At 36.3% G+C, this 72,089-nt stretch overlaps 5 protein-coding genes across 19 annotated transcripts in view; 2 read left to right on the top strand and 3 right to left on the bottom strand.

The window, feature by feature from the left end:
* The window catches only part of LOC133874182 (MLO-like protein 6), a 6,049-nt gene extending 4,955 nt beyond the window's left edge, over window positions 1-1,094 (top strand). Inside the window, exons 12-15 of the mRNA XM_062312031.1 lie at window positions 9-44; window positions 176-243; window positions 363-423; window positions 533-1,094. Coding sequence (XP_062168015.1) covers window positions 9-44; window positions 176-243; window positions 363-423; window positions 533-874 — 507 coding nt within the window. The 3' untranslated portion in view covers window positions 875-1,094. The remainder of the gene's footprint in view (window positions 1-8; window positions 45-175; window positions 244-362; window positions 424-532) is intronic.
* Window positions 1,095-2,568: 1,474 nt separating this feature from the next.
* Window positions 2,569-3,964, bottom strand: LOC133874183 (polyubiquitin-like). Its single transcript, XM_062312033.1, has one exon. The coding sequence runs from the start codon at window positions 3,847-3,849 to the stop codon at window positions 2,701-2,703; it is 1,149 nt and encodes a 382-aa protein (XP_062168017.1). The 5' UTR covers window positions 3,850-3,964; the 3' UTR covers window positions 2,569-2,700.
* Window positions 3,965-14,404: 10,440 nt separating this feature from the next.
* On the bottom strand, window positions 14,405-30,973 carry LOC133872537 (probable E3 ubiquitin-protein ligase HIP1). Of its 15 annotated transcripts, none has more exons than XM_062310071.1 (10): window positions 30,818-30,973; window positions 29,394-29,499; window positions 28,904-29,039; window positions 22,933-23,097; window positions 19,214-19,361; window positions 16,251-17,003; window positions 15,763-16,175; window positions 15,368-15,466; window positions 15,147-15,284; window positions 14,405-14,765 (listed from the first exon to the last, which is right to left on the bottom strand). In XM_062310071.1, the coding sequence occupies exons 4-10, from the start codon at window positions 22,990-22,992 to the stop codon at window positions 14,616-14,618; spliced, it is 1,761 nt and encodes a 586-aa protein (XP_062166055.1). In that variant the 5' UTR covers window positions 22,993-23,097; window positions 28,904-29,039; window positions 29,394-29,499; window positions 30,818-30,973; the 3' UTR covers window positions 14,405-14,615. The 15 variants fall into 15 exon arrangements, with proteins under 15 accessions (XP_062166055.1, XP_062166057.1, XP_062166056.1 ...); XM_062310073.1 differs by lacking the exons at window positions 28,904-29,039; window positions 29,394-29,499 and adding exons at window positions 24,907-25,062; window positions 25,263-25,375 and having other exon boundaries at window positions 30,818-30,950; XM_062310072.1 differs by lacking the exon at window positions 28,904-29,039.
* Window positions 30,974-42,694: 11,721 nt separating this feature from the next.
* LOC133873551 (syntaxin-71-like) lies at window positions 42,695-46,839 on the top strand. The gene is made up of 9 exons (XM_062311272.1): window positions 42,695-43,077; window positions 43,299-43,424; window positions 44,058-44,217; window positions 44,348-44,433; window positions 44,544-44,612; window positions 44,694-44,738; window positions 44,832-44,894; window positions 44,996-45,072; window positions 46,595-46,839. Exons 1-9 carry the CDS (start codon window positions 42,922-42,924, stop codon window positions 46,608-46,610), a joined length of 798 nt encoding a protein of 265 aa, XP_062167256.1. The 5' UTR covers window positions 42,695-42,921; the 3' UTR covers window positions 46,611-46,839.
* A 1,338-nt stretch (window positions 46,840-48,177) lies between these two features.
* LOC133873130 (NAC transcription factor 29-like) lies at window positions 48,178-50,282 on the bottom strand. The gene is made up of 3 exons (XM_062310855.1): window positions 50,041-50,282; window positions 49,657-49,946; window positions 48,178-48,868 (listed from the first exon to the last, which is right to left on the bottom strand). The coding sequence occupies exons 1-3, from the start codon at window positions 50,213-50,215 to the stop codon at window positions 48,362-48,364; spliced, it is 972 nt and encodes a 323-aa protein (XP_062166839.1). The 5' UTR covers window positions 50,216-50,282; the 3' UTR covers window positions 48,178-48,361.
* Between the last annotated feature and the right edge of the window lie 21,807 nt (window positions 50,283-72,089).

The following is a 72,089-nucleotide window of genomic DNA, read 5'->3' as shown; positions in this document are numbered from 1 at the left end:
TCTTGCAGAATGCCTTTCAGCTTGCCTTCTATGCGTGGACTTTGGTAAACCATTCAGCTACTCACTGCAATTTTTAAAGATTAATTCACTAGATCTCCTCTCAAAATCCTAACAAACTGACTATAATTTTGTTATCTTCCTGCTGTACATACATGTTCGAATTATGATGTATCAGCTTGTATTTGGCTTAAAGTCTTGCTTCCATGACAAGTTGAAAGATGTGATCATCAGGATATCCATGGGGTGAGTGTAAATGACATTACTGATTAATGAAACTAATTAATCAATTAATCTTTTGGTCAAAAAAAAAATAAAATTAATTAATTAATTAAGTTAATAGTGATTGCCATTTGAGCATGCAGAGTCCTCATACAGATACTATGCAGCTATGTCACTCTTCCTCTATATGCCCTGGTAACACAGGTAATTAATTAACACTCTTGTTTATACGAAATTTTGCTTGTTCAATGTGATCAGTCTTTCTAATTCATCGGCTTAATTTACGAAAGATTAAAATGATCGTCGATGGCAGATGGGTTCTTCCATGAAGCCCACAATCTTCAACGATAGGGTGGTAAATGCACTACGAAAGTGGCACCACACAGCAAAGAAGCGCATAAAACAGAACCGACATTCATCGGCAAGTACTCCGGCGGCTGGGTCGTCCCCTGTCCATCTCCTGCGTGCCTACAAGGGTGATCTTGACAGCATTCCTCCTACATCGCCGAGGATGTCCAGTCTGAATATTGAAGATCGCGAGATGGGCCCCTCTCGTAATTCTCCCTCAAACCGCCATAACCGTGGACAAGAAGAGAGGGGTGCTCATGGAATTGAAATTCACTCAACAAATTTCTCATTTAGAACAGATGGATGAATTAAAATAGTGCTGATGAGCAAACAAGCTAAAAAGGCGAGGAGAGGATAAGAGACTGAAAGACTAACGGATTTAAAACCAGGTGACAATCACCAGCCTCTGGCAACATGTAGTGACCACAAAACCTCCACGAAGCTGTTGATGTGGCCAATCTCCGTTAGAATATATGGATTTTTCATGTTGGGTTTGATTTATTTTTGTTATTAAAGTATTTACCAAAGTTGTGTGATGTAATCAAATGATTAAAATCTCTATCTATGGACGCACGCCAACAATCTCATAATAATCAGTATGTGGCCGTCAAAAGAGAATTTCAATTTTAGTGGCTATTACTTTGAACAAGGAGGGAAGACAAAATATCTAGATACGAAGCACCAAGCAGAAATTTCATCAAATAAGAGATTTTGAACCAAATACAATAAAATACTTCTATTCACAAATAACTAGATGAAGAAAGAAGATATTAATTTAACGAAAGACTCAGGAAAGCATGGTTCAAACCACACTTCTTGCACAACCCAGACTAACCAGAACTGCTCTTCTTCTGCCCATTCTCTGAAAATTGTCATTATCTGCAACCTCTGGTTTCCATGCTCTATAAGAATGATGTGAACCACACCGAAAGAAAAATAGATGGGCTCAACCTAAACTGTATTAATAATATTCAACTCCTCCTTCATTAATCTTCATTAATAATCAATACTGATCAGTTACAAAAATAACTAGTAATCAAAATAACTCTTAAATTATCTGTCTCCAAAGGATAGTTCTCCCCCATGAAGTAGAGGTCACTAGTTCAAATCCCCCCTCCCCTCTTGTGTGGACATGTCAAAAAATAAGGAACTCTTAATCTAACTAACCGACCAGGATTGAAATGAATTCTATTAATTCTAGAATAGGACTCCAACTCTACTAAGAATAATTAGAATCAAACTCCTTATATGAGATTATTCGTTATTGGGCACTTACACAAATACTAAATAATATGATTACATCGGAGAAGCAATCGGAACAAGCTTGGTGAACTTAAAGACAGGTAGCTCAGCACTCTGAAATCAGAAATTGTTCATCCAGACCATAGCCCTCTAACTGTAGTGTCCTAATCTCTCCATCACCAATGCTTAAACCTGACTAATATTTCAGTTGTAATCACTCACAGGATCGGATTTTCGGATTTATCTCCCAAAATTTTATCAAACACATGGTATCAGAGAGATAATAAGAAATTATATTTTCAGTCTAATACACTTGATTCTAGCACTCATAATTAAATTTCTTATGACCCTTAGAATATGAGATATGGTAATTATTCCTTATAAGATACTTAATGGCGTAGATAAGTATGGTAATCAAATCTGATCAATCAAATTCTATCAGGTAATTATTCTACAAGGAATAATTAATCTTATATCCTAAGAGTAATTTCCAATGCTAATGGCAATTTGATGGCCAACACACACTGGCTTTGAACTAGGAGATCCCAGACAGATTTGCATTCCTTCATCGAAAAATCTTCGACCAAGTACAATAATCAAACAGTGATTGCCAGGAGATCGTTTTGTCCGAGCCCTACCCGGCTGACATTTTAACCCAAAATTAATAGGTCACGAATCAAGAAAAACACAGGAATTTTAACAAACTAGTATAATTTGATTTAGACAGAAAAAAGTAATCTCATTTGAGGAAAAACAAGATTAACCAGAAAATATTCTGTTTATTTATTCATTAAGGAGTATGCGAAAAAACTATGGCGGCCATTGAGCAACTACTAGACCACCACAAACACAGACACAATACCACAAGAAAGGAAAGACAAGGAAAAGCAATTAGAGTTGACCACCGCGGAGCCGGAGGACAAGGTGGAGGGTGGACTCCTTTTGAATGTTGTAATCAGCGAGGGTACGCCCATCCTCCAACTGCTTTCCGGCAAATATGAGCCTCTGCTGGTCCGGAGGAATCCCTTCCTTATCCTGAATCTTGGCCTTCACGTTGTCTATGGTGTCCGAGCTCTCCACCTCCAGCGTGATGGTCTTCCCTGTCAGAGTCTTCACAAAGATCTGCATCCCTCCCCTCAATCTCAGCACCAGATGCAGGGTCGACTCCTTCTGAATGTTGTAGTCGGCGAGAGTGCGACCGTCCTCCAATTGCTTCCCGGCGAAGATCAACCGCTGCTGATCCGGAGGGATGCCTTCCTTGTCTTGGATCTTGGCCTTGACGTTGTCAATGGTGTCGGAGCTCTCGACCTCGAGGGTGATGGTCTTCCCCGTTAGGGTTTTGACAAAGATCTGCATGCCGCCGCGGAGACGGAGCACGAGGTGGAGAGTCGACTCTTTCTGGATGTTGTAATCGGCGAGGGTGCGACCGTCCTCCAATTGCTTCCCGGCGAAGATCAACCGCTGCTGATCCGGAGGGATGCCTTCCTTGTCCTGGATCTTGGCCTTGACGTTGTCAATGGTGTCGGAGCTCTCGACCTCGAGGGTGATGGTCTTCCCCGTTAGGGTTTTGACGAAGATTTGCATGCCACCGCGGAGACGGAGCACGAGGTGGAGAGTCGACTCCTTCTGGATGTTGTAGTCGGCGAGCGTGCGACCGTCCTCCAATTGCTTTCCGGCGAAGATCAACCGCTGCTGATCCGGAGGTATGCCTTCCTTGTCTTGGATCTTGGCCTTGACGTTGTCAATGGTGTCGGAGCTCTCGACCTCGAGGGTGATGGTCTTCCCGGTTAGGGTTTTGACGAAGATCTGCATCCCGCCACGGAGACGGAGAACGAGGTGGAGAGTCGACTCCTTCTGGATGTTGTAGTCGGCGAGGGTCCGACCGTCTTCGAGCTGCTTGCCGGCGAAGATCAGTCGCTGCTGATCCGGTGGGATGCCTTCCTTGTCTTGGATCTTGGCCTTTACATTATCAATGGTGTCGGAGCTCTCCACCTCAAGAGTAATAGTCTTGCCTGTTAGGGTTTTCACAAAGATCTGCATCTTCCAAAGCTAAGAGAGAGAGAGAAAAAGATTTTAGTGAGAAAAGAAAAGCTGGAAATCAACCGGAAGCTAGAGCGATTTTCAATGAGAAGCTGATGAATGAAGAAGATGAGCGTGAGAGGGCGTCATTATATAGAAGAACTTAGCCGACTCAATTGACGTAATCGGATGCGTGCGCGTGCGTTTGACGTTTGATAATCCGGAACTTACGGGGAAAAGAGCGGTGGAGAAGCCCCCACGAAAATCTTCGGCCTCTCGTGTCCTCTTGAGGAGGTTCTAGAAATTTCATGGTGGCCACGTTGCCGAATCTCCAAAAACAGAAATAATATATTTGTATTTCCTGTATCATTATTATTTTTATATTTACGTACAATTAAGTTTTAAATTTATTTCAAAAAAAAAATTTTAATTCAATATTAAATTTGTGGGTTCCAATGTAATTCTTAAAAATCTAAACCTCAATTTAAAAATAAGATATACAAAAAATGTATAAAAGATGTAAAAATATTATTTCTCATCTCAAAATGCTACTTGGCAAGGGGGGTTTATTGCCATGAATAAGGATTAACGATAATTATTAACATTGAGTTGTTAGTAATTTGAATAAAGGGTAAATGTCTAATAAATCCTTGAGTCAAAGCGTCATTTGAATTCGATCCCTCACTTCTTGAAAGTAAGTATTTTGTGCTTAACTTTTTCGCGAATTTGAAAATGATCCTTACGTCATTTTTCCATCCATTTTTCTAACTTCCGTCTGGGTGAGTCAGCACTTGTTCAGGTAGGCGCTTACAACTCATAGTAAAAACGATGTCGTTTTGATTTTCAACCTTAAACGTCATCCCCAACACGTGCGGCAAGAGTATGGGCGACATTTTGAAATTTTTCATGAATACCGAGGGAGGAAATAGTGAAGACAGTGGAAAACGTAGGGACTTGTCACTTCTATTCATCCAAAAACAAAGCCCGTGCTCGTCGTCTCCGTCCGTGGTCCCTGGCGTTGATGTGGAAAATCTCTTCGTATCCGTTCCGTTCATGATCATTGTCTCCGGCATCCTTGTGTTGAAGGTAACATCTCGACTTTTCCGTAATTTTAGATTTTAGGGTTTCCCCAATTTAGGGTTTTGGGTAATTTTGTCCAGATTTTAAGAAATGATGTTGTTATCACCGATGTGGATATAATTTTATATAACTTTTAGTTTGGAATTTGTTATTGTTGAGTTGTCGGCTTCAATGTAGATATTTGTCTGGATGTTGCAAACTTTTCAACATGTGGGTCAGATGTTGATGTTGTGATGGCTTGTAAAACGGGTGGTGGGAAACATAAATTAGGATTATGTGTTTGTCAGTAAGGGTAGTTGTGAATAAATTAAGCAGTTCACATGTAATGCCCTGTATTTTAAGATATTAAATAAAATATCCTAAAATATGTTTAAAACCTAACAATTAGGTAAAAGAATATATATATATGAATATTTATGAAATAAAATATTCATTTAGAAGCATTTATAGTTTTAATTTGATAAAAACTCAAACGGACCTTAAACTTTAGAATAACGGAAACATGAACAAACGAACTCCATTTTGGTCGATTCAAAAGCCAGAACGCTCATCTCGAAGTCCTCTAACTACCCTCCGAATTTCATAATTTTTGGACTCCATTTAATACCTGAAAACATCCACAAAAAATTGTACCTCTGAATAGAACGAAAATTCAATTATGTTATTAATGGGCCATTTTAATTCTCCAAGAACCCAGCCCCTAATCCAGCCCACGTTGCAACCCAGCCCAGCCCACGTTGAAGATACCCAGCCTTCACGTTAATACCCAGCTTCTAGTAATCACAAGTGAACCGGCCAGCAAACTAAGTTAGAAACTTAGTTGAAACTCAATGTTAGTTTGTTGTAGATAAGATATATTTATTACCAAGCTGAGAACCTTCTTCCACCACGTGATTCATCTCCTCTAGCACATCAACTTGCTGCCCAAGCATGACTCCTAGCCATTAGATCAATTTCAGCTTCAAGCAATCTCCACCGTTCCATGCGTGTATAAGAAGAGTGCAGCACCTCCCTTCATTTCACGCACAGCTTTCTCTCTTCTTCATTCTCGGTTTCTCTCCATTTTTTCTAGCAGGAACTCTGTTCCTCTCTTGTTCTCTGTGGATTTTAATGCAGCAGCTCTCCCCTTCCTTCAAGTCATTCTTCTCTCTCTTGAAGTGACAAACCCGAAACTCTCCCTCACGTCTCCTGGCCAGTTGCATTAACAAGAAAGAAGAAAATTCAGCAAAGAAGTGAAGTCCTTCTCTTCACTTTTCTGTTCTTGTTTTCTGCAGAAACTGTCCTTCTTCTTCTTCTTTGTATTCTGGCTGCATCAAGACAGAATTGGAGACCTCTTTTCTCTCTAGTTCCAGCAGCTCTCTCTCTCTTGCTCATTCTCTCCTTTTGTCTGTTTAGTCTTTTGGGAAAAGCAAAGAAAAGAGAACAAAAAGGAAGTAAAGAACAATTCTAAATGGACCCATCTCCTTTTCTTTCCCACGTAAGTCCTCCTTTTATTTTGGTTAGTCAACTTAATAGATAAATAAGACAAAAGGGAATGGACCACTTCTCTTTTTCATCATCTGCCCTTTTTAGTTTAATTCTTTTGTATATATATATATATATATATATATATATATATAAGAATGAATATTTGGTAAGTTTTTAATTAAATGCTTTGATTTATTTTATGTAATTTTTAAGTTAATTTTATTTTAAATACTTTGTGATTTTACTATACTTATTATTTTAAGTATCTAATGTTTTAAATTATGTTTTAACAGAGTATTCCAAATGGCGTATTTAATCAATAAATCACGTCATTGTGATGCCCGAGTAAAAAGTAATATTTTACAAAAGCGTTATGCCGCCCAAATTCTAAAAGTATTTTTAGGCATTAGTAACACTAATGCCGTTATTCCACCCAAAATTTATAAGATTAAAATAAGGATTATTAATATTGTACCGCTTGTGTACTTTTAAAATATAAAACCCATTAACTATATTAATGGAGGCACTATGTTGATTTGGTGTAAAAATAGATAAGCTTTTATAATGTCGTTTTACTTAAAGGGTATTATAGATATTAATTAATAAATGCCGTAATAATGTCCGCATAAAATATGTGGTAATATAATTAACCTATTTTATGCCGATTTAATATCTAAGCGATATTAAGAATTGGGCTAAGCGGGTTAAAAGTCGAAAGTGATGAAAGTGTCAAAATAAGCTCTTAGTATTTTATACTAATTTATTATTGCATGTATATAATTATGCAGTTATCATTTCTGTGAATACTTTCTGATGCAGGAAAGAACTGTGAGTATTCTTACTCACTGAGGATCATACGTGGTTGTTTTCTATAATGTTGTGATTTCTGCTTTATTTAATTATATGCATAGGAATAGTATATTGCATACTGTTAATAATTCTGATGCAGGGTTAATAACAAGTTGGTTGTTGGGATGACCAATGGACAGGCATACCGCCTGTGCGAAAAACAATAATAAGTACAAGTTGGCTGTTGGGATGGTCAATGTGCTAGGCAAGTTATGGCTACTTAATTGACTGTCGGGGTGGTCAATGTACTTGGTTGTCGGGATGACCAATGTACTAAGTATGCTACTTTGACTACTAGTGCGGAAAAGCTAAGAAAACATGGTAAGGGAGTTTGTGCTCCAATAATTAGCCGCTTAAACGAACAGGGATTTAATGGCCCTGGTATGAGAGGAGTGTAAGAAGAAAATAAATAAGACTGTGCATATAAAACTGTCATTACATCATATCATTGCATCGTATATTGTTAATTAAATCAGTAATCATCATATTATTGAAAACAGTGGACTCACTAGGTATTTTTGTATTATTGTTTCTCTCTGTGTTATATATTAATACAGGTTATGAAGAAGATGAGTATCAGGATTGTCCAGACCTTTAAGTGATCTTGATAGCAGTGTTTGAGGTTGGGATGCCTCCATTTTGTGGACTGCTGTGTTCAAGTCCTTTATTATATTATCTTGAGAATGATATTTATATTTCTGTTGGTGTGTATTAACTATACTCTAGTTATTTTGGCTTGTAAATTATATGTGCCTTGTATGGCACAAATACTATCTTATGTGTAATTATTCAGTTACACTTTATATATCTATTTTGAGGTATTTCAGTTAGAAGCTCTGATGTGTTATTTCTTTCCAAGTCTGTTGGATAAAAAAAAAATATATATTCCGCTGCCAATTTATAACTCTGATGATGTCGTAATGTCACGTGAAAATCGAAATTTTCACTTACGCCTTTTTGTAAAAGGCGGGGCGTTACATCACATGTAGGGTAGTGGGGTCATTGTCGTCGTCCCTGAGTATGTGTTTCAGAATAAAGTAAGCAGTAACTATGTGTAATGTGTTTGACATTGAGGTCCCTGAGTTTCTCGTTTTCAAACCATTTCTTTAAATTCTTACAATTAGACGTGCAGTTAACATGTAGTCCCTTGTGGTCCATGGGTTTGTCAACTTAAAAGTTTTTCTTACATAGTTTGTCCACTTTATTGTTGCTGCATGTTAGTAGCAGTTGGACAAACTTTATTCTGAAACGTTGGCAACGAACTCCAAACCTTTCATGAAAACTTCTCATCTAAACCATGCATATTTTTTTCAACATCATATTTTATATTCAGCAATTAGAATTCCAACAACAAAAAATTATTTGACTCTCATTCATTCACAACTCCATCTGCAGATATGTTACTGGATATCACCATTCACCATGGTGGAGTAGTGCAACACAATCCTGGCTTTCAATATGTTGGGGGGCTGAAGGATGAAATCAAAAACTATAATGTTGATTTCCTTTCGGCGTGGGAAATTGAGGATGTTGTTAGGGATCTTGGGTATGTGAATGACCTAAGATACTGGTTCAAGATGGATGACAATGATGTGGAGGAATTGGGGAAGCCATTGACAAATGATGAACATGTTGTGGATTTTCTCAACATTGTAGAAGTATATGGATTGACGAGTGTTCACATATATGTCGAACATAGGATTGATGAACCAGATATTGTTGGGGAAGTACTGTTTTTGCCATCACCAGAGGGTGATGATGAGGGGAATGCTAGCTTGGGGAATGCCGAGGGGGATGCTGGTTTGGGGAATGCCGAGGGGGATGCTGGTTTGGGGAATGCTGAGGGGGATGCTGGCTTGGGGAATGCTGGACATGCGGTTGATGCAGAAAATGTTGGGGGGAATGTCGATGGTGATGCTGCAACAAAGCCTTCAAAAAAGAAAGAACAGGTTTCACAGGAAAAGGGAAAAAAACCAAAGGGTGGGAGGAAAAAAATGGGTGGTGCCACTGGTTGAAAGGGTGCCTGAGTGTCTGCTAGAAGGAAAAAGGGGGGTGAATGTAGTGTTCCTGGTGTGCCAGACTTAGTTGATGAAGAAGAATTGCAATTGAGTGACTTTGAAATAACTGATGATGACGACGATCTATTCACAAGTGATGTTTCAGTTAACAACGAATACATGGAAAATTGGTGGGAAAAGTTTGTAGGTGAGGAACCACATGCAAGCACTGGACATGAAGATGGTGAAGAGTACTACGATAGTGAAGAGTTGATGAGTTTGGATGCGTCCGATGATGAGTTGACAGAACGAAGAAGGAGGAGGCATCAAGAGTTTAATGAGAACCATGACATGAGGGTGCCAATTGAGTTGGAGAAGGGGCTATTGTTTGCTGATACATGTGTATTTAAAAATGCACTAAAATGGTATACTGTGCAACATGGGTTTGATTTCAAATATAAATACAATGATAGGGTGAGGGTGAGTGCAGTTTGTAAAGACGAAGGTGAAGGTTGTGAATGGAGGATTCACACATCTTTGGATGCAAAGAAAGAATCAATACAGATAAAAACATTTAGACCAGACCATCAATGTGGGAATCAGTATGAGAATACGAGGGCTGACGTGCAGTTTCTTGCCACCAAGAATATGCCTGATTTCAAGGATGATCCCACATGGACCTCATATGCATTGCAACAAAGGGTGAAAATGGATCACAATATTGATGTTCCTGTAGGCAGATGCTGGAGAGTAAAAAAGGTTGCACTTAAGGCAATCTATGGTAGTCATTCGAAGCAATACCGCCATGCAAGGAAGTATTGTGAAGCCATACTGAGGTCAAATCTCAATAGTAGTGCATACGTGAAAATAGAGGGATCCTGCTATCAGAGGTTGTATATATGCTTAGATGCATGCAAGAAAGGTTTCAAGTATGGTTGTAGGCCAGTTGTATGCTTGGATGCTTGCCACCTTAAAGGGGAAGTAGGGGGCCAGTTGTTGTGTGCCATTGGGAAAGATGAGAATGATGATATGTTCCCCATTGCGTATGCGGTTGCAGAGGGTGAGACAAGGGCATCTTGGGAGTGGTTTTTAGGACTTCTTATTGATGATGTTTATGTGGGAAGTGGGGAAGGTCGCAGGTGGACTGTTATGTCTGATCGACAGAAGGTAATGTGGAAGTCATGTTTACGCTTTATTTTTTTTTTATTGTCTTTTTTCTGAACTTTATTGATATAATTTGTTACAAATGTGCAGGGGCTTGGTCCCGCAGTAGACCGTTTGTTGCCACATGTTGAGCATCGATTTTGTGTGCGTCATCTACATGCAAACTTCAAGTCAAAGGGATACAAAGGAAAAGCATTCAAGGATCAGTTGTGGGGAGCTGTAAGAGCATCAAATGCATTGCTATTTCAGCATCACATGAAGGTGATAGCAAGTATGGATGCTGGTGCCTATAAGTATCTTAATGATTTCGACCATGCATCATGGTCTAGACATGCCTTTTCTACACATTTGAAGAGTGATATGCTTCTGAACAACCTTGCGGAGACATTCAATGCATGGATCAAAGAGTCTAGGGAAAAGCCGCTCTTGACAATGCTGGAAATGATCCAGAGACAATTGATGACAAGATTCCAGCAAAAAAGAGACGGAGTTCGAGCCGCTTCTCACAAAATATGTCCCAAAATTCAGAAGAAGTTTGAAAGATCCAAGGACGAAGCAAAGAACTGTATATGTAGATGGCAAAATGAGTTGGAGTTCGAAGTTGACCACATGTTCGACGCACGTCGAATAGTGAATTTGGCTCAAGGTACATGCTTATGTGGGAGATGACAACTCAATGGTATCCCTTGTGCACATGCTTGTGCTGCCATTTACATGCACAAACAAAAGCCTGAGCAATTTTTAGATGGCTATTACATGATGGATAAGTACATGCAGGCATATGAACCACAGGTACATGCTATGCCAGGGCCTGAAGAGTGGCCAGATGTTGGTGCCTATGATGAAATTTTGCCTCCAGTTGATAGAGTTCAGCTTGGACGTCCAAGAAAAGCTAGGAGAAGGGCACCCGATGAGCCCACTAACCCATACAAGATAAGCCGTAGTGGGTATGTGGTCACATACGGCAACTGTGGGGGTAAGGGTCACAACTACAAGGGTTGCCATCTACCCCTGAACCCTAACCAAAAGAGATGGAACCCAAAGAAGAGGAAGACTGCTGAAACTTCTTCAAATGTAAGTTTAATATAGTTAAGTTCTTCAATTATCGAATTTAGTATTGTTCAAGTTCTTATTCTTTGCTATGTTCTAGGTATCTCAAAATGAAGCTACGTCATCCCAACCTGTGTAGACCTGTGTTCGAAGGCGTAAGGGCAAGGCAATGGCTACTCAATGAACATGTTGTTGTTGACTTTTTTTGTAATGATCTAAACATTCGTGTCAATTGGTAGAATGATTTGATGAACAATCTGTGTATGGGAGGTTATTTAGGTGAATGTTGTTATGTTGGATAAACAATGGATAGTTTATGTTGGTGGTATCCACAATATTTTGTGATATTTTGTGGATGTAGTTAAGTGAATGTTGCTATTTTGGATAAGTTTATGTTGGTGATATGAACAAATTTCCAGAGGTTGTATTTAGTGAATGTTGCTATTTTGGACAAATGGTCCTTGAGTTTATGTTGGTGGTATCCACAATATTTTGTGATATTTTGTGGATGTATTTGTCTGAATGTTGCTATTTTGGATAAGTTTATGTAGTTTATGTTGGTGATATGAACAAATTTTCAGAGGTTGTATTTAGTGAATGTTGTTATTTTGGACAAATGGTCCCTGAGTTTATATTGGTGGTATGAACAATATCCTTGTGTTATTATTTTTGTGTTGGTATTGTGCATGTATTTATGATGATAACAAACAGATATATAATGTACATTGTGGTATTGTGAACACGGTTAGGGTTTTGGGATGCATGTGGTCCTTGAATTTATGTTGGTGATATGAACAATATTTTGTGTTATTGTTTTTGTGTTGATATTTTGCATGTATTTATGATGATGACAAACAGATATTATACACAATTGTTGCACAGTTCACATAAGATATTATACATAATTGTTGCACAATCCACATAATGAGAGTACCATGCATACAATGATCCAAAGTCACAAAATGAGAGTGTTAAATTCACTTCATCATCCATCCAAAAATGCCAAACCCGAATGTACCATTACAAATACTTCCTTCACAAACATACTACCATTACAAACAGATAAAAACATTATAAGCACCCCATCAACCATACTCCCACAAAAGCAATAAACACAACTGTCAAAAATAGCAACATTTGAGTAAGCTGCCTCTTCCATGCTCTAAGTTGTATAACATCTTTCTTCAAGCAATTCAATTCATTACGCAATTGAGGCAGTACTTCCTTTCCCCGGGGACATGTCTTTTTGTCAAACCAAACGAAAAAAAAAAAGGGCATTGCTCGGCTTTCTAACCAAAACAACACAACAAAAAACACAATAAGCGTCATAATACACGGCACACCCAAAAAAAGGACCGGTTATACATACATTCATATAGGTGATACTCATTTGGGCATATCATCAAACAGTTGAGGTACGATTCACTTACCTTCTGTGCATCATACATGTAACACCCAAAGAAGCGCCTCCCAGGATTTGCAGTCGTCCAAGAGGTTCTTAATGGAGATCGAAGGCGCATTTGCACGTCAGTGCATCCACACCCAAATCAGCTTTCGCATACGACATTGAAGTGGACGACCGTGACGGTGATTGCAAACCCTAAACAGTCGTATTTGGAGAAATTTCAGCAAAAAACAAGATATGAAAAATTACCGTTACTCAACCTTATTTGCATGGGTTTGATCAGATTTGGCTTCCATTCCACCAGCGACTTCATCTTCTTTCAACTTTTTTTCAATTCTAAGCATCCTTTCCCAAGAGTTGACGACGGTCTTCAATCCTCAGTTTTATGCTTCAAACTCTTGCCGCACGTGTTGGGGATGACGTTTAAGGTCGAAAATCAAAACGGCATCGTTTTTACTATGAGTTGTAAACGCCTACGTGGACAAGTGCTGACTCACCCAGACGGAAGTTAGAAAAATGGATGGAAAAATGACGGAATAATCATTTTCAAATTCGCGAAAAAGTTAAGCATCAAATACTTATTTTCAAAAAGTAATGGATCAAATTCAAATGACGCTCTGACTTAGGGATTTATTAAACATTTACCCTTGAATAAATAATGTGATTTTTTTAAATAAATTTTAAGTTGTTTGGTCACTTATTCGGGGGGGGGGGGGGGGGGGGGTAAGTCCTATATAGAATCTTTTACATTATCTATTAAATTGCAGTCACTTTTTTAGGGAGGTATGTCCCATAATGGTATGTTACATTACAATTCTAAATCGCTAACAATTTAACAGATACTTATGATAAATCCTTATACCGGAGAATTTATTTTGTCTAAACTGTATAAGACTGACAAATTACAATCGCATTAGGAATTCTATTATGGATTCCAATTTGAATATCTAAACTTGATTTGCATTAGTTTTGAAACGGGGTTATTAGGACTGGTACAACTTTTATCACAAAATCATTTATAAGCTTACTTACCTATAGTCCATAATTGATAAAATAATTAAACAAAAATATCTAACTTATTAATCTCTCTTAATTATTTCACTAATTATAATAAAATTTGTGAATACTCCATACATTTTTCTTAGTTTTATAATATTGACGACAGAGCTTGGCCTACCTTCAAGTTTTCAATTGCTCAAATAATGAAGGGAAGTATTGAACTCATGCTATTCTTTTCCACCCATTACTAATGACGTACATAAGTAAAAGCATTAAAAAGACGAGTCCTTTCTTTCTTTACCTTCTTTCTTTTTTTCTTAAAAAAAAAAATTGAATCTTCTTGATAGTTTCCCCAAAAAAAATAGGCAAATAGTTGCATACTTTGTTCTATTTTTTTAAAGAAAATAAATAAATCAAATGCATACTTTATTAAATTTAATTCAAGTGTCCAACCAACAGCTGCAAGATGGCATAGAATTTTTCAATACGCCAACACCAAATGCCAAGATTCATTTTATCAGTTGCTCAATAAAATAGTAAGACCTAGTCTAGGTCCAAAACATCATGAGAGGGGTAATAATTTTGAATTGAATAAAAAAAGTCAAAAAACAAGGAAATTAGAGGCTTCACATAATTAAGATGGAAGCCAGAAACAATGGATTGGCATAGGCTAGCAAAAGAAATGTGTTCCCTCTAGAAGAGGATCATCTCCAAACATACATTTATATACAAGAATGAAAACATAGTGATAACTGACAAGAAGCAACATTGATAAGTTATTTGTCCTTGGTATTATCAGCCAGAGCAGGAGCTTTGCAGACTGGACACAGGTTCTTCATAGACAACCATTTCTTGATGCAGCTAACATGGTAGTCATGGCCACAACTTTTCAGAGTCCCAACACCATCCATATCCTTGTACTCTTCCTGTCAATTGCAAATAGTTGAGGATTCAGGTTGGTCACTTTCTAATTTGATAAAGCTTGCAAAGTCATAAGATTAAATAGAAGGGCCAAACATATCGAGAGACTAATTCGGAAACAATAACTTAAAGAGTAATGCTACTCTTCGCACCCATTTCACACATTTACGTAACATGTTTAAAGTTGCTTAAAAAAAAATAATAAAGCCATAAAATGTCTTTCCTTGAAAATGGCCTAAACCCATAAAAGGTGTTGTATATGGCATTCATTGATCTAATAATCCTACAAATCCCAAGTTGATAACCACAGCCTTTGGAAAACCCCCAAATTGCAAGTGGAACCCCAATTCTTGTTTTTCAGTTTCAAATAAGGTAAAAATTCTTACCAGGCAGATCACACAAGTTGCTTCCTCTTGGGTTTGATCCGACGAACAATAAATTGTTTCAATCACACACTTTGATACTAAATCTTCAGACAGACCTGTGCTCACACTCCCTATTCTTTCCCCTAGTGCAAGAAGTTCCTGCGCAATGATAAATTTCAAAAAACTTTAAGACCTGTCAATAACAGGAAGAAAAAAGCAGCAGCAGGAACTATATTAATAACCTCATAGCCCATGTTGTCTATGTCTAGCCTCATGTCTCTATGCTGATCAAACATATTTCTCGACCCATACATGGCAGAGCGATCCACAATCATAAAACCCTGCAAAGCGATCATGAATTATAGCATTCAGCAAGTAATGACAGTTCAAAATGAAAAAGACAACAAAAATTTGCTGATATTAAGAATTCCAACTATTATGCCTAGGATACAAACAGGGGTGGTCAGTGTCATTTTACCGAAAGGCTTTATCACCTTAAATACCTCATTATCTGCTAAAATGACACAAAAGCTTATTTACAATGACACTTTACATTTAACTGTTCTTCCAATATTTGCAGAGCAGCTGTACCCTTCTTCCAAAGTAGCATAACTTTCTATCAGATAAGAGTATATACCTCAGATGAAAATCGTTCATGGAGACCTGCCTCGTCAGGCAAGGATCGATATCTTTCAGTAGATATCCTTGACCTCCCATTCCTATCACCATTACGCCACCCTATGGTGGATAATGGCCTTGGATGTCTAGAGGAGTGACTTTCAGCTACCAACTGTAGTCCTTCATCTGAAGGTGCCACATGTCCCAGGCGTAAGCTGCTTGAAGAAGCCCTGAAAGTTGGGCCAGATCTTTGAGTAAAGCTACTACGAACTCCTCTCACAGATTGGGTTGAGTTAGCATGAAAACTTTGAGGAGCAACTGTATTTCTGCTTGTAACAAAATCATGATGGTATCCCCCAATCTCAGCAGAAGAGTTACTGGCACCGCTTCCCATGAGGAGCTGATTTGACTCATGATTGAAGCTGCTTGTATCTGCAATTTACAGCTACTATCTGTTAGAAATAAGTGGATATGACATACACAGAGATGCACGTAAATAAAACTTACCTGAAACTAGAACCCTTCCAGGAGCAGGAGACACGCTAATATGACTCCAATCCCGTGTCAAAGAATTAGAACCCTGAACCAGAGGATCCACAGTGCTAGAATGTTCAATGGGGTGGCTAGCAGAATAAGAAGGGTGCGAAGGATTGCTTGACAAATGGGTCCTAGCAAGGTTTGATTCCAAATCCAGTGCAGATCGGCTTCTCACATTCCTCAAAGAATCCTCGACCCTAATTGAAAGGCCACTGCCTCTATAACCAGGAGCCATGGTAATGTGATCCCAAGGCAGATGCTGAGCATCTATATTTGGTTTCTCCAGCCGTAGTTCAGAAGATATTGGAAGATCAGAGGAACTTCCGGCATTGTAGTATCTGCTTGTACTACCTCTCTCACAGACTGAAGGGTTTCCAGGACTTTTTCGCTTGTGAGGCCCCCTTCCGCTGCCCACTGTAAGATCAATAAAACTGCCCTCAACACAATGGAATGGCTGCCTGTCATAATTAGAAGAAGATGCATGTTGTGCATAAGCATCTGGAGCTGTAGAGAATGTTCCAGCAGGTGACAGATGAGCAAAAGGCTCATGCGATGGGCCAGGAGGATCGGGTTGATAAGGTGGTACTTCCACATTGTGACTCGAGGAAGGATACCCAATTGACCTTGGTGCAGGGCTCCAGTGAGAGGTAAAATGCACTCCATCTACAGACATATTTTCCACAGGATAAAAGAAAGAACCATTTTCTGAAGTGCCAGCCCTGGCTGCAATGGAGGTTCAAAATTAGTAAAGGCACAAGAACAAGGGTTATTCCAGAGACCATAAGATTATACCCATGCATGGGCCATTAAATGTCTGTCAATTTTGTCAGTCAGCACCACATAAAAGAATAAAAGTAGCTTTCATTTTCTGGTAGCATTTTTTTTTCAACTGCTGTTTAAGAAAACTTTTTTGTGTTTCAACTGCCATGATGAGGCAGCTGTAATTCATATCCTGCCAAACTGATAAGGGACTCCACCCTGGGTAAACCAGAGACAATATAACACAATAAATAGGCAAGTACAGGTCAGGGACATGTGAGTAGATAAGAAGAACGAAAATATAGGAGAGGAAGAGAAATTCTTTATTCGATCATAGAATTCCACATGTTTAGATGGATTTAAATAGGAGAGAACATGAAATTATTATGGAAAGATAAGTACTAGGAGATTACAATAAAATAAAATCGGAGAATAAAATAGTCTCCATGTTCAACACTCCCCCTCAAGCTGAGGCATAGATGTCTTGCATGCCCAACTTACATAAGACTGAGTGAAAAACACTACTAGATACTCCATTTGTCAAGATACTCGTAAGTTGTTCTCCTGTCTTTACATACAGCGTACAGATGATACCAGCTTGTAAATTCTCTTTAATAAAGTGTCAATCAATTTCAACACGCTTGGTTCGATCATGTTGGACTGGATTGTGAGCAATATTAATTGCTACTTTATTGTCACAATACAGTAGTCTCATAGAAATCCTTGGAATCAAATCCAAGCTCTTTCAAGAGTATCTTCAACCATAATCTTTCACACACTCCATGAGTCAGCTCTAAATTCAGCTTCTGCACTGGATTTGGCAACCAATGATTGTTTCTTGCTTCGCCATGTGACCAAATTACCTCCAGCAAATGTACAATATCCTAACGTGGATAGTCAATCCATAATTGAGTTGGCCCAGTCTACATCTGTATAGGCTTCTATTTCTAAATGATCATGACAAGAAAACAATAATCTCTTACTCGATGAAGATTGTAAGTAGTGAAAAATTTGATAAACTGCTTCCGTATGAAGCTCTCGCGGAAAATGCATAAATTGACTCACCACACTCACAACATATGCAATGTCTAGGCAGGTGTGAGATAAATAAATCAATTGGCCAACCAATCACTGATATCTACCTTTATCCACCAGAGGACTCTCACCAGTTTCTCTCAGTTTAACATTCACCTCCATTGGATTATCAATGACTTTACATCCGAGCAATCCTGTTTCCTTGAAAAGATCAAGGATATATTTCCATTGGGTGATAAATATAGCAACCTTTGACCTTGCTACCTCAATGTCAAGAAAATACTTTGAACTGCCCAAGTCTTTTATTTCAAACTCATTGGCAAGAGAGCGTTTCAAGTTTCGTATCTCCTCATCATCATTTCCCATTACTACAATATCATCAACATACACAATCAAAGCTATTATCTTTCCTTGAGTGGAATGCTTTTAAAAAAGTGCATGATCAGCTTGACTTTGATTGTAACTGATCTCTGCATAGCCCGGAAAAACCGCTCGAACCATGCTCTTGGATGTTGTTTTAGGCCATACAAAGCCTTTAGTTTGTACACTTTTCCCATAAAGGATGAATCTTCAAGTCCAGAAGGGACTTCCATGTATACTTCTTCTCCTAAATCTCCGTGAAGAAATGCATTTTTCACATCAAATTGGTGGAGAGGCCAATTCCAATTTGCTACTATAGAAAGTAGAACTCTAATTCAGTTCATCTTTTGATACTGGAGCAAATGTCTCCTCATAGTCAATCTCATACGTTTATGTAAAACTTTTTGCAATTAGTCTAGCCTTGTATCGGTCCACAGATCATCGGCTTTATGCTTGATAGTGATGCATCCAACAATTCTTCCCATTAGGAAATTTAACAAGATCCCAAGTCTGGTTTTTGTGAAGAGTTTTCGTCTCTTCTTGCATCACTGTCCTCCACGTTGGATCACTAAGTGCCTCCTGTAGATTTCTAGGAATAGACACAGATGACAATTTGGACACAAAGGAACGATATGAAGGTGAAATGTCCTCATAGGAAACAAAATTAGATATGGAATGGTGAATACATGACCTAACTCCTTTGTGTTGTGCAATAGGGATATTCGTATCATCGACCACAGGTATTACAAGATTCGTATCAGGGATAGTAGTAGTATTACCTGAGTTAAGATCATATGTTTGACATGTAGCACCAGGGATAGTCTTACTTTTCTCGCATCTGGAATAAACTTTCAACTCTTCCACAAGCAGCGCATGTGACTTATCAATAGGTTTAGTGGGACACTCAGTAGTATGTTGCTGCTTCTCCTGCTAGGCATAGAAATGGGAATAGGTAACGGATTAAAAGACTCCTCTTCACTCAGACTCCCCCCTGAAGAGGAGGTTAGGTTGAAGAGAAATATAGTTGTGTTTCAAAGAAAGTAACATCCATCAAGACAAACTGTTTTCTTGATGGGGGATGATAACATTTACACCCCTTCTGCGTAAGAGAATAACCCACAAAAACACATTTGAGGGCCCGAGGATCTAACTTACCCCGAGCAAGACCATGAACATGGACAAAACAAACACATCCAAACACCTTTGGAGAGGCACCTTTTGAAGTAGAGAAAGGTGGGGACAACAGCTCAAGGAGTGTTTTGAAATCTAAGACCTGAAAAGGCATCCTATTAATGAGATATGTAGTGGTGAGTAAGGCGTCCCCTCAATAAGATTTGGGAACAAGCTTATCAAGCATTAAGGATCGAGTTACCTCTATAAGATGTCAATTTTTCCGCTCAACAATCACATTCTGCTGGGGAGTATCAACATAGGTGGTTTGATGGAAAATGCCATGCTCATAAAAGTACATCCAGAGATCACTTGACATATACTCACCTCCATTGTCAAAACGAACAATTTTGATATTGGTATTAAACTATGTGTGAATCATTTTGTGGAACATCTGAAACTCAGAGAACGCATTACTTTTATGTTTTAATAAGTACACCCACTTGGTCCAACAAAAATGATCAATAAAAAAAACGAACCACCGATAACCGGATAAAGAAACCACTCGTGAAGGGCCCCACACATTAGTATGAACAACAAAAGGATCAACACTTTTATTGATACTAGGAGATAAAGACACAATGGTGTTTGGAAAGTTCATAAGTTTCACACTGAAACTTACAAACATTATTATGCAAAAATAAAGAATGAAACATGCGTTCCAGCAATAAAATAGAAGGATGCCCTAATTGCTTATGCTAGAGCTAGATTTTTGTTGCAGAGTCATCCGTTCAAACAATATTATAAGCCTGTGTGAACCAAACTTGTGTCCTAGGTTGAGAATTCAGGTAGTACAATCCATCCCTCAAGCTACCACTACCAATCATCCTCCCCATGACTAGGTCCTGAAAGAATCAATGAGTAAAAAATGACTCAACAATTCAAGTCAAGGGTAATACGTGCAATGGATAATAAATTAGCAGCAAAATCAAGGGCATGAAGAATGGAAGACAAGGTAACCAGTCATATGATCAAAGCCACCAGAACCAATTACCCAAGGATCATCAAAATGAGTAGCAGATGCATTCAAAGCAGTGGCTAAATTACATGTATGAGCGAAGGAAGAGGATGCAGTCGTAGGTTGTCCAATCGAGACATAACTCGACAAAGTGTTTCTACCTCTTCTTTGCTAAGGCCCTCTATATCAACAGGAGGACTACTATCTGGTGTGGAAAGAAACGTCTCTACCATGGAAGTACGATTGGCCCAAGACCTGGTTTCTCCACATGTGCGACCGCGAGACTCGAGTAGGACGGCCACAAAGTCCCCAACAAGTTTTCCGAGTAGGCCGAGACCGATTATAGTGGTCACAAAATAATTTGTCCTTGTCATCTAAGGTCGCATCTACGACTCTACCACCATCTCGACTTTTGATATCACCTTTCGAATTGCGTTGGGGCATATTGAGTTTATAAACTGAGATGAAGCATTGTGCTGCAACGACTCTCCTCACTTTGGAAATAGGACAGAATTTTCCTCCAAACTGGGTTGGAGGAAGTTCCTCCAACTCGGTCTATAAAAATGACATATGTCCATTGAAAATGTGAGTAGCACATGATTTTTTAATAACGGTGACAAAGTTGAAATGAATTTTATTAAAAAAGCATGTGTATCTCACATGTTATTTAAAAAATGGACACATGGCATTTCTTTAGATTAAGTTGAAGAAACTTCCTCCAACCCAATTTAAAGGAAATCTCTGTTCTTGGAAATATGAACATACCTACCGAAGTGATGGAAGAGGTTCCTTTCCCAACATCTGAACTTACACAGGATCATAGTTTGAATTCAAACAAGCTAAGAACTCATAAGTACGTCTGTCTTTGATCATCTTAATTTTGACAGCATCTACTGCACACTATCTACAAATTTTGATAATGATCCAACTCCTGCAGCAAATCACGGAGTTTATGATAAAAAAAAAAGTAGCTACCGACCAGTCACCTTGGGTTGTCCATGTATCCGTCGCTTCAATTCATAAATTTTTGTTGCATTCCCCATTTTTGAATATGTTTGAGCAGCTGCATCCCAAACTTCTTTTGTTCGTGCAAAGAAATAAACATCCATGACTAATCTCCAGAAGCATGGTGTAATAACCAAGACATAATCATGGAATTCTCAACCTCCCACTTACCATAAGAAGGATCATCTACCTTAGGTTCAAACACTTTCCTATTCAAGTATCCCAGCTTTCCTCAACTCTTAATATATAACATGGCCAAATGTGACCAAGAAAGATAATTCAGCCCATCCAATTTCGCAATTGTGATTTGGAGTTGGATTCTCACTATGGGAGGTCACACGACTCTATCCCCTTTTTGTGAGTTTCTTAAGTCTAACTCGATTCCCACCATCTTGAGTTCAGACATCCAACCAAATAGCTCCAACACACAACACGTGGGCTCAAGTGAAATTACAAAACAATAAAAGAGATACTAAAACTCAACCATAATACTAAAATGCAACCATTAAAATTATTGATCAATCAGCAATTAGCATCGTTTTTTTTTTTTTTTTTTGCTGAACAACTTGTAGTTTAGGACTTACCTATCCTGTGACAAACTGCTGAACAACTTGTCGTTTTTCCAAGGGCCAAACGACTATCTGCTAGAAAAGGTTGAACAACAGTTTTTCAACAGCCAAAAAAAGACGTGTCGTTTGTGCTGCCTAAACAAAACCGCCTTTGCCGACACCGGAGGTCAACGCGCCGCCACCAAAATACAGCGGTAGGCCTCAAAACTCCAGGGAAAAAAAATCATAAAGAGCGATAAACCCTTCACGATTGATTCATCCAAAAAAATCACTCCACCCAGTGATCCAAGATCGATCGTTCCACCAAATCTCCACCAGTCACCAGTGGTACGACCCAAATTCAGCCAAGCAACCCTCTGCCACGATGTTTACGTTTGGTTCACCAGTCACACAGCCACAATGACGTGGGTGTGGGACAGTGAATCCAACCTAGATGGAATCGCACAATCCAAAGGAAAAAACAAAGAACCTAAAAGGAAAAAACCGCTTTGATACTAAGTAGAAAAGAAAAACGAAATTATAGAAGGGAGAGAAATTCTTTATTCGTTCATATAACTTCACATGTCTACATAGGTTTAAATAGGAGAGAATAAGAACTTATTATGGAAAGAAAAATACTAGGAGATTACAATAAAATAAAATCAGAGAATAAAATCAGGGAGAATAAAATAGTTTCCATCTTCGATAATGTGTGTCCAAGAAACCAAGGAAATGTCTTAACAATCCTATTGCATATTTAATTAACAGTTCTGATCCCCCTAAAAACAATTGTTCAAGGCATTCAAAGTCACAATACCAAGATGCATAAAATGTTGCTCTGTTGCATGCATATGATTCCAGTTCTGATCATGCTCATTCTCAAACATTTGGGATGTGCTGAATAAATGTCTTTGCCCCATTAGCTGCCACCTGATAAGGATAAATTATGTCCTGGAGCTGGAATCTGCTAGAAAATCACAACCTGCACAAGAAGAACAATTATCTCAGATACTAGTAGCAAACTGCAAAACTACTAAAGTTATATAAATAAAGGGGACAAAACCATGCCCTAATCATAACAATACTGTGCAACTCAGCTGCAGATATTCTAGCTGCTCTTCAATCTGAAAATAGTTCTTAGAGCGATAAGAGGCTTATTCTATTGCTAAGAAGTTTAGCTCAGCAAGAAACTTCAAACAGGAACCTAGTGCTCCAGCCAAACCGTGTATATGCAGCTGATAAAGCTGAAACTGTATTTGAAGCATGTACCTATGTCAAACCAATATATAGGTGTAATTATCTTTGCTCAAACACTTTTTTTTTTCAGTAACTACGTTTCTCAAGTACTCTAGAACAGATCATTTCTTACGCTTCAACTTTTCCAGGGGGGAAAGGAAAAGCATCATACCCTAGAAGTTTATTTATTGTTTATTGTTAGTTTAGTTTTGAGTCCACAGGCTTGCAATATAATTTTCCGAGAAACTGCATTCATTTTTCAACCATTTTACCTCTTCTTCCATTTTTTCCTGTGGATGAGGGTCAGATAACTGCTAGATCATGCATACATATCCATGTAAAACAACAATGAAAAGTCTACGATTAGAATTTAATATTACAATACGTTAATCATTAAGGGGCATCAACAATTAAGACTAATATATTCGCTGGTCCTATAAATCATGCCCTTCGGCCTTCTAGACATAAAACTGAAACCAATCACGTTTTCACAAATGGGAAGAGACATGTAAAAAAAAGAAAATATTGAGAGAATTGTGACCCAGAAATGTGCATAGCAAGATAACATTAAAATACATACAGAGACTAGTTAAGATGTATTTAGTTAAATAAGCCTTGCCTGGATAATGAGGAAGGGCAACTATTTGGCATGGAACTTCTAAATTTCAAAAGATCCATATTTTATTATTACATTATCCACAGAACCTTATATCAATATTTCAATTTAGCAGTGCAGATCCTGCTCAACATGTTTCACCTGTAACATATTGTTCCAGAGTAAAAAGTAGATAGTTAATAACAGTCTCCATTTCAACTTTCCTTGTCCTTTAAGCACATGCAACCCACACTAATTTTCAATGTCATTGTCACAGAAAACTCCAAAACTTTTTCATGCATTGAATTGTTAGCTGTCACCCTTTCCTTCCACCCACTCCTGTAGATCTTGGACCAGGCCAGAAGAAATTAATGAATAAAGCTTTTTTTTTTGGTTACCAATAAGACCAAAGGTTTTGAGAAGAAAACAGTTGTGGCTATTGAAGATAGTCACTAATAATGTATGTGCGTGCAAGCTTGCGGGCGCGCGCGAGAGAGAGAGAGAGAGAGAGAGAGACGTATTAGTTGAGTAGAAAACCACACCAAACAAGATAGGCTCAATACAGTCTTCACCGGTACATTTCCATAAAACACAAGCAAGCAAACTAAAGTCAAATACTAGCTGAAAGATAACCAACAAAAAGTGGTAAGATGCATTGATGGATACAGAGTTTTCTGCCCAGATTCTGCTATATGCTTCATAGGGTAGCTGAAAATCCCAAGATGCAACAAAGATGATCAGGTATCCGGTGCTCAATTTTTTTAAAAAATAAAATAATAATAATAATAATAATAATTACTGATTCTTAACTTGTCCCAGAATAGGAAATTTTTGCAGCCCAGGTAATAAGTCCCACATGGTGACTAATCAGATTTCCACTTTAAGTGAATCCAGCAAAGAAAGAAAAAAGTTAAAGCTGAAGGCAATCAGTCAAAAACTAAGGTGCTTTGGACATTTAACCTTCTATAAAACCTGGTGTAGACAACAATGAACATATACTTGCACCCAAAGTCTCCTTCACCTCGGTAAGTCAACAACACCCATTAATTCACTCACTTGCATTCATCTCCTAAAAGATTATTCTCTCCACTAAAATTGAGAGGCATGCTTCCCATTCTGAGGCAAAGAGACAAAGAGGAGGCAATAAAAGTGAAGGCATGACAAGAAAAACAAGATTAATTAATAAAATATGGATATGAAATTGATGCTGATTACTCACTCTACCCTCTCATGAATAGAAATAGGCTATCAGAACAATTGTTGGTAGGAAGCAGAGGAAGGATTAGGAGCACAACCACTCATAGGAAGGACATTACCTGGGTATAGATCAGAGAAAATTCACCTAGCAGGTGTAAGAGAGGTAACAGTCGTCATGTATGAACTTTCTTTATCCTAGAATTAATTGGCACAGTCTTTCTTTTTCCTGAACCTGAAAAGCGTAATCAACCATGCGGGAGTATAGAAGTAGGTAAAGGTACATCAGTGGAAGACTAACACACCTCTACACTCCTATCCACCTTCTGAAGAGCAGTCAACAAATCAGCAAATAAAAATAAAACAATAATTAGGAGTAATTACATAATTATTAGAATTGTCCTTTATTTAGAATCAAACCCCGAAGTTTCAATTGCATTGGTGAATAAGACTTGAAACCAACCTACACACGGAACTAGGCCAGAAAGACAGACGTCAAAACAAGAAGATCTGACATTGGTCAAAGCAACAAACATCAATCAGGCACATGGATATATACCTTAAAAGGGACATTTAGTAGAGGTGTATTAGTAGCAGCTGTAAACACAAGTTCAAGTGACAGACTTCATAACTAAGAGAGAAGAACCTCATCAACCACTCAATAGCTCAATGACAGGTGCCACAAAGACTGAGGAGCTTCCCCTGAAACCCAAAATTAGCTGTAAATCTAGAAAGTAAAGCACTATCCATTGTCCTCCTAGCTACCAAATTCAAAAAGACAACCGCTTCATAATTTTTGTAAAACAAAAAACTTCAAGGAAAATATAACATAAGATGATTAGGATGAAACAATGGAACAAGCAGTGAGAATGCAATGGAAAATTAAATGATAGCCTTCCCCAACATGGTAAATTAATCACCAGCAACTTCAAATTCATATTTACCCCAAAAAGAGAAGATCACAAATGAGGGAAGTCAAACAAGGAGGAATCAGAGGCATTATAGTTAACTACTTTGATTTACTATGAAGTTGTCAACAAGGCATACCAATCATGCAAAGGATGATTGCAAGCCAAGGTTGAAAAGGTCAAAATGGTAGAGGCTCAAACCAATTGGCGGTTGGTAAATGTATGAATACACAGAACAAACAAAGAGAAGATAGGAGTCAGAGAAGAGAAAAAAACGCAGGAGGGCAAACCCAGTAAATATAAAAAACTATTTTCAAGTGGAATCCCCACAGGAGGAATTAATGCTAACTAACACCCATGTAAGCCAACTGTAAAAATATAGTCTTGATATTCTTCTTTCAAATCCTCTTTTTCAAGAAGAAAATCAAATTTACTAGAGAGAGAGAGAGAGAGAGAGAAGGAAGGAGATGAAGAACCCATTCTAGAGCAGAGGCCCTCATTTTCCATATTATGCCACTGTCAGGGAAGAAATTGCTGTCACTGGCAGCAAATAAGGGCTTATGTGACACCAAAACCTTCTTATCACATATCATATAACCATATCCTAACATTAGGCTTCACTTCCACACACAGTAAAAGCTCTTAACACCCACACCTAAACTTCTCCTAGCTGGGGGAGTAGTACTATGGCGTGGAGCTTACTGCAGGTGAACAACTCATTCTTCAAAAAAATTATACTCAAAAGAGAACCTGGCACTGTAATTGGCTTATACTTAATTTTGAGCTGCAAAAATCATTTTAGGTTTCCTTTTTGACTTTATAATTGGGAAAATAGCATATGAAGAAAATTTATAGAATATCTTTAAAAATATAGAAAATCTTCCAATCTTTTGCCTATCAATAATTCCCAACTCGGTGTATTCTGCATTTGTGTAATTTTATGTCATCTCAGTGGATATCACTATTTCTTCCTACATTTTTACAAATTATATCGTGATATATTGAATCTTTTTTTAAAAGAATTACAAAAAGACTAAAAATTACTATTTCTCTCAATTGTAGCCTCACAACTTTGCGACACGACCACCACCATACGCAACATGTGTAACATCCAAACCATCCATGGAATATTTGGTTCATTTTGAAATCTTCAGTATAAACAAAAGTGGATTAGGTAAGCATAAACAAAAATTATCTACATTACTTCCAGGTGCAACCCTTTTTAGACTACAAGTTTCAAAAAATGTTGGATTCTTATCAAACACATTCTTGAAACCAGCCACCATCAGAACTATGATTTTTTTTTTTTTTTTTTTTGGTAGGTAAGAGATCAAATTTATTAGAAAAGCGTAAGGCGCCCCTTGGTACACTGGAAGTATACAAGGAAAACACCTAACTAGAAATAGAAAAGCGAGAGAGAAAGTCAGAAAAAGAAATAAACAAAGGATGGACATAAGCCGAAGTCCAACAATACAAAGAATGTTAGAACAAAGAAAGAGTCTCTTCCAAGGTTCTTTCCAAGTCTTCAAAACTCCTATTGTTTCTTTCCCACCAAAGGCACCAGAAGATACAAATAGGTGCCATTTTCCAAACAACAGCACTCCCTGATGGTCTAATGCCACCATTAGAACTATGATAATACACATCAATAGACATACCAAGCATCCTAAAGATACAAATGGAGACCTCCAAATTTACACAATGTTGATCAAACTCTCCCTTGGAGAGAGGGTGTTCATTAAGCAAAAACATGCCAAGAGGAAAATCCCAAATCTGGCAGTTGTCGATCATAATCAAGCTGCAAAGAGAACTTGTCAGCAACTGAGTAGCATTTTTCACGCATTGAGCAATAAGCCTTCCGGTCAAGAGAATCAACTCTTCTCCCTCTATGCAACGAAAACTATAATACACTAAGTCTCAAGATAGCATTTTGCTGCCCTCCGCCCTGAAAAACTATATCAATCTGAAGGCACAAAGCCCTGTATTCAATAATATAGCATAAGCACCACAATGCTGTTAATAACAATTGTACTTCACTCAAATGCATCTAGTACGGTTAGTAAGATATAACCACCTAATGCTTTGCAAACAGCTCAAGTGTCGGTAAATCCATTCGCCATTGACCCACATCATCCAGGAAATGTATGTGATTCCAACTATAGGCTGACTACCAGGATCAAAAAACTAAGTTTGAGCAAGAAAAGAAGCCATATATTATCCACTCAGCACCACCAGCAAGAGCTGGCATGTGATAAGGGGCCAAAAGCCAGTCAGTACACTCCCATGCAGTGACATCCCTAAGCACATAGATGCAGTGACATCCCTACGCACATAGATACCAGTAGTTCCATCATTACATCCATTTCATAGTACCGCTGCACAACAGTAATTGTTGATCAAGCTTCAGTTACTCGGAGAAGAAAAATGAATCGACTGTCACAACTTTAAAAAGTCATTGAGATGCACCAGGATTATTAGGTTAACAAAAATCCATAAGGTGGACCCAACTCCATCCCTTAATCTCAATTCAGCAGAGCACAAACAAAAACTAGAAAGCCAAACTAGGACTGATTCCTTCATAATAATGGCCCTGACTAGAAAGCCCATAACACCCTCGGTGTCAAATCTCTTGCATCAGTTCCTTCTTCTTTTTATCCTAACACAACAGATCTAAGTAACAAGAAACCCTCCATGTAAATCACTAGGTCATTTATTACTTATCAAAAAAAAAAATCACTAGGTCATTTATTTGAACACAGCCTCAATCCTGGAGTGGAATGACCCTGTTCTAAAAATAAATACCAACTGAAAAAGGTCTAACCAGTTTTCCAAGCTAAAGATAGAATCTTTAGTACCATATACTTTGCTTTCCCTATATGAATGCTGGCTTACAACACTCCAATACTGCAGCAGATGATCCTAATAAACTCTTAAGAGAAAACAGGATCTCAGCTCAAATCCGTTCTTCAGTTGCCCAATTGACCAAAGTGCCTGCAAACCAATCGCAGTTGAGAATGGAAACTTAAACCAATAAAACTAAGCTACCCAACAACTTCTACATCTGATATATGGCAAATCTTAGGGTTACCTATATCGAAACCACTTTGGATCTTAGAAACAAAATTTGGAAAAATCCAAGAAATAAACATTTGAAATATAACCAAAGATAGTATAATGTATAGCTAGAAAATTAAGGTCAAGGATGTTCTGAAGAGAAAATGACCCAATCAACCTAAGAAGCTACGAGCGTATAATTGTAAAACTTTCTAAGAGAATGGTTGGAAGAAGGAAATGGCAGAGAGAGAGAGAGAGAGAGAGAGATCTTGTAATGTCAAAACTTCTCACCTGAAATGCCGATGTGCCATCTGTCCAAAACTTCCACACTAACTAAAATTCTTTCTCGAGTTCATACTTAATACATGTGAGCAAGAACAATATACCACGCCCAAACCTGCATAATAAAAACCAACTAAACCTAGTTGATACTAAGGTAATCCATGGGAAAAATAGGACCAAGGCTATCTACCAAGTCCCTTTTTCTAACGAAGAGCTCTTGGACATAAGAGGAACCATAACAAATGATTCAGCTTCAGACAAAAATCAATACTATTTTCTAATCGACCCCCACGGATTTAACAATAATTATCTACATTAAGTCTTTTCACCAAGTAAAACTTGGTTACTGAACATGAAGTCTATGCAAATTCTGGTGCATTTACTGCACAGAAAAATAAGAAATGCCAATCAGGTAATCAACCCACCAGAACCCATGTGCTTCAGGGGAAAACTCATTCCCAATAACTGCAAAACTATACGTATTCAAGTAATTAGAGAAGAGGCGTGCATGGAAACATGGGAGTCTGCAGAGGAAATACATTGATTGAGTCCAGTTCAATATTAGATGGAGACATAACAGGTTCAGTTCAGTTTACAATAAAAATTTTGACAAACAAAAGAAATTTATTTTGAACAATTTACCAGTCCTTTTTTGTGCTACACAGAAGGCAAAGACACAATAACAAAGGACCAAGTCAGAAAAAGAAGACAAAGAGCACAGTAGGCGTTGATATTTCCACATAATAGATCTCTAGACCAAATTTGATAGATACTTGAGTATGTTACTAGGATGATATTTAGTGAGAAGACCGCTAGTGGTGGGAGAGTATGCAATTCAAAACAACCACAACCTAAAAATTAAGTGAAGCCAATAATTTCTTCATTGACAAAGTTCTCCGATGATGATCATCAGCATCAACATGACCATGAACACGCGTCCGAATTCAACACACACACACGACAACATTTAATATTAAGAAAAGAAAAAATGGTACAGATTAGCAGAGAGATAAGCAAAAACTAAAATTTCGGTCGTATTTCCCTTATAAAAATAATAATAATTAAAAAAAAAAAAAAAAAAAAAAAAGAAAAAAAAGCAAGACCCACAATTCTTAAGCACCCAGGAAGCAATACACAAATAATAACACTTTCTTAATCACAAAACAAGCAAAACTCGACGATCAAAAGCTGAAAAGAGCACATCAGAAACCATCCACCGAAAGATCAACAAGTAAAAACACAACCGATCAAAGCAAACAACAATCGCACCAAAAAGTACGAAGAATTAGGCAACTCCTTTGTACGATCGGACCCAAACAAGCGTATGTACACAGAGACACGTGCATATATAGACGTAAAAAATCGTCAAACGACGATCAACCAGAACAACACAGAAAATTAACACGGTCGAAACTTTTGTCGGAAAAGCATACCTTGATCAACTCCCGACAGGTCGGTGCCGGTACAAGAACTGCTTGGAGATAAAAAAACAGAGAGAGAGAGAGAGAGAGAGAATGGGGCTTGGTCTGGGAAGGAGACAGACATAAAGCGGTTGGGTGCGTTTGTAGGAATAAGAGGAGAGAAATTGGCTTGGACTGCCCACCGTTACCGGGTACCGATATAGGCCGTATTAACTTATCATTACCACTACTATTATCGTTGCCTATTTGGTTATATATTAATATTCCTGTATTGTAAAGTTAGAAAACATATAGCAAGTGTTATGATAATAATCAATGCTTGATTATTTAATAAACTAAAATTATGAGGATTCAGTTTAGATTTGAGAGTTATTAAACAGCGCGAATGCGTGTTTCAGCCAAAATGTAACCGATGCTCGCCACGTGTAGTTAAACGCCTTCTCTCTCTGTTTAGGCTCTTTTCCATTCAACACGCAAAGCCATGTGGATTGAAACATTCAAGCTTGACGTCGTTGGGCGTAGGGAAGTGGAACCATAACTTCCGCTCAATTTTTTTTTAATTTTGATAGAGGTTGATTCTATAAAGGGACAATTGTATCGTTGATTCACGTGGTATGTCATAATTATTTTTTATTTTTTATGGTTTAAAAAATTCATGAGAGGTCCTTGTGATTAGCAATATTTACAAATCGATCTCTACAGTCAAATTCCGTTAAAAATTTTAACAAATTCCGTCAAATACCACGTCAGCGCCACGTGTCGCCATCTTATTGGCAACACGTGGTGCGCCACCCCCAGGAATTGGGGGTGGCCTTCGTCTACTAGGGGTAGCCTCTGGGGGTGGGAGGGGTAGCCCAGTCACCCTTTTGCTGCCTTTTTTTTTGTTTTTTTTTAATAAATTTATATTTTTTTTATTAAGATGGACACGTGTCGCCAATAAGGGCGACACGTGGCGCTGACATGTCATTTGGCGGAATCTGTTAAAATTTTTAACGAAATTTGACTGTAGAGATCGATTTGTAATTATCGCTAACCACAAAGACCTCCCATGAACTTTTTAAACCATAGGGAGTAAAAAATAATTATGGCACACCACAGGGACCAACGATGCAATTGTCCCTTCTATAAAATTGAATGGGGTTCACTTAAAATTAGTGTATCTACCACTCAAGGGAAATTTGATCTAGTTACACTTTAAGATTGAATGGGGTTCACTTAAAATTAGGGTTGTATTCGAGTCGAGCCAAATTTGAGGCTATCAAATTCAGTTCAAATATATAAAAAGGAGCTCGAGCTCGAGCCGAATTTTAAAGGGTTATTCGAATTCGGCTTGTTAAGACCCTAGCCGAGTTCAAGCTTGGCTCGAACTCAACTAATTTAACAAGTCGAGCCTCCAATCGATCTCAAGCCATCGAGCTCGAGTAGCTCGAGCTCGATCGGAGTTTTATAATCACTTTTATTTAAAAATAAATAAATTAAAATTAAAATTCAGTACAATTTTAATTTTGATTTATATTTTACATTCTATATAGAACGTTTATAGTATTACATATATTATGTTCACTATGTTAATATTTATACACTATAATTATAGAATCTTATATTTATAAAACTTATTTTTATGCATATATATTAATAAATATGAATACTATATATATATATATATATATACACACATGAGTGAGGTAACGATTCGAGCCAAACGAGTCAAGTCGAACTTATATAAGTCGAGCTCATGAACTTTGTCCAAGTCGAGCCGAATTTATACGAGTATATCTCATTTAATATACGAGCGGATTATTGTATTCATAAACAGTTCATTTATTTTTCGAATCGAGATCGAATCAAGTTTAAATAAACTATGTTGAATGGATTCATGACAAATCGGGCTCATCTAACATCCCTAAAAGTTTGTGGCTTTTGCACTCTTTCTACCCATGAATAGCTAAAGTTTAACCACCAGACACGTGGCCGGCTACGACACCCTTTTCATCGATTTGAGGTTGCAATTCTTTCAAATTTTTTTGCCAAGGTTGGGTTCCTCTTTTTAAGAATGATGAACGAGAAATGATAGAACGTCTCATGATCGTCACTTTTTTTTAATAAAAAAGTGTATTTTAATTAAAAAAAAATGAAAGAATGATAAAATAATATTTTTTTTTTATTAAAATGCACTTTTTTTATTAAAAAATAATTGACAGAGGACGGTTGAAGGTACCATGTTTATCATTTCTAATGAGGAACACATAGTTACATTGTTCTTGTCTTTTAACTATATAAATAAAAAAATAAAATAGATGCCCAAATTGGCAAATTGTCAGATGACACGGATCCTCCTAAAGGCATAGGGTGGGTTTGAAACTAAATCCTGACTTTTCTATTTTATATGTTTGAAATTGTGGTAATTTAAACTTTTAGTGAGTTATTATTAGCTAAAATTAACAGAAATTAGAACAAAGACAAATTCATGGCGATTTTGAAAAAAGAAAATACACCTAGCCCTCCTAAAGATTTTGAAAAAATAAATAAAGATTTTGAAAAAATAAATAAATAAATATATATATATATATATATATATATATATATATATATAGATGCCCAAATTGGCCCAAAAATTGAAGTTCCAAACTACTGTGCAAAAGTTTTAAACCCAGCGGTACTGTTTGATAAGCAACTTCATTCTTCTCCCCTCTTTTTTAATTCTCTCAAAACAAATAAACTTCAAAATATTATAAATTTTTTCACCTTTTATATAAGATTAATCATTTTTATTATTATTATTAAAAAAATATCACTACAAAAGAAAACTATTTCACTTTTTCATAAAAAAAATACAAATTCTTTTATATTTTAAATCACATCAATTACATTTTTTAACTATTAAAAAACAAAAATTACTCTTAAAAAATGTTTACCAAACGAAGCCAACATCTCTCAAATAAGATATAAAATACCTAATTAAAAAGAACTTTTCTCTTTTGCTATTTATGGAATACCAAATTTATTTTAGCTAGTCTCTAACTAATTTACAAATGCATTTTATCTATCCTCTAGCTAATTTATTGGGGGTGAAAAATAAGCAATATTAACTAAATTTAGCTAATATAAACATTTTACACTGTTGAGATTTGTGTATAAATTTAAAATAGAATAAAAGTAGAATAATAGCTAAAGCCAGAGAAAAAAAAAAATTACGTGATTCAGCCTATAATTTACATCCACAAAATAAAGTCTAAAGAACTATATTATGTCCAATACCTTAATTATTTATAATATATAAGTCCTTATCTATAATTAAATAAGTTGCCATATGCAAGTAAACTAGGCTTGGCAATTCGGGTTGGCGTGTCAACTCATCGGGTTAGCGTGTCAACCCATTTAACTAATTTAGTAAAAAAATGTGTAATTATCACGTCATAAATATGTTATAAACGGGTCAATGGGTCATAAACGTGTCATAAACAGGTTGGTGGGTCATAAACGAGTCATTAACGGGTCATAAACGAGTTATAGCCTAAACTCAAACCCTATATATTCGTATCGTGTTCGTGTCAGATTTATAATTCGTGTCAAAATTGACAAGCCTAAAGTAAACATATTTCCTACTCGCTTTTTTCAAACAAGGTGATGTCTTGATGTGTGAGTCAATATGTCAAATTTGATTTTTCAATCCAGCATCCAGTAATTGTGGTTGACTGCTTCCTACAAACGACGTCTCGCTCATTGGAAAAGCAAAGCAAAGCAACACCACCATTCCTCAAATCATCCATTGAACCAATTGAATTTACTCAAAATCTCCTGAAATTTTACCCCATCTTTTGATTGGTTCCTAAGAAAATAGAGGATAAAAAAAGGAGAGAAAACTTTGATAAAGACTTTGTGTACGTAGTAAAATCAGCTAAATTTAGATCTTTGATATTTAGCTGAGATAATCTTACAAAGAAAAGAAGAAAAAATAGATAAAAACTTTATCTTTGCTTTTTGTATTTTTTTTCGTCTTCTTGGAGACCAAACAGAGGATTGCATTTAAAAAATAAATAAATAAATAAAAATTGTGAACATAACTTAAATGTTTTATGTGAATATAAATAATATTTCTTTTATAATTGTGTGCATTTGCTCGAATTTTGTGCACTTATTAATTAAAAAATTACTTCAATTTGTGTACTTCTGAATTTTGTGATTGACTGATGTTATTTTTTTTCTTTTTACATATGAACTTAAAATTGATAATGTGTATTTTTATATGTGCTTTGAGTCATAGGAATTTTTTAACATAAACAGTATTATATAAAAAGCATGTTTTTTTTAATATAAAATTTAAAGATTTAGTCATAAATCAATTGTTAGAAAATATATTTTTTATATCTTATTTCAACCCCCCCCCCCCCCCCCCCCAACACTACATAAACATGATAGTTTGCATTTTTATTAAATTATGTTTTTTTATAGGGTTTTTTTTAAAAAAAAAAAAAAAAATTAGTCATAAAGCAAGGGATTTTTTTTTCTTTCTTTTTTTAATTTCAATGGGAAGTTAATATTTCATTAAGTTAAAACAGTTACCTACCATCATGGCACTTTTAAAAAAAAAATCAGAAATTCTTGACTGTTTCAAACCGTCCAGAAATTGAAAAAACTGTCTGAAAAACGGTTCAGAATGTTTTTTAGACGGTTTGGCCCAAACCGTCCATAATTTTTTTTTTAATTATAATTATAATTTTTTTTAATATAATTATTATTCTTATTTTTTTGGTCAAGCGGTTAGAGCTTCGATCTACTTTCTACCGGTCTCCTTTTTTCTTTTTCTTTTTTTGTCTAGCGTCCATACTAGGCATGCCGGTCTCCGACAATCCATACTGCTGGTTTCCTTCGGGTTCCACCGGAAATCAACGGTAGATCCGGTCACCGGAATTCAAAAAATCCTTCTCAAATCAAACTTAATAATTTTCAAAAGCCCGTCTTTCATACCCAATAATTTTCACAAATCAAACCCAATAATCATCACAATCCAAACCCAAAACAAACACAAAATGTAAATCAAACCTAAGAATTTCACTTACAAAAAAAAAAAAATCAAAGATCCGTCCGGTGGTTTGTTTAGAAGAGAGTGGTGTCGAGGAGGCCGGAGTGGTGAGAGAAAGAGAGAGGAAGAGAGAACTGGCCGGAAATCCAAAGATTCCGCCCTGATCTGTTTTTGTATCCGGCCAAAGATCCGGTTGGGCGTGGGTTTCGGTCGGAGATCCGACCTTCCGCTTTAGATCCGACGTCACCGACTCCGTGTCCAAATCCCGTCGTCCGTTTCAATCGCCGGCCGAAGAGAGAAGAAGAAGAACGAGAAGGAGAGGGAGAGATGAGGTCGAGACTCGAGAGAGAGATTTTTTTTTTAAGGGAGATGAGGTCTGTACAAATTCAGACGGTTTAATTGAAACTGTCGTAATTTATTATTTTATGGCCTGTTTTCAAAAAACCATGTAGAAAAAAATAGTCAATAAATGAGAATTTTTTTTTTTTTTTTGTAGTGTGGCATCCTGCCATCTACCGATCAAATATGATATTTACAATAAAAAATAAAACTGAGAAATGCGTTAATACTGTCCAGAAAATATATATAATATATATGGCTGAAGTTTGTTGTGAGTGGACAAGGGTTAGGTACCATGAATTTGGAATAAAATATAGGCTCCTCTACTGTATACCATATAGCTATAAACAAATGCTGAGATTTTGGACGATATTTGGCTAATCAAATTGCCTTCTTTTCATCTTTCTCTACCTTTCAGATTACTGGAATCTAGACCCCTTTTTTATTTTTTATTTTTTATTTTTTATTTGTTTTTGGCTGTCTGCCTGTCTTAGTTTATTTTTAGTGTTTCGGGGTGGAAAGGGAAAAGAAGATGCTGGACTCTTTACCCGTTACCACTCAAGTATATAATGGGTGGACGTGGATTATATCTAAACAATATTCATTTTCTTTAATGAATTAAAAAAAGAAAAAAAGGAGAGAATAAACATTTTTTAAATATGCTTTTCTCTCCTATTTGTTTCATATCTACTTAATAACATTTTAGCCTTGTTAGAGTGGGATTACGTACGTTACCCACTTGGATAAATTGTGGTTTATGGGCAAACAGTTGCATGTGTCCCATAAACGTACATTTGCACCTTGAAATTCATTATAAAGGTTAGCTCATTAAAAAAAAAAAGAAGAATTATTATTGAAAAATATTTGTGATACTATACTTTTTACTACAATTCTTTTACAAACTTATGTGATAGAATTATAATGGTAAAAAAAATTAAGTAACAAAATCTGACAAATAAATTTAATTATTTAGTAACTAATATAATAAGTATCACGTAGTCGTAGATTATCACATCAATTTGTTAAAAAAAAAAAATTAATAAAGATTGTATTACCATTTACCCACAACAACACTCATTGCTATGAGATTAATGTATATTTAAGAAATAAAAAAATAAAAATTATTCTTTAGTGCCTAAACAACCACCTCGTTTGCTATATTTCCTCGAACTTCAAAACGTTGCAACGTAGAGAAGTGAGCTATTCTATTAAGCCCTTTCGATGACCTACTTACCGTAAAATATTTTTATTAATTTAGACGGCTAACGCATCACGTAATGTAAAATGTTCATAATACCCTAATAAAAATTTCAAAAATACAATTATGCTCTTAGGATTAAAATAAAATAAAATCGTGAATTGAATGACCCACGGCCACGCGTGGTCCTTCTTTTCTTTTTACTTTTTTCTATTTTTTTTATTTTAAAAAGTAGTATCTTTGTCGCAATGTCATGTTTGTTTTCTCTGTTAAGATTTATGGGGGATAACTAATTAAAGGAGCTGATAAAATAGATTTTCACATTGTGACTTTATAAAGTTTGGAAAATACATTATAAATAGAGTAATAATTCAAAGTGATAAATGTAGTTTCTGGTAAAGAATTAAGAGCATCTCCAATAGATTAGGTAAACCCATTATAATAGGTATTTTTAGCTAATATCACTCAATTTTCATCTCCAGCAAATTAGGTTCAGAAGAGGTAAAATAAATTTCTTGCTAAGTGAATTCACTATACTGTAACACACTATCAGAATAAAATATTGTTTCTCTTGTTAGGGAAAGAGCCTTCGGATTGTGTGATCTCTGTATCTTTACTTTTATCTTCATTCTTAAAACATTGAAAAATAATATTTAAAGAAAATAGAGAGTGGAATAAAGAATCTGTAGGAATTTGAATTAAAAAGTTAGTAGATAAAATATAAAAATATGAATTTTGAATAGCCAAGGGCATGATGGATTACATTTATTTTTTTTAACTTTATTTTATTATTTTTCATAAACATGTTGGGGTTATTTTTTAGAATTCAAATTTTACTTAGGTTTTATCTAATTTTTTTTTTCTTAATTTTGTTTCAAGTTCTCTAAACCATCCAAACATAATTTTAAAAAACAACTTCTCTTAATATTCACAATTTTAAATATAATACAGAATAGAAAGATATAATACAAAAAAAATCGCACACCCAAACAATCCCTAAAATAGTTAGTATTGCTGGAGATCCTCGTATGTAAGGATTTCCTACAATTTCTTTAAAATTGTAGATTCTCAAATTATGTGAATTTAGGTTGTTTCATACATCTAACAATATGAAAAATGCTACATATTAAAAATGTGACATATTAACAATGAGAATTGAGTATATTTTTATCAGGTTCTTACACTTTATGTTGTATAAAAGCTGAGCAAAAAACTATATTTTGAATGAGTAAAGAAGAAGCGCATCTTCAAAAGTGAAGAAAAAACCTTTTAGGATGATTTTTTTTTTGTTTTGTTACTTTGATAACATGTCATATCTTTATTATGAATTATTTTTTACGCTATTCGATGTAAAAAACTGCTTAAAATTCACATAATTTGAGAATCTAAAAAATTAAAAATGTTAGAACATTTTCTGGGTCGAATATTTAATAGAATAAATGGGGTATCTATCACCAAGGGGCTTGCTGGGACTGTTACCTTCGAAGCATTAAGTTTTTTTGGGATTTTTTGATGTGAGAATTGTGTTCTTGCAAAATAAGGAGGGGATCAAAGGGTCTTCAGTTGGAGATCGAAGACACTTCGATGCCTAAGTTAGCATATTTATATTTGGAGTGGAGAGATGTATTAGGTGTTTGCTAGTAATCACATAGACAAGTGAAAAGAGGAGGAGAGTGAGAGGAAAAAGGACCGGAGAAAGCTGAGAGAATCTTCGAGGGAAAGAGAGACAGAGGGAGTAAAAAAAAAAAAATCCCTTGTCCTTTTCTTATATAAGGCCCCCCATTATTAATATAATATTTATGGGAGACCCACCCTATTGTTATATTATGTGAGATCTTATCTCCCCAACCAAAAAAAAAAGGGGTTATTGTCATGTCTGAATTATTTATATGAATCCCTCGAGTTGTATGCCTGAATGTTGGCGTAAGGATCATAGCATGCATGAGTAATTGTTATATGGATATCACGATGATAAATAAAAAGAGGATTTTGTTTAAGAAAATTGTAATATTTGAAAATTAGGGTTAAATTCTTTCATTGATTTCTGCAAATTAATCGTTTAACTTATGGCCCCCCATAACCTCTTTTCCCTTCATGATGAATAAAAAAGACAAAGGTGGCCTTATGGCCATCAAAATCAATATGGAAAAAAGCTTTTAACAACATAGAGCCGAATCCCATTACCGTAGCTTTTAAGGCAATGATCCATACACTCATTTCTCACAACAGCCCCACAACAAGCTGACGTGGCTGGTAATATTTTATTATTTTTTTGTTTTGTTTTCATTTCTTTTTGTAAAAAAATAATAAAATATCACCAGCCATGTCAGCTTGTTGTGGGGCTGTTGTGAGAAATGAGTGTATGGATCATTTCTCTTTGACTTTTTTATTTTATTTTATTTTAAAAAAAAGGTAAGGCATTTTGTGTCGCACCTTCGATCCCAAAATGGGACCAAACATAAATTCTGTATTCTAAAATGTGTAGTATAATGTTTTTGAGATATCTTAACTGTATAATAATTTTGCACAACAATACTGATGTGTCAAGTATTTTATTTTATTTTATTTTTAAAAAAAATACTGGACACATCAATATTGTTATGCAATTATTATGTAAAAATTGTGTAAATAACATATCTCAATATTTTTAAACTTATCAATAAATTCATAGCAATGAAATAAAATTTTCATTAATCACTCTATGTGCCATTGGGCACATGTAACGTATCGTTGTAATCAGGGCAGAGGTACTCAGTTGCCAAGGCTTTCAAAAATAAAAATAAAAATAAAAAATAAAAGTTTATCCCTAATTTTTAATTTTAATTTTAATTTTTTAATTTTTTTTTATAATTTTGGCTCCCCTAAATTGCAAAAAGCCGACTCCGCCCCTAGTTGACCAATTTTGACAATTGATTACTTTAGTTTTCTACACTCTGATCAATATCAGCCGAAAAAATGGGTTAGTTTGAAAAACTTAATAAGTGAATACATAAAAAAAAAGAAAAAGAAAAAGAAAGATAAATAGTATTTAAATTTCTCAATTATTTATGAAATATTTTCTTGGTAAAAATATATTTATTTGTACTGAAAACTCTTAAAATAAGATGTCTCTAAAAGTTTCCAATTAAAAGCTTTCATAGTAAATTTTTCTTCTTCTTTGAGAACTCTTAAAATTAAATAACTCTCAATTGTAATGCTTTCATAGGAAAAAGAAAAAGAAAATAAAAAAAAATCTATTTCTCTGTGATATAAAATAACTCTGAATTATAATGTTTTCATAGTAAAAAATCTTTTTATATAACGCTCTTAAAATTAATTAATTGGTAATTAACTTTGATGCGCTTCCAAACCTTATTTACCAAGTAAATAAGATCAAAATGATACTAAAATCCTGATCAGAGGGCATATAGCGAAAGTCTTTGACTCTTGTATTTCAACATAGCCATTTTTACATCTCAATAAGTAATAACCAAAGCAATTACTAAGATATCATAACATAACTTACCATAAGATATCATCAATTGTTTTGGTCTAAGACAAATCATCAAGTCAAATATTAAGAAAATTACAGATCTAAATCTTAAGAGTCACCAAGTCCCTAAGTAACACATATAGATAATACTACACCACAAGTCTAATAATAATGAATCATCCTATACAAAAATAACTTCATCCATAAATGTGTATCCTCATGGTGTTCATCAAAACGAGCCTATAGATAACCATTCTCTCATGGCAGTGTGGCATTGAATATCGTACATCATGAACAAAAACCATATGAACTTATCAAGGGGTCCCATATGATGTTATGAATTGGGTGAGCATGAGTTGTCAACATGCACATGAGGGTTTGGAGTCTTCTACGTTGCTAATTAGTTGAGTTCTTATCAGATTATGTTACCTTGTTGTGAATAGTCTTTTAATATTTATGCATTATCTTTTAGTTGTTAGCATAAGAGTATTTGAGATGTAATAGGTTGTTTAGTTGAACGGTTCACGTCGAGGATATCTCCGTGGTTATTCTCCTTATGTTTTATTGTTTATTTAAGAGTCTAGTGTTATTTGATGCGTAGATGATTATCATCACTATAGAGTTATAGTAGGAATTAACCAACTTGTGGTTTAATCCTGCATCATCTTTTAGGCAGTTTTAGCTTATTTAAAGTGAAGCAACGTGAATGAAAAGAATGAAGAAAATTGATCCTCAAGCCTTGTGTTTGAAAATGTTTAGGTTTCCTTTAAAGAATCTAAAGGGTTTAAGTACCCTCAAAGCTTAACAAATTATCCCGTTACGTGTTCGAGAAATCATTCACGTAACATATGCTCATTCTACAGATACTACCACAAAAATCAGACTTTAACTCATCAAACACCATCCTGGCCATACCCACCAAAGCCTTCGAAAATAAAGGATTCGTCATCTAATGGCCGACCAATTGTAAAACAAAAAAATGTTTTACAACTGAAAGCAAATATAAGCGTAAATCAACGACTTAATAAGTAAAATACACAATAAAACCGGCTTATCAAGCAATTAACTCTGTTGGTTATAATAGATTTGATAAATCACAAGCTGCACTATGCAATAAGTTTATTGTTGGAATGACAATAATATAAATCATGTAGATCCAATATAAATATAATACACGATGTAATTGTAAGTAAATCATAGTCCAGCTCCATATGCTCTATTCTTACCCTTAACCTTTTTATGATGAGGTTTGTGTTCGAGGAACCTTTGGTAGAACACTAGTGCCCCAGTTAGGTACATAGCAAGCCAACTTTAGTAGCTTGAATGGGTCCAACCTTGAATGGCTCACGCTACTAGTGATATCGTAGGTCGTGACCGCAATCTATGAATGGTTGCACGGGTCACTTTGGTCAACGAAATGTAAGGCAACCTAAATCTTGTATCTTTGGATGATACAGTGCAATTAGTCATTTCATTTTACAAGCATTCAGGCACTTATAAAACTGACAATTTTAATCTTAGCCGTTTATTTAAATGAAATTTCCAGTTTTTCTAACTACAGGAGGGAAAGCCTAATTTTTTTTTTTAATAAAATACTTTCAAAAATATTATAAATATCTCACCTGTGTAATTTTCTATTTTTAATTAAGCTATGCTTAAAAAATAAAAAATAATAATAATATTCGGGCAACAGTCACTGAACCTCGACTTGTTTGGTAAACGAACTGAGTTCGGCCGAGTTAGACGATCCGAACTGGAACAGTTCATCAACAGCTCGGTTTTAGAAGTCGTCTTCACTCTCAGGGGAAAAAAAAAGTATTAAAAAATAAAAAAGAAAAGAAAAGAAAAGAAAATGCAATACAGGTTGTAGTTCGAAGGTCTAATTTTTTTTTTTCTTTTCTTCTTCTTCCTTTTGAAACTGCTTACTGTGTTGGTTCCCCTCACATCTGACATCGTCGCCAAGAAATCAAACGAAATCATCATTCTCTGCCTGCAATTCGGTTTCATCCATCCCCCTTTCTAAGTGCTTTTCACAAACTCTGATCGAAATTTAAAGGTGAAAAGAAAATCAGAGAGAGCAGAAGATGAGCGTGATCGACATTTTGACAAGAGTAGACTCGATCTGCAAGAAGTACGACAAATACGACGTTGAAAGGCAGAAGGATCTCAATTTCTCCGGCGACGATGCCTTCGCTCGCCTCTACGCTGTCGTTGATGCCGACATCGAGGCTGCTATTCAGGTTCCTTCCATCTCTTAGATTTTCCTCTTTTCACGCCCGTTCGGTAGAAGACTCGCATCAACTTTGCTAACCAGTTGAGCTAGTCTTAGCTGAGTAGAGATTTCTGGTTCTTCTTTTTGGTGCAATAGGAAGAATTAGGGTTTTATTATTCAGTTCTCGAATACTTATATAAAAAAAATTATTCAGTTTTCGAATCAAATTGAGAGTAATCTGATCTGCAGAAAGCGGAGTCTGCTTCGAAGGAGAAGAATAAGGCATCGGCGGTTGCGATGAATGCGGAGATTCGTCGAACCAAGGCGAGATTGCTAGAGGAGGTCCCCAAGTTGCAGAGATTGGCTATAAAAAAGGTTTCCATTTTCATTTCTTCGTAATTTCATTGATATTTTTGTTTAGAGAAGTTTGATTTTCAGCTTTGTAAGTTGGAACCAATTGTTGAAGGTTTCTTTAATTCATGTATATAAAGCTTACTGTGTTACATTCTCACTCGATCTTGTTTCTATTTTGGGATCCAAAGTCTGTCTTTGTTAGTCATTGCCCGGTTTCAAAAGTACTTAATTGAATTCAATCTAAATCCTAAGGAATGTACTTTTCAAAGAGAATCTTCTTCCATCTAGACATGTATTATGATTGTGATTAACCATCATAATACATGTATTGATTGTGATTAACCATCATAATACACGTATTGTGATTAACCATCATGATACATGTATCAGACCATCTATAGCGGTCATATCAATTCTACTAAGTTATTCAGTAATTCCTTTTGACTATTGCCTTGTTTTAACCGATCTCAATATCGGGTTTTTTTTTTTGGTAATGGATTGTGGTTTCAAGTAATGTATTGGTGTTGAAATTGTCTCAGGGAAGCAACTGTAGTTGAATTTTCATCTTCCTGTCTTTGTTATACCATGTAGAACTAAAAGTACGATTGCTTCTTTAGCGTGGTTGTTGCGCAATTGATACAAATCTATCTACAGGTGAAAGGGCTTTCGGGCGAAGAGCTTGCTGCCCGGAACGATTTGGTGCTTGCATTGCCGGATAGGATTCAAGCTATACCTGATGGGACTGCGCCTGCACCCAAACAAACTGGAGGTTGGACCACCTCGGCTTCTCGTGCTGAGATCAAATTTGATTCAGGTGATTCATTTACTTTATTCAGATGTAAAGTTTTACGGATCCATTTCTAGTTTGCCATTTCTCTTTAATTTATGTGAAGGAGACTTTAAATTGACTATTGTGGTTTGCTTGTGTTTCATGTTAAATGTAGATGGGCGGTTTGATGATGAATATTTTCAACAAACTGAGGAGTCGAGTCAATTCAGGCAGGAGTATGAAATGCGCAGAATGAAGCAGGCAAGTCTCTTTTTTGGGACTTGTAAATTGTTTATATGTACTTAATATTTTTGCTTGTATGTTTCTTCAGCTGTAGTATCTGCAGTTTACCTATTTTCACATTCCTACAGGATCAAGGATTGGATGTGATAGCAGAAGGTTTGGATACACTGAAAAACATGGCTCATGATATGAATGAGGTTAGCTGTCTTGTATATTTGTATGTGCTCTTATGCAATGTTAACACACGTTAAATTAATCAAATCATCTAATGAGTGCAGGAAATAGATAGGCAAGTTCCTTTGATGGATGAGATTGACACTAAGGTGAGAAACATCAATCTCTGTTTGTAATTTCAAAGCTACATAGATGGAATTTAAGTTATATATCACTCAGTTGTTCCATTCACTTTTTTATAGGTCGACAAGGCAGCAGCTGACCTTAAGAATACTAATGTTAGACTTAAACACACAGTGAATCAGGTAATTGAGCAGCAACTCCTTTAAGTTTGGATATGCATCTGTTTACTTTGCCCAGTTCTAGATTTTTGGCTGGAACTAATACGAGTTTTATTTTCTTCCAGCTGAGGTCTAGTCGAAATTTCTGTATTGATATTATTTTGTTGTGTATAATTCTTGGAATTGCTGCCTATCTATACAAGTAAGTTCCTATCTTTTCTGTTAGTAGTTTAAAACATGCAACACCTTTCTTATTGTTCATTTATCTTCATTCTTGCTATATTTGTTGTTGTCTCATTCTACTTGGGTGAGCTCTTCAAAATCTTCTGATTCCAGCTGTCAAGAAATCCAGGAAATTGGGTGGATCCATTTAATTGTATTCATATGTTAAAAGATTATAAAAAAATATGCAAATTATAGCTTAGGCTGGATGAAAAATCAAGGATTGAGATGACTGTAGGCAATTTTTTACAGTTTGTGGAATAATCAGATTTGTTGTTGAAGCTTTCTTATTTGGTTTTGCTTAGTTTCTCAGTTACGTACATTTGAATTTGCTTTCTATCAGTATTGTCATGCATAGTGGAGGCCTTATTTTACCTATTGGAATTACCAAAATAACCTTTTTAAGATTATGGTACCCTAATCTTTGATATGGCAGTCAACTTAGTTTCAGTCATTCATAAGGATAAGAGATTGTGGAGGTTCATGCAAAGTGTTGTATGATTGAGCCTTCTTATGACATTGAAGTGCAAATCTCATTAAGATGGCTATTAGGGGGGGATTCATTATTGCAATCATGGTGGTCATAGAACATTTCCATTGAAAGGAGTGCATGTATATGTTGAGACTAGAGCTATATAATAATTGCCATAACAAAAAGAAATAGTAGGCTTGTTTGGTAAAAAAAATTTAGAGGGTACTGTTCTAAAAAGTGTTACCAAGAGCCCAGTATTTTGTGATGAATGAATTGCTGAGAAGTTAGTCTTAGCACCATTAACCATGAAATAAATTGTACTAGGTAGACTATGGTTGAAAAGAGAATTTGATATCACCACAATGCTTAAGATATTATTTCTATGTGATCAAGTTGTACAAGTATATAAATTGTCCCACCGGGTGTGTGTGTGTTAACTTACCAAAGAAAAAAAAACAAGTATAGAAATTACAAAACATTGATTTTACCTATTTGAATTGAATTTTTAAATGCTTTAGTTTTAAACTTGATTATTATTCTATCTATACTTGAGTATCCCGATGTTCGTAACCTTGGGCCTTTATCATCTTGGCCACTAATATTATGCATTAATGGTATGAGTTGTTAGAAATGAGTTAGATATTGGGGTCCATCAACAACCTACTTCAATTGTTAGCACATTTATAGTTTTTTACAAGGAAAAATAGACTTTGGGTCTCTATGGAAGATGGACTTTGGAATCATCTGTGTGGCCTCTGGTGTTATTTGCACGAAGTGAATGATAATCTTGGTGGGAAGATGTCTGTGTAACTCAGGGCCTAGTTGATTTGCCTGGTCCTTTTTAAAATCAGAGTTACACCTGCTGATCTCTCACTTCTCATTGTTGCTCTGAAGTTTCCCCTCTTATGATTCTTTCCCCTTTTGAACTAGCATGGATTGTAACTTTTGTGATGGGCGAGCTGGTATTTCCTCTTATTTCTTGCCTTTTACCATCATGAAGTCATTTTGATGAAGTGTGTTTCATTTGCAGTGTCCTGAAGAAGTGAGATGAACTTAAGGGCCATTTGACCTATCCGCTTGTTGTGGTTTTTCTGGTATTCTCTTGCATATGAAGGGAGTTGATCTTGTGCTTCATTTATTATTTTGATTGTTTGTTACGAATCCTTGCTTTCTCTCATGTATTATGAATCCTTGGCTTCTCTTATGTTTTGTGAACCTTTGCTCACACTTTGGAGTATATGTGTCTTTGATAAACAACTATGATTACATTGATCATGTCTCTTTTAATAATATTTAACTTGGTTGCAGTCATTTTATAGCTTTTTGATTTTGGCCGAAGATGGGATCATATCCTTATACAAGATGATGATATTTCCACACTGAATCTGGATAATTTTCACGGCCAAGCTTTGGTTTCTTTGTTGCAATGGACACCGGCATTTCTCTTTTGGTTATCATCAAAATCATCGTGGCCCAGACAGCCTGTCCTCATTAGGGCAAGGCTTGGGCTAGGCAACAGTCGAAAGCCCAGCCTAGCCCGGGAATAAGTCCCACCACTAGCTGATACCTGTTCTAGAGCGGAATTAGGCTGGAAACATGCGGGTTGCTGGATTGGGCCAGTTCGGGTTTGTTACTGTTATGTTGTAATAGCTGAATAAAGCCAGGCTCGGCCATTCATCATTACCCTTTAGAGCTTGTTTTGGATTGCGGTTTGAAATAGAGCTTTTTGTGAAAGAGTTTTTTAAGAAATACAGTTTTGAGTTTGTAAGAGTAAAAAAAGTCAAAGAATGCCTTTGAATTTAAGCGTATACAAATTAGCATAGGATATAAACCGCTGTACAGCCATGGATATCTTTGGAGTTCCAAATTTAACGAGAATAATTTTTATAGGGATTTTGCAAAAATTAAGTTCTTTGTGCTCTCAGAAACATCAGCGGGTAACAGCAAACACGATAAACGCGGAAACACAACACTTTTCGCTATTATCTTCAATTCATCGACAAAATTCCTATTACCCATTTAAGACCATCAAAAGCCACCGCCGTTTCTAATGAACCTGCCTGGGTCTGTTTCTCTGCAATTTGGGGTTTTTTAACTGGATCGTCGCCCGGTGGTCCTAATTAAGGATTCCTCCATCTTAGTTCACCAGCTCAAGCAAATTGAAACTGACAATCTGATTCAACGACAGCCAAACAGAGTAAAAAAAAAAAAAATGAAGTTAGAGAGGAAAAGAAGAGAAATAGAATCTGGATTGAAGTCTTTTTCAAATTTGGATTCCAAAAAGCATAGAACTTGCCACTTGGCCAGTTGGCCCCCTATGCAATTACATAGTTAGCTGACCAATCATTTTCATTTCTCGACCACCACTACTTAAAAACCCAAATTCATTTCTCAAACTTTCTCTTTATATATGCCAACTCAGTTGAAACTATATTTTCAAGAAAAGAAAAGAAATAAATTCAATAAATTAAAAGCTTTCAGAACACACTTTTCACATAGGACTTGATGTGTGCAAAGTCCAGAAAGAAGTTATTCTATATATATATATATATATATATATATATATATATATATATATATATATATATATATATATATATATATATATTAACATGCATCACAAATACCAAAGAAGCAAGTCAAGATGTGTCTCACACCTAGCAAATACCTTTCTAATATACATGTAATAAAATCCATATATAATGGAAGGAACAACCAAAAAAAATATTCAAAGGCTACCATATCTTTACACAATAGACGAAAGAACCCTTGAAGTTGAAGTGATTTACATATATTCTTAGTCACTTTTTGTAAATACCAAGTGATCAAACTCTTGGTATTGGACAAGGGAATTCCATTGATCAGCATCGAAGTTGTTATCTTGAGGCTGGTTTTTTCCCCTTGCAGATATTTGGACTTTCTCCTTTGCGTTATCCCTTCTGCTTACCTTCTTGCTTGGTGGAACGAAAATCTCCCGCTGATTTCCTTCATCCAGTTTTCTTTTCATCATTGTGTTGTCTTCAAAGACCGAAGGACAAGATTTTCCACTGTTGCTACTTTGGAAGCTTATGCTGCTTGAGGTTGCATCGATGCAGGGAGTACCCCGAACAGAGGCAAAGATATATGGCAGCATTGGACAATCGTTGTATAAATAGTTTCTGACGGCCGTAAAGAGGTTAGGGTTCATATTCATGGACCATGGCTCATGCACACCTGGTTCATAACGAGAACCACTTCGATCTTCCCTAGTGTTCCTCATAACGCCGCTCTTCTGTCGAACCCGACATAGCACCCAATCGTCCAACTGTAACAAATACAAAATGTTTATCCATATTCAGTTAGGGCTTGGTATTAGTTAAATTGGTGACCGTCGGAGTATTTTCGCCTAACGAATTGAAAAAGTTCAGTAAACTAACTAACTTCATACCGACAAGAATAAATTCCGACTATTTCGGTTAAATTGGTTAAATGTCGGTCGGTTAAGTCGGTTAAATGTCAGTCGATTAAGCCGGTTAGTCGTGGGCTTTTTATATTGGGCAAAACCTATTTTTATGGGCCGAAATGAGTTTTTTTTTTTTTTTTTGGCTAAACAAGTGTTTATTGGAAGTGTTTTTGGGATAAACAAGTGATGCAAAAAATTGAAGGTCCAATATGTTTAAGTCGATTCGGTCAAAGCTGGTTAAGTTGGTTTGGTTAACTGACGAAATAAAAATTCTACCGCTTACCGAACCGAGCTGATGTCGAAACAGTTTTTTATTCTGACTACTGACCACCGAAAGTTAGTAGGTAGTAGTCGGTAGGCAGCAATCGGATATTCTACCCACCCAATTATTCAGAGCCGGAATGAGATCCTCTTCGTTTCAAATGAAATAGATAGTATTCATTAATTCATGGTCAGGATTAAAAGTTGGTGTACGAAAGGTTGTACATGACCAATTTTAATTTCTGACGATGAAATTGATAAATACTATCAATTTTATTTGAAATGGAGATGGGAGCAACGTTTCCTTCTTATCATTATCATTGATCAATTGAGAAGATCATCAATATTCAATATTCAATATATAAGAGACAGTGAATGAATCAACTTACTCTCATAGACCCTTTTCGTTTTGTACTCCAAATATTCATGGTATCGTGCAATCTATACTCGTGCATGATCCAGTCCGTCTTAACTCCTTTGGGAGGGCGACCTTTGTAGAAAACAAGGGCTTTCTTGACTCCAACACTCCTCGTCCCACATCGAGTGAGTATGGGTCTATCTGTCCCTGTGGCCTTCCAATAACCTGAACCTGCCGCTCTGTTTGGCCTCACCCCGTTCGGATACTTCCTTTCCCTTGGCGTAAAGAAATACCATTCATCCTCTCCAAACAAAGCCTTCTCTGTTAAAAAGAAAAGATTTCCTTATATATATATATTAATCAAGAAAAGAAGAAACCATAAAAGAATTGTTTGTGTATATATATATATACAGACTCGGAAGCTCCCATGGGTTAAACTTGTAGAGGTCTATTTCGGCAATGATAGAAGCCGGCAGCGGCTTTGAAGTCACTTTGTTTCTCAAGTAGTGTTCGATGAGCTCCTCATCAGAGGGTTGGAATCTAAATCCAGGAGGAAGTTGAATGTCTGAATTACCAGGCTTTTCCTCCATGAAGATGGAGAAACCTAGGGAATCAATCAACTTCCGGTATTATCGATTAAAATGGTTGTAAGTTTCTAGCCCTGTGCATACTTTATATATATATAGATGGTTCACTCTTACATAGAAAGGGACAAATACAATAGAAATGGATAATTTGGATACCATAATTAATCATAGGAGAAACTTCGCTTAACTTTCTTTGAACTTTCATCACTTTTGCAATCTCTTCTTCAAAGTTCAAAAACTCTCAATTTAGTGTATCAAACTTTCAATTTTTTATAATCTCACGTCTCCCGTTAGGATTTAGGTTAAATCAGACGGTCGAAGGGTAGAATGACTAATATACCCATGTAAAGTTTATGAAATTATAAAATTACCCTTAAATTACATTAATTTTTTTTTTTTAAACTAGGGTAGTTTGGAAATTTTTCACCTATCTGTTATTATTTAACAGAAAATCTTAATGGAGGAGGGGTGAGATTGTAAATTTTTTAAAGTTAGATACATTAAATTGAGAGTTTTAATTAAAACTTTAAAAGAAGATTACAAAAATGATATAAATTCGGATTAAGATTCTCTCAAATTATTAGTCCGAATGAGAGAATTAATCGGCCAGATGATTGTGAGATATCACCTATGAAACCTATTTGATCAAATAAAAATTGGGCTCCAATCTCTAACCACTTATCTGATGAGGTGGGAATCATAAATGATTTATCTTAACCACCTACCCAAATTTCTTCAAGAATTAGTAAAGTTCCTTCTTAATTACATTAGGCAGGTTGAATGAAAGAGAAGGGAAAGCGACCCATTTGTTCCACGTTGGTAACCTTTTGGAGCCATACATTCTTCAAGGACAAGCCGATCAGACAAGCTACAAATGCCATGCATTTTAGTTTGGGATAATATATGGTGCATTTTAGTTCATATTCTCTATAATAATGCCAATTATATTCATAAAAAAAAAGAAAAAAATAGTGCCGATTAAGCCTAATGGACCTAGAAGTTGGTGGATTAATTATATTATACCCTATTAATAAAATTGAACAAGTAAGCTGATTTGGTGCATATGCAGCCTGCCTTGAACCATCTGATTATTAATTAATAACTGATCAGAAAGTTGTACTCTTTGAATTTGGTGGATTAAATAGATAGATAGGCATGCATCTATATACACTTGACGAGAGATTAAGGATATCAAATTAATTAGATGCTTTAATGGATTATATTTCCCTAATTAAATTAGGCGGCATGATGGACGGCGGCTTTGGTTTCGTGGCTCCATCAATGCCACAATTATGTGAGGGAACTTTTCCAATTGGATGACTTTTTAACCAAAAACAAGCTCTCTATCTAGTTACCCATAATTGAGTGTTTGTCCCCATATTTCACATCATTCGGGAGTACATAAACATAAATTATGATGCTGTCCATCTGAGAAGTGTTTTTTTTTTTTTAAATTTAAATTTTATTATTATTATTATGAACAAATACAAGCAGAACAAAGGGAAATTAAACTAAACAGGGATCTTTCTTACCGTTAATCCTATTAGAAGAGATCAAGAGAAAAGAAGAAGAAGAAAGAACTGATCGAGAATGCTTCCAAATAATAGGAGAGAAATTCTGCTCAGAAGAACTGTTGGCATTATTAATGGCCAAAATAGTTGTTGGTGAGTCTCCTTCCAACAAAGGTGTCGATCAGGAAGTACTTCAACCCTAGCATTTGAATTAATTAAGAAGCATACATAGGACCGTATTTGGCTCTTCTCTAAAGTGAACGACATTTTTTAAGTACCAGTGGCATACAAATAGAAGCAGAAGACATAATTTTGTGATTTTATTTAAAAAAAAATAAAAAATGCTAGCGCTAAATAATGACGGTGACATGGCAATGCGACGATGTAACATTGTCATGTCAACCTAATAATCTTTTTTCTTTTTTCACAAACAAAGGCCCCGGCCCACTCTCCTTTGCCATTATTGAGGTGGTTGGAAAGGAGGTGGTTGCGACAATTCTCGGATACATTGAGGTGGTTGTGATTGGATTTCAAAGAAGTTTTAGATTTTCAAATTACATGAATTCAAGTCATTTTTTTTTACATCGAACGACGTAAAAAATATAATCTAGTAAAGATATGACATGTTATAGTGGCAAAAAAAAAAAAAAAAAAACATTTTAAAAGGTTTTTTCTTCACTTTTAAAGAGATGCTTCTTTTTTACTAAATCAAAAAAAGTTTTTTGCTCAAAGCTTTTGTACGACATAAAGTACAAGAACCGAATAAAAATATATTCAATTCTTATTAGTAACATATCACATTTTTAATATATAGCATTTTTCATATTGTTTGATGCATGAAACTACTTAAATTCAAATAAATTAAAAATCTAAGATTTTAAAAAAATTATAATGGATCCTGACCCGATCGTGACCACCCTCATTTTCGATTTGGTTCAGAACAAACCAAATCTATTATGCACCCGATCTGGTTCCCATGACTACCCTTATTAGCTAGTTGGGGGTGGTCTATTCAATATGGGGAGAAGAATTTTACAAAAAGAAAATATGGCTTTGTTTGGCAAGTAACATACAATTTCTCTACTTTATTTTCACTTTTTTCAAAAATAGAAATATTTTAATTTTTTTCACTTTTTATATCACATTAATCGCTCCTTATTATTATTCCAAAAAAAAAAAAAAACCAAATTCAACTCCACAATACTTGCCAAACAACACCTATATAAATTGGTTGATGCGGAAAAGCCACGTCTAATGGCAGTACGTACAAGTAGAGCAATGTTACTCTTCATTTTATAGAATTATATATACCGAAGATAATCCTGCTAGCCAACACGAGCTTTGACTATAATTAATGAATGGCTTAACCTATCAAATCAGAATAAAATCCTCTAGATTTTCTAGGTAACTCTCAAATCCTGATCCCCCCCCTCCCATCAAGACATAATTATTTTCTATCCAATATCTTCGGATGCTAAATAATTAATTAGATATTTTTCAAAAAATAAAAATAAAAAATTAATTAGATCATATTATTGATGCACAAAGATCTTTTCAAATACTAACATGCAGCAAGACATGTTCTTAGTCGACATGCATAGCCCACTACAGATGTATATATACCAGCCATAAATTACATCATAAAAGATATAGCCCAAATTAAATTTGCCTCCCAATACGAAAGCTTTATATATAAATGTAGCAAAACAACAAGAAATAGAACATGGTGAAAGAAAGCGAGGGGGACATAATAAGGCCAACTTGGTACCCAGGATTCCATTGCATATGTTTTTTACTCCTTGGAATGTCTTCTTTGTCATCGTCCTTTGTCTTTAGAGACCAAGTACTCTTTCAACATATATAACTCGCTGGTTCCTTGTTATTGTACACTTTTAACTCATCATATATACAACGGCCGGTGCTGAAAAAATGACAAATTTTATGATAATATTATCCATATATTTTGAAAATGAGTTGACGGACCGTTATCGAAGAGTACAAACCGCTCATACCAAAGTTGATTGTGCATGTAATATAGGACCATACTAATGCAACCCTCTTTAATTTTCCAGCCAGGGAAAAAGAAAAACATTCTGTAATATAATTCAGATGATCGAGCTTTGTTCAAACCGAGGTTTCTGCTTCGTCTTCTACCGGGAGAGGCTTCAAATCCGAGGACATTTTTTTGTTCTTTGCAAACCCACAAAGTACTAACAAAAAAAAATAAAGGACAGCTAGCGTCGCTTGTAAATTAACATTAATGCGGTGTTTGGTTTTTGCGAAAATCTGACATTTACTCATGCGAGGAATGGCATGTCTCTTAACTTCACGTTTTGTTGTCCTTGAATGCTCGTGAGTACGCACGTACCTGCTTAATACATGACAATTTATATATCAGCCTTAGATTCTTTTAAGCCACCCGACATGAAATGACTCATTTCAATTTCAAGTAAAATGAAGGGGATCTTATGAGAATTTATGTCGTATTTAGTGTAATAATAATATAGTACTTGTATTATTCTTGTATAAGCTGATTTATGTTTACTTGTATATATGTCAATTTATTCAACTATAAATAGGGACCTATGTATTGTAAACAATCAAGTTATTGACCATAATGTAACCCTTTAAGCTTTACTCAGTGAACGTAAGTTATAGACCGAACTACGTAATTAAACTCTCTGTCACTTTTCTCTCTCTTGCTTCCGCACCTATTCTACTTTTATTCTATTTTAGATTTATACACAAATCTTTGTATTAGAGCCATCTTCGTTGGCCTAAACAATATAATTAGGCCTCCATGCGCCATCAAGAGTTTTTGCCTTTGAAACTCCACCCCTCCAAAGTCGTCCAATAGCCTTGCTAGTAGTGCCAATCGATAGATCTGAAGCAGAAGTGTCCATCGCCGCCAAAATCATAGACATAATCCATGTCATGCACCGCCACGCCCCACCTATTTAAAGGGGCTTCTAGAAAAAAGAAAAAAGAAAAGAAAAAAAGAGAGCGGTCCAAACGAACCACTTCATGCGCGCAACATGCGATGTGGGGATTGGTGCGCCGACATGATAACCGCCCAATTGGGCTCATATTTTTATTTTTTATTTTTTCTTGGCTCGTAATCGGCCCTTAGTTGGTTCTAGGCCCATAGCGCCTACCGATAACCGCCTAATTGAGCTTATCTTTTTTTTTTCTCTCTCTTTTTTTTTTTTTTAAAAAAAAAATTATTTTATTATTTATTTTTTCTTATTGGCCCGCAGTCGGCCCTTAATCGGTTCTTACCCCACAGTGCCTACCGGTAATCGCCCAATTGGGCTCATATTTTTTCCTTTTTGGCCCCCAGTCGGCCCCTAGTTGATTATAGGCCAACAGCGCCTACCGATAACCACTCAATTGGGCTCATCTTTTTTTTTTTTTTTTCTTGGCCCACAACGTCTACCGATAACCACCCAATTGGGATCATCTTCTTTCTTTCTTCCTTCATTTTTCATTTTTCATTTTTCTTTTCTTTTCTTTTCTTTTATTTCACAGTTTTTGGCCCGTTGTCGGCCCCCCGCCCCCGCCCCCTCCCCCCTCCAAAAAAAAAAAAAAATTAAAGAATAGAAGAAGAAGAAGACAAAAGAGAGAGAAAAAAAAGTGGATCATTCATTTTTCAGTTTCAGGCCCAAGCCAGCGTTCGTCAGTCTTCACCACCGGCTGTCACTTGCTGCTTGCCAGCCTCTTGTCTCCTCCGGCAGCGTCCGTCAGTCTTCATCCCCGGCCTCCGTTTTCTATTTTCAAACTCAAGCTTCCAGAATTTTTCATATTGAGTTTGAGGGGAGATGTTAAAATATATTCATAATATATTCTAAATATAATATTATTGATTGATATTTCCTATGTTGGTTTTTTGGTGATTGGCTACATTTTGATGACAAAAGGTTAATTAACTATTGAAGAACTTGGGACTCCGTTTACTCAGATGATTTTCAGAAAAATATTGAAAGAATATTTATTAAGAAATGAAAAGTTTGAAAAAGAAGAATATTGCAGAATATTAATCAAGAAAGGAAAGAGCTGAACAATGAGAGTATTACAGAATATTAATCAAGAAAGGAAAGAGCAATATCTTTGAAAATATTCTACAGAATTAAGTGCTCATTAAATTTCGATTTTCTTGAGGAGTGTCCGGACAGCCAGAAGCCGTGTCCAGACACAACAGGCAAAAAGTTTGTTTTCTCAGCATGTCTGACATCCCAGCGGACGCAAGTCATAGTAAGGTTATATTCTCTCACATGTCTAGATAGCTTAGCAGACGCAAGTTCCAGAATGTATCTGTTCTGTATGATGTCCGGACACCGAAGACAAGACAGCGGACACAAAAAAGTTTTTCATGTAGATGTCCGGACATTAGGGCAACATGTCCGTACGCGATGACATGTTTGGACACCGCCGCCTAGAAATCCATTCTGACTTGAATTAGAGTTTCTAGAGCCTATTTAAAAGGGTTTCTAGGTAGTGTTTCTTTAAGTATTCTAGTAGAGAATTCCATTGTGTTAAGAGAAGGTTTATTAGGCATAAACGTTAATATGTATCTCTCTTAAGTGTTTCATGTATTTTGTTGTTCAACCGTTCAACCATTGAAGTCTAACTGGAGATGAGCTCTAGTTAAGGAAGTCAATAGAAGAACTCTCCATAAGGGTCTCAAAGAAAGGTAAACAAGTAGACGCTTGTTATAATTCAAGAGAGTGACTATTGCAAAGGGTTGTGAATACGAACTTTTTGTAATTAGCAGTGTTTGGTTTTTGTGAAATTTGACATTTACTTCAACGAGGAAAGGCATGTCTCTTAACTTCACATTTTGTTGTCCTTGAATGCTCGTGAGTACGTACGTACCTGCTTAATACATGACAATTTATAGGCCTTAGATTCTTTTAAGCGACCCAGCTATGAAATGACTCATTTCAATTTCAAGTAAAATGTGAATTTATGTATTTGGTGTAATATACTTGTATTATTCTTGTATAAGCTGATTTAGGTTTACTTGTATAGGTCAATTTATTCAATTATAAATAGAGACCTATATATTGTAAACAATCAAGTTATTAAGAACAAAGTAACACTACAAAAAAATCCCCAATTATTGACGGTTTTTTTCTAGATGGTTTTAAAAACCGTCTATAAAAAATTTTTACAAATGGTTTTTTAAAAACCGTCCATAAAAAAATAAATTACGACGGTTTTAACTAAACTGTTTGTAAATTTACAAACGGTTTGGTCAAACCGTCTGGAAATGTAAATTTCCAGACGGTTTTAATTAAAACGTCTGTAAATTTATAGACGGTTTCAATGAAAAAGTCTAAAATTTTATTTTATTTTTGTTTTCTTCTTTTTAAAACAAAAGGCCTAGATCTCTTGAAATTTTCATGTCTGGATGGTTTTAATCAAACCGTCTAGGAATATTTTTGATCTCTGTCGATTCTTAGTGCCACAGATTGCTATCTGTGCCACTCTCCTCAAAACAATCCTAGCCGTAGATAACATCGCCCAATCGACGCTCCAAATTCACTCTCCCAAATGTTTTCAAGATCAAAACAAACATAGACCTAATCGACGTAGATAACATCGCCTAGAAGTTGACGGGGGAAATGCTTCTTCTTCATCGGCTTCGTCGTCGTGGGCTCCCTTCGCCCCGATGATTGGGTTGAAGCCGCCAACTCGATTGCTCTTTGTATGTGTTTCCCCACGACTCTAAAGGCATCAAAAGAAAATTAAAAAAACAAGGGCAAGAAAGTGATGACACGAAAGATTGGTAAGAAAGACCTCAAATTCCTTTTTGTTGCGTTCAACTTGTTGGTTGTGAGCTGCTTCGTACGTGTTGGAGATGCAAGTAACCATGTTTGGTAGCGAGGGTTGAGAAAACTAGAAGCTTTGGGGAAAATCTGTTGCCTATGGAGTCGGGGGTTTGTGGGTGGTGGGTGTCGGTTGGGTCTCGATCTCCGGTTCAGGTGGGGCAGGGAGAGAGGGGTAGCTGGACTCCCGTGGGTGGGCCCGACGTGGCTGCAATGGGGCTGGGTGGCTTGTAGATGGTGGCGATGGCGAGGATGAGGAAGCACGATCTTGTGGACCTCCGGGATGAAAATACCCTTATCATTTTATAATTAATGATATATATATGTATATATATATATATATCGAGAAAGAAATCGCATGGATAAAAAAAAAAAATTATTAATTCTGGACGGTTTGGCCCAAACCATCCATAACCCAAATTTTCGACCCATATTTCTGGATGGTTTTAAACCGTCCAGAATAAATCGTCTGGACTTTGTTTCAGACGATTTTTTGCCATTTCTGGACGGTTTCAAATTGTCCAAAAATCTTGAATTTTTTGTAGGGTAACCTTTTGGGCTTTACCTTGTGGACGTAGGTCATAGACCGAACTACATAATTAAATTCTTTGTCTCTTTTCTCTCTCTTGCTTCCACAACTATTCTGCTTTTATTCTGTATTAGATTTATACACAAATCTCAACATGGTATCAAAGCCATCTTTCCTTGGCCTAAACAGTACAGTCACGCCTCCATGTATCATCAAGAGTTTCTGCCTTTGAAATTCCGCACCTCCAAAGTCTTCCAATCACCTTGCTAGTAACGCCAATCGATAGATCTGAAGCAGACATGTCCATCGCCGCTGAAATCACAGACATAATCCATGTCATATGCCGCCACGCCTTGCCCAAAGATTATGCTTGTTCAGCCACGTGCCACTATAGTCCTCCAACCACCTCGACAGTCACACCATCAGACATAACTTACACCGATCGTCCCATATCTCTCTAGAACACAGTCGTCCGACCTTCAATGCGTTCTCAAGCGCTACATGTAGTTTCTGATAGCCGATTGATGTGCCGCCTCCACCGGCCGTCTGAGGAAGAAAACATGGATCCAGGATCGGAAACTGTTGATCAATCGGGCCACCACCACCATTCACCCTGTGGAGCTACCACGCGCCTCCACACATTGTCTCTACTGACTGCGCGTGTCTTCCACGTGCCAAGGCTGACTTGTCTAGCTTTTGTGCGTCGCACTGGATCCCAACATGCGATTCCACCTACACCTCCGTTACACTGGATCACAGCCCGTGAGTTCACCTGTATGCGCCACACTGGATCACAGCCCTGAGGTTCTACTTTCCTTTTGATGTACTCACCCACACTAGATCATATCCTTCAGCCAAGCTCACAAGCTTAGAGTGTTCCTGCATTCATTAGATCCGAACCCATCCGATAGGTTCTGAAGAAAAAAAGAAAAAAGAAAAGAAAAGAAAAAAAGAGAGCAGTCCAAACGGACCACTTCACGCGCGCATGGCATGTCGGGATTGGTGCGCCAGCCCGATAATTGCCCAATTGGTCTCATCATTTTTGTTTTCTTCTTGGCTCGCGCGCAGTTAGCCCCTAGTCGATTCTAGGTCCATAGCGCTTACCGATAACTGCCTAATTGGGATCATCTTTTTTTTTTTTTTTTTTTTTTTTTTTTTTTTTTTTTTTTTTTCTTTCCTTCTTGGCCCGTAGTCGGTTCTTAGTCAGTACCTCCTACCGTTAACCACCCAATTGAGCTCATCTTTTTTCCTTATTGGCCCGCAGTCGGCCCTAGTCGGTTCTAGACCCATTGCGCCTACCGATAACTGCCCAAATAGTCGAAGCAAATTTCACCTTCACCACCAATGCCGTCTACTTCGAGAGAGACAACGACGATTAAGGAACAATAACAAGCAGAACCAAAAGAGGGAGATTTGATTATTTCCATCATGAAGCTTAATTACCTTGTAATCACTATAAAAAAAAATTTAGCGCCCTTTAGTGCAAGCGGCATTAAATTTAAATTTAGGTAAAAAAATTAGTTATATATTTTAATTTAAAGTGTTTGAGGGAAAAAGGGGGAGAGGGAGGAGATCTAGAAGCTCGTGCCTACAACGTTGCAGGCGAGAGCTAGAAGTAGAGCTTCTGCGCTCTTGCCGTTTGAACAATAAATGATACTAACAAATTAGTGCCGTTTGAGTTCAAGTGTCTTTAATTAGCGCTGTTTGAATAGTAAACGACGCTAATCTAAAATCTTGTCCTTATGTTTAGCGTCATTTAGCTAACGACTATTTAATTTCTTTTTTGGGCGTAAACGACATTATTCAAGCGACATTAAAAGATGTTTGTTTTTTGTAGTAAATGTAATTGTAAGTATAGAGGTAATCATCACACTTTTCAACCAGCCGGTGAGATGACATCATACAATGTGACTGCCATTGTGAGCCTTCCCAACAAGCTCTCCATATTTTAACCAAATTTTAGCTAAAAAAATCTACTTTTTTTTATTTAACTACTACTTTAACAAACTTCCTACACTAAACTCTCAAAATATTTCTCTATTAATCTAAAAACTGCTCAGCGGACAACTGGGGAATGTTGGGGTGAACCTTTTAACTAAATATTAATTTTTTATTGGTTTTAACCAACCAATAAAAAATGATAAAAAAAAGTTAAGTGAAAGGAAAAAGAAATTCAAAAAATGATAAAAAAAATTGAATAACATATGGAATTTGTGAGCCAAATTTGGGATGGAATTTTGACAAGAGACAAAATAGTAAAATTATAAAGAGTTTGTTGAAATGGTTTTTTTTTTTTTAGATATTCACCAAAATTTAGTAAAAACTTTGAAATGGAGAGCTTGTTGGGGATGCTCTAAGTTTGCGGATTGCCTATACAAGTTAAACTTATGGAACAAAAAACATTATAGATAAATTTAACTACACCTCCTGCAAAACCAAGCGATCAATATATATACTTCCACAACAAAACTTAATCCTAAAAAAACAACCTATATGACATATGTTGTCACAAATAAGAAAATCAAAAACAAGCAAACATGTTTGCTCAACAGAACAAAGAATGAGCAAAGTGAAACGTGTACATTAAACATTATGTATAGATTGTATACAAATAAAGATCACATGGTTAAGTCAACTGAAAATAAATGGATTTGATCTTAAACATTTGCATACTTATGCTTTCTTTGTTTCGACGTAAAATGTTTTTTATCGTAAAATATTTTCAACGAAATCATTTTTCAAAAAAAAATGATTTTTCTGAAAATATTTTCCAGTGTTTGTCTCGTACGAAAAAAATACTAACAACAAAACTCACTGGTGACGAGATTTCGTCACTGGCCGGCAGGATTCTGGCCACTTTCACCGAATTTCGGCTACTGTTGCTTGATTTCGGTGATAAAGGCCTTAATCAGACGACAATGGCTAGATTCCGGTCAGTTTCTCCGGAATCTGGCCCAGTATGGCTGGATTTCAGCGAGGGTGACCGGAATTTGGCATAGTACAATTGGACATTGCCGGATTCCGGTGGACTAGTGCCAGATTTCGGCACCGGCCAGATTCTCTCTTGTTTTCCCAGAATTTGGTGGCGGTCGCCCGCACCGGAATCCGGTGATCGAATACCAAAATTTGGGGACCTTCGGCGGTAGATTCGGGTTACCAACAAATTCCAATGTTCGACTGTAGCACCCTAGATTTTAAGTCATTAAATAAAATATCTTAAATTAGAATTTAAGATTGAGTAAAATAAACAAGTCTAGAGTTGATGTTCGATCCATAAGACTCGACACTCGAACTGCTTAATACTATAGGAAACAATATTCACACCCATCAGTTAAATAAAATATGTAGCTTTTAATACGATATTTTAATCCCCGATAAATAATAAGGAATATATGAATATTTATGAAAATAAATATTCCTTAGTCTTATTATTTATAAACTATGATTTTATAAATAGAGAATAATATTATTAGACGCTAATAATATTATTAGATTATTAAATAGAAAGACTGAATTATTCAGTGGATTAATTAATATAATAATATTATTGTGTAATATTTATTGTGTTTAATATTATTGTATCATATATATTTGATATTTATTTATGGTGTTATAATATTATTGAGATAATAATATTAATAATGAAACGAACTAGACTCAAAACGGACTTATATTATACTCTAATGAGTTAGATTAAAATGGTGAAGACCCGATGTAAAAATGTCCACAAATATCTAAGAAAAATATCTACGGTAAAAATGTAATTAGTAAGTTTTGAATAAATATCTACAAATTAACTCAGGTTAATTAACTAAGATAAAACTTAATTGTAGGTTAATCAAAATATCCGTGGATATTTTGATAAGTCATCATTTCATTTGATGACTCATCCTGTGACTTGTCCTCACTGTAATCTCACTCACCTGCCTATAAGACAATCAGCCTGCCCTATGAAAACTCAAAGATCCGGACTTTTCATTATCTCTTCTTTCTTCTTCTTTCCTGCTCTTCATTTCTTCTTCTCTGTTCTTCTCGCCTGAGCAAACCGAACACAGAGAAAGGTGAGAGATGAGATCGAGAGGGAGATCGTGAGAGTCGAGGGAGATGGAAACTGAGAGAGAGAGATCGAGAGAATAGAGAGAGATGTTGTTAGAGCCGGAGCCAGAGCTGGAGAACCGGGAAGATCCGACCGTCCGGAGGCGCCGATGTCCGATGGCTTTTGTGGATCATTGTCGGTGAACCTTAGAGACCCGAGAGATTTCCGTGGAGACCCGAAACCCATTGAACCCGAGACCAATAGAGAAACAGACCCGATCCTTGGGTTCTACCTAATTGTGTTGAATTGAGCGGTGTGTGTGTAAATGCTGATTTGGGTGTATGAGTGATGGTGATTTCGGTTATGTTCCCTGTGTTGGCCATATACTCACTGGTTTGGATTTGGAATTACTTCGTGAAGATGGTATGGTGTTTTGATATGGGTTACTGTGATGATTGGGTGCTTCGATAATTCAGTTAGGATGTGTTCATCATGTACCCCTATTTAACCGCGTGTTTTGAGTGGATTCGGTAAGGGTAAGTGTTTCAGTTAATTGGGATATTTTAGCCATATAACACCTATTTTGGAAATGATCCTATATTGGGTGTGTGTTGTGATTAATTGCATTAATTGATATTAACATTGAGATTAGAAAGCTTAGTTGATAATGGGTGTTGACTAGATATAAACATTTTATAAATTTACTAGTATTGATTGAGTTGAGTTGAGTTGTAGCACTTTGATTGGGTGTGTATAAATCCTTGGGGTTATTGTGATATACTATGTATTTATGCTCTAATGATTTAAGTATTTGATTTCCGGGATTAATTGTGAAGCTCTAGAATTAAAGAATGTTTTTATGAGTTTAATCATGTAATGTATTGTTTTGGAAATTGATTATTATGGTTGAAAGCTTTTGAAATTGGCGGTATGATATTAATATCTTGCTAGAAATATGCATAGGTTTCTTGTTGACTAATTTATCTATGTTTTAGAAATTGAGTTCAGGATTTTAGATTGTACTCAAGTGCTACTTGAAACCTAGATCATATATTATTTTAAGGTATTGATTTGCTAATTGATTGAGTATTGATTTTATAGTGTAAATCAAGGATGGAAGTGTGTTATTAAAAGAACTGAATTTGGGTGTCTTATGAAAAAGAATTAACCATTATTTTGATGGGTTATGAGATTTGTGGAAAATGCATTTATGTGTGATTAAGGTTCATGTTTAGGCATGAATTTTTAAAAGTAATGATATTGACCTTCTATGCACATGTATATATATTTGATGCAGATGATGAACTGAAACTTCACAAAAGGGCTGTAAGTATAAATTACTTACTGAGGGTAGTATTGGATTTCAATAGTGTTATGTTCATGTTTTGTTAGTATTTTATATTGGCTACATTCTGGATAACAAAAGCACTTTATGTAATGGTTGCAAATTAACAGTAACAGGATGATCGGTTCTTCTTCAGAGTCTTCATGTATTCGGACAGTGTTCATTTCAAAGCATATGACTGATCACAAGCTTGTAAAAGATGTCCATGAAGATTCCTTACAAATTCCAAGCCAAATCAACAAGTTCCTGTGCAACTGTCCGGACACCTCGCAGTGTCTAGTAGATTACATTGACATCGTCCGGACGACAGAGCAACACTGTCCGGACGCTAGGTCAATCATAATTCTACACTGAGTTGGATTTCAGAAGTCGACACTGTTAGGGAAGTCTTTGCAAGTCGTCCGGACGACGTGGCAACACGTCCAGACGCTGTCCAGCATTTCAGAATATTCCAGTGTTCCATTCAACACAGAAGGAGTTATAGAGAAGACCTTCTGGACGTTCGGCCAAGCCGTCTAGACGTGGACCTGATAAGGATAGAATTGTGTTGTTTTTGAAAGGCGGTCGCAGAAGACCGTCCGGACGTGGCTAACTTCTGTCCGGATGCTAGACAGCCAGAGTCTGAATTTCAGCAGATTTAGGTTTTCTGCAAGCCTATAAATAGAGGGCCCTAGGCTTGTAAATTATATGAATTCTGTATCGAATTCCATAGTGCTTAGAGAGAGTGTTTAGGAAGAATCGAAGATTCACTAGCTCTCAAGCTGTTGCCGGTGTGTGCTTAACAAGTGTAACCTGCTCTGATACCAATTGAAAATATTTATTGACTTCTAATTTAAACCAAGTGTGTGTGTTTGTGTGCAAACAAATATCTTAAATGCGAAATTTAAATAAGACAAGATATTTGTTACGAAGTGGAAACTCTATGAAGAGAAAAAACCACTCCAGGGCAGCCAAATCCAAGAAATCCATTATCCAAAAACAAAGCTAGTTACAAGACACTCGTACTCGTACTCACATAACCCTATGCAGTAGTCATACCTTTAACTTTGACGTGTAACCCAACACGAACGCTTCCCAACCAAATCTTCCATTTGAAGGGGTTTTTTATGGATTCCTTTACTTTAGGGCCGACCCTTAAGATAGACTTCACACAAACAACGAGTACACACCGGCAACGGCTTGAGAGTTAGCGGATCTTCAATTCTCCCTAAACACCCTCTCAAAGCACTATGGAATTCACCACCAAATTCAGTACAAAACACTAGCCTAGAGCCCCCTATTTATAGGCTTCAAGAGACCTAAAAAACTGCTGAGATTCGGACTCTAGCTGGCGAGCGTCCGTATGGAAGTTAGCCACATCCGGACGGTTTTCTGCGATATCCTTCAGAAACAGTGCCCTAAATCTGCTCAAACTCAGACTTTGACTGCGGACCATCCGGACAGAAGTTAGCCTCGTACGGATGGTCTTCAGCGACTGCCTTTCAGAAACAGTACACAATTCTGGAGACCGTCTGGATGCTGTCCGGACCTTCAAGTTGTAGGATTTTTTCTTAGCTTTCCAACAACACCAATTTCGTCTCAATTCGATACTCGAGTAGAGAGTTATGATAAAAACACTGAGACATGCGCATAAATCTTCCTGGAAGCCTGAAATGCATCCGAACGGTGTTGCCATTCCGTCCGGACGGTTGCTATTTCCCGATCCGTGTCTGGACATGAAATCCAATTTCTACTTGAACACTGAATGGCATTCGGACGGTATTGCCACGTCGTCCGGACGGATGCACTTAAACACTGGATTCTTCTCGAACTCTTCATAGCGGTCGGACGATTTGCCATTACGTTTGGACGGATGCAATCTTGAACAGTTCAAAATTTCTAGACACTGATGGGCGTCCGGATGTATGTTGCTAATTGATGAGCATCTGGATGGGAACACCACATCGTCCGGACGGTTGCTTGGGATCCAACTTCTCTGAGTTGAAATCTGTACAGAATCTTCTTTGAACACTGAAATAGCCTTCATGAAGCTTGTGACACTTGGCAACTTGTCATAATACGACTCTTTCCACATCAGAGAAATAAACTCTGAATATTTGAAGACTCTGAAATATACGACATCCTTGTGAAAGCAGCAACATTACATAATAGTGATTTTGTCAACATAATGCTGCCAATCAAAAACTAACAAACTCCCCCTTCGACCATTTTGGGACAAAAATCACTAGACCGGTTAAAAATACATTTCCAGTCCAAAAACTAACATATACTCCCCCTTTTTTGTCTCAAAGGGACAAAGGGTAAACAGAGTATAGAAAGACCACAATATTAACATACTCCCCCTTGATGTCTTAACAGAACAAGGGTAAACAGAGTATATACAATCCACAGACAAAAACATATAAAATCCAAAATAAAAGGAAAAAAAGAGAAGAGTCTACAAGTGGCCTAAAGGAGAGGAACAAAAATCCTCCAAGTACCAAATCCTGTTGATCCACTGAAATCAAGTAACGGAGAGAAAACTATATAAAAAGCTGGATTTGAACTACTTCGGCTTCTAGCTCCTGAAGCCGGGAAACCATAGACTGAAAAGGTTCAGTCACTTGAGTCTTCTTGCCCGAAATTGATCATCCGCAGAATGAAATCCTATAGACAAGTGGTCTGCAAGATGATAAAGAAGATTCACCCCTGAATCTCTAGCTGGTGCAGATCTAGAGGAAAAGGTTACGGAAGACTCTGTATGAGCAGAGGGAATGAGCTCATCTAAAATTTGAGATCTCTGGAACATATGATTTCAACACTGGTCTGTTTTCCAAAGAGCCCTCCGTCTGACACAATGCTGGAAGCCGCTGGACAATATATTCCTGAAAATATTTAAACAGAAATCTATCTAACAATAACACCACAAGGAAATATTAGATCCCATTAGTTTCAAAAAGAATGTGGTATTATGATGGCTATCAATTGGATGCATAAAGAAATACAAAAGTAGATATAGCAATCCAAAAGACACAGATTAGTAATATCCATCCAGCATAAAGACAGAAAAAGATATTCATGCACAATCTCTCAAATCATAATCAATTAAAGATTCCAATATTCTAAAAATAACCAAAGCTTAATAGAATAAGGAAAGCAAAGGAAATACCTGGGAATGAGAAAAGATATGCAGCGAATACCAAAATCTTGGGATCAGTCCGAGAGAAAACACACACAACACAACATGATAGAACAGAAAAAAAATAGTGTGTGTGTTTGGCAGAGAAAGCAAAAAGCTTGCGTCTGGACGTAGTACATACTTGTTCGGACGACATGTTGTCAGATAAGAGATCGACAGAGCCGAGCTCGTCCGGACACAAGAACATGTCCGTCCAGACGCTTCACACTAGAAGTTGAAAAGCAGAGGGAAATATGTAGAACAAAAATTTCCTAACGTTAGCTTCAGAACACACATGTATAAATAATTGATAAAGCAGTCAAATAGCATTTCAAAAATATACCAAGATATAATTGAGAGTTAAGAGTCAATAAGCACAAAAATTTTCCTGCAGATAGAAATTTTTCAATAGTAAACTTAACTTATGCAATGCGTGTGTGTGTGAAAGCTTTCTCAATAAGGTATGAACTTCATTGATATGACTTAAAGCAACCGGAATTTCTAAATAAGAGAGAAAATCAATGTTAGATCAGTCAAAAGTTAAACCTTATTATGCTAGGGCCTAGTTACCTTCATCTGATACACTCCCCCTAAGCTGCAGCACTTTTCTTTTACTATGTCCTTTAATGACCGTCTATTTCCTCAATGATGTGGTCACTGACTGTTTCTTTAGGGACAAGATCAAGAACATATTTAGCACAAAAGCAGTGGATCTTTTTATTTATATATATATATTTTTTTTTTCAGTTTTGAATGCTTTTTATCACTTGGTGCTGCAACCTAGAAAGAATGCCAAAATTTATGGGTTATAGGTTCAACTAGCAAGTTGGTCAATTTGACCATCTTAGCAAAAAAATATCTCTCATTAGAATTTTCAGAAGCTAAAAGTCATAGAGCGAAAATATACCTTTGGAGAGCTTTAGGTAGTGCACAATTTTTCATCGCATGAGAAAAGCAACTATCTAGTATTAAGATGCACATGAAAACTTCGCAGATATCCAGGAAAACTTCGTAGATATTAGACAGAAACTCTCAATCATATATAAGCATACTTAATTAATGCACAATGAACTGAGATATCAGATAAAAACACATACAATATCTGAAAAATAACTCTAAAAAAAAAAATAAAAATTCTGCATCTTCTCCCCCAAATTTTTTATTTTTTATTTTTGGTTGAAAACAATAAAATAGAAAAACAACAAAAACATGCTTACATAGAGAAGAAGACAGTTTAGTCCAAGCATGTAAGGTAAAATCAAACTTGTTCTCAGGGAGAGAGGTTTAGAAATACAAAGACAGAAAAACAGCAGCCTGTCGTGCTTTAACTGTTATCCCCCAAAAAAATATTTGCAGAAGTTTCTCAAGACAACAAGAGAAAATATGGGGATAGAACAAATGGTTCCTCAAACAGAATGCAAGGCATGAATAATATATGACATGATAAACAATGCAATGTACACATACCTGACATGCACTAGGATTTAGGAACCAAAATCCTAGGCATGGGAGACTTCACCTTTACTAGGTGAGTCCACTCCCCCTTAAGGGGTGAATGGTCTCATCATTCTTTCCATACCTGCTTGACCCGTGCAGATGGTTTGCAGGTCATGTCCATGTTGGCCATTCTTCTTAGCATATCTTGCATCAGGCTCAGCAACCCTTCATAGCCATGGTTGCTAGTGGGCTTTTGCGGCTTTCTCTTGTAGCGCATTGATTTGTTCTTCTTTGATTTGCCACTCTGATAGGCAGTTACAAACTGCTGCTGATGCCGTGGAGCTTGAAGTGCCGTAGGAGGTAGAGTACCTGATGTAGCTTTTGTTGGCAGCTCCTTCTGAACCTTCGACTTCTGAGCCTAGAGCCGTAGACATTTGGACCGTATGTGACCGGTGATGCCGCAGTGATGACAGGTAGGCAGACTTCTTTTGTTTGAATACTTCTTGACATTCTCTGCAGAATTATGATTAACATTCTTAAAAATAACATTGCCCTTACCTTTTATATGTCTCCTATGAGGAGGGCCATATTTAGATGAGGAAGAATCTTCAATTTCACTTTTCCTCAGAGCATCCTGCTTAATCCAAGGCTTGTGGGATTTCAACAAATAACAATTTGGCCTAATATGACCAATTTTCCCACAATTATGACAAGTAGGAACAAACTTACCTCGTGTTCTTGGTTCCTTGGACTTTGGCATCACATGATTATTTAAGCAAGAATTTTCTAAACAAGCTGTATCTACTATCACAGGCTTAATAATTAATTTAGGATCAGAAGCATATGAAGTAGAAGTATTCATATCATCAACAATTAAAGCAGGCTTGTTAGAAATATCTGAATGAATACAAAGCATGCTTTTCAAATTATCACTTGAGAATTTTTTCAAGAGATCTTCAGATTCTTTTAATTTCTTCTCAAGTGTATCAATAATGTCAAATAGCATGGTATTATCAGATCTCAAAGAGTCAATCAAAACCTGTGATTCAGATAATTGTAAAAACAAAGACTCTTTTTCTTGCTTAATCTTCTTGAGTTCTCTATTGGATTTCTTAAAGACTTTATCTATCAAAAATGTATCTTTAGAGAAATCATAAAAATCATCTTTAGAGAACTCAGGAAGATTTATGTTAGAAGAAGTCATGGATCACACTCAAGAAATAAATCTAAAACACAAGTGTAACCTGCTCTGATACCAATTGAAAATATTTATTGATTTCTAATTTAAACCAAGTGTGTGTGTTTGTGTGCAAACAAATATCTTAAATGCGAAATTTAAATAAGACAAGATATTTGTTACGAAGTGGAAACTCAATGAAAAGAAAAAATCACTCTGGGACAGCCAAACCCAGGAAATCCACTATCCAAAAACAAAGCTAGTTACAGGACACTCGTACTCACATAACCCTATGCAGTAGTCATACCTTTAACTTTGACGTGTAACCCAACACGAACGCTTCCCAACCAGATCTTCCACCTGAAGGGGTTTTTGATGGATTCCTTTACCTTAAGGCCGAACCCTAAAATAGACTTCACACAAACAACGGGCACACACCGGCAACGGCTTGGGAGCTAGCAGATCTTCAATTCTCCCTAAACACCATCTCAAAACACTATGGAATTCACCACTGAATTCTGTACAAAACACTAGCATAGAGCCCCTTATTTATAGGCTTCAAGAGACCTAAAAAACTGCTGAGATTCAGAATCTGGCTGGCGAGCGTCCGGACGGAAGTTAGCCACGTCAGGACGGTTTTCTGCGATATCCTTCAGAAATAGCACCTTATATCTGCTCAAACTCGGACTTTGACTACGGACCGTTCGGACGGAAGCTAGCCTCGTCCAGACGGTCTTCAGCGACCGCCTTTTAGAAACAGCACAATTCTGGAGACCTTCCGGATGCCATCTGACCTTCAACTTGTAGGATTTTTTCTTAGCTTTCCAACGACACCAATTTCATCTCAATCCGATACTCGAGTAGAGAGTTATGATAAAAACATTGAGACATGCGCATAAATCTTCCTGGAAGCCTGAAATGCATCCGGACGGTGTTGCCCTTCCTTCAGGATGGTTGCTGTTTCCCGATCCGTGTCTGGACATGAAATCCAATTTCTACTCGAACACTGAATGGTGTCCGGACGGATGCACTTGAACACTGGATTCTTCTCGAACTCTTCATAGCGGCCGGACGATTTTCTATTACGTTCGGACGGATGCAATCTTGAACAGTTCAAAATTTCTAGACATTAATGGGAATCCGGACGAAAAGTTCTCGTCGTCCAGACGTATGTTGCTAATTGATGAGCGTCCGGACGGAAACACCACATCGTCCGGACGGTTGCTTGGGATCCGACTTCTCTGAGTTGGAATCTGTACAGAATCTTCTGTGAACACTGAAATAGCCTTCATGAAGCTTGTGACACTTGCAACTTGTCATAATACGGCTCTTTACACATCGGAGAAATAAACTCTAAATATCTGAAGACTCTAAAATATACGGCATCCCTGTGAAAGCAGCAACATTACATAATAGTGATTTTGTCAACAGAATGCTGCCAATCAAAAACTAACATCATAGATGATTGCAAGGTTCTGAAGATTATGGATTGCATAGGTTCTGAAGATTATGGATTGGATTAACTGCTAGCTTAAGAGTTCTAAAGCTAATGTAGTTAGGTTCCATTTCTTTGTAATTATTAATGTTTGTACTATTTTGTATGTAACATGTTTAGTGATTTACTTGTATGTAGGAAGTTTCCATGTATGCTTCGTGTCATATATGACACGTATTTCATTGTAATTATTGTAAATGACTTTTAATGAACATCTATAGGAGTTTCAGTTAGCTCAATGTATTGTGTTATAAATCCCAAGTCTTATGTAAAAATTGTATTCCGTTGCTATTTTTATAACTCTGATGACGTCGTAACGTGAAGTGTAAAATCGAAATTTTCACTTACGCCTTTTTGTAAAAGGTGGGTCGTTACACCAACCGTGGTGGATTCCCACAAACGTACTTGCAAGAATGAAGAGTTTAAATCTAGAAAACGATTTACGGTTTTTAGAATCGTAAATCGTTTTCTAAAAATCAAAAAGGCTTTTATGGTTAAATTGAAAATGATTTCTGTTGACCATCATTTTCAGTTGCACCAAACATCGAAAAATACATAAAATATTTTTTAGAAAATATTTTATGTCCAAACAAATGGAGCATTAAAGGAAAAAGAAAAAGAAAAAGAAATAGAGCATTAATGAAATATAACACCCCATATACACAACCTGATTTATATAAAAAGAAAAAGAAAAGAAACTATAATTGGGCCTTGGCAAATCTGCTAACTAAGCATTGATGAATAACCCCAAAACCATGTTTTTGGAATGGGAGGAAAGATCGACATTGAGAATGTTAAATGATCATTTATTCTAAAAGCTTAAGCTGATAAGAAGAAATACATTTAATCATTTAATCATTTAATCAATCATTTAACACGCCCTTCACGTGTGGGCTCAAACTACATTTTAATAGGTGAGGCCCAACACGTGAAATATTTAATTGAAATTGGGTAAATAACGGAGTCAAGGCCTTTAGCTTTGATACCATGTTAAATCACAACTTATCCTAAAAGCTTAAACTAATAGAAAGAGATAAATTTAATCATTTAATCAATATTTTAATAGAGAAGATTAAGTAGTCAAAGTTCTTTCAATCTCTTCTTCAACAGTCTAATGGAAATGCAGTGAATGATTTAGTACTATTATATTACTGTAAGATTTGGGTTGTTAGTACTTTTGCTTGTAGACTTGCATTTAAAAGGGCAACTTCCTTTAAATTTTTTGCTTTCTATTTGTCTTTTAGAGAGGTCAAATAGAGAGAAATTGGAGAGAGAGGACGTGGAGCAAGCCCATCAAAAAAGGGTGATTGGCTTTTGCTAGGAATCGGATCCTCTCCATTTTGCTTGAAATGAAGAGGAGCC

The sequence above is a fragment of the Alnus glutinosa genome, chromosome 7, assembly GCF_958979055.1.
Source record: "Alnus glutinosa chromosome 7, dhAlnGlut1.1, whole genome shotgun sequence".
In the NCBI taxonomy this organism is placed as follows: Eukaryota; Viridiplantae; Streptophyta; class Magnoliopsida; order Fagales; family Betulaceae; genus Alnus; species Alnus glutinosa.
Note: the sequence above shows the minus strand (reverse complement) of the source record. Positions and strands in the feature narration are given on the sequence as shown.

Coding starts and splice junctions, on each gene's coding strand:
- LOC133874183 (XM_062312033.1), bottom strand. CDS start 3,849: ATGCAGATCTTTGTGAAAACCCTAACAGGCAAGACTATTACTCTTGAG.
- LOC133873130 (XM_062310855.1), bottom strand. CDS start 50,215: ATGGAGGAAAAGCCTGGTAATTCAGACATTCAACTTCCTCCTGGATTT. Junction 49,947..50,040: donor TAACCCATGGGAGCTTCCGA/GTCTGTATATAT, acceptor TCTTTTTAACAG/AGAAGGCTTTGTTTGGAGAG. Junction 48,869..49,656: donor AACGAAAAGGGTCTATGAGA/GTAAGTTGATTC, acceptor TATTTGTTACAG/TTGGACGATTGGGTGCTATG.
- LOC133873551 (XM_062311272.1), top strand. CDS start 42,922: ATGAGCGTGATCGACATTTTGACAAGAGTAGACTCGATCTGCAAGAAG. Junction 44,218..44,347: donor TGAGATCAAATTTGATTCAG/GTGATTCATTTA, acceptor TGTTAAATGTAG/ATGGGCGGTTTGATGATGAA. Junction 44,613..44,693: donor TGGCTCATGATATGAATGAG/GTTAGCTGTCTT, acceptor TAATGAGTGCAG/GAAATAGATAGGCAAGTTCC.
- LOC133872537 (XM_062310071.1), bottom strand. CDS start 22,992: ATGAGCATGATCAGAACTGGAATCATATGCATGCAACAGAGCAACATT. Junction 17,004..19,213: donor AACATATGATCTTAACTCAG/GTAATACTACTA, acceptor CCTCCATTGCAG/CCAGGGCTGGCACTTCAGAA. Junction 16,176..16,250: donor TGGAAGGGTTCTAGTTTCAG/GTAAGTTTTATT, acceptor TGTAAATTGCAG/ATACAAGCAGCTTCAATCAT.